Raw genomic sequence first — 72089 nt, forward strand, 5'->3', positions numbered from 1 at the left:
CGGGAAGTTCGTTCTTTTCTTGGCCATGCAGGTTTCTACCGTCGGTTCATCAAGGACTTCTCGAAGGTCACTCAACCATTGTGCAAGCTACTTCAGAATGATGTCAAATTTGAGTTCCACTAGGAATGCAAAGATGCCTTTGACACGCTAAAGGAGAAGCTGGTATCTGCCCCAATAATCCAACCCCCAAATTGGGACCATCCTTTTGAGATTATGTGTGATGCCAGCAATTATGCGGTGGGAGCTGTGTTAGGACAGAGAATTAACAAGAATCCTCACGTTATCTATTATGCTTCAAGGACCCTTGACCATGCTCAATGCAACTATTCAACTACAGAGAAAGAACTCTTAGCAGTTGTTTTTGCCTTAGAAAAATTTCGTTCATATCTGTTGGGTACTAAGATTGTTATTTTTTCTGATCATGCAGCGTTACGGTACCTAATGCAGAAAAAGGAGTCCAAACCATGACTGATTCGATGGATCCTATTGTTACAAGAGTTCGATATAGAAATTCGGGATAAGAAGGGATCCGAAAATCTGGTAGCAGACCACCTCAGTCGCTTATTGAAGGATGAAGAGGCATTGCCAATCAATGAAGATTTTCCAGATGAGAATTTATTCAGCATTAGCACTATAAACCCATGGTATGCTGACTTGGTTAACTATTTGGTTACAGGTATCATCCCGGACAGCTTAACACGACATGAGAAGGACAAGATCAAGTCGGATGCTAAGTATTATATTTGGGATGAGCCATACCTATGGAAGCATTGTTCTGATCAGATTTTGAGAAGGTGCATCCCAGATAATGAGGTGGATTCGGTGCTAACATTTTGCCATACAGAAGCTTGTGGAGGACATTTTGGTCCTAAGAGGACCGCTCGTAAGATATTAGAATGTGGTTTGTATTGGCCTAACTTGTTTAGAGATTCTTTCATATTTTGTAAGTCTTGTGCTAACTGTCAAAAAGCAGGAAACTTAGGACGCAGGGATCAAATGCCACTCAATTCAATCATACCATGTGAAATTTTCGACGTGTGGGGTATCGACTTCATGGGGCCATTCCCCAATTCGTTTGGAAATTTTTACATATTACTTACTGTGGATTACATTTCTAAGTGGGTGGAAGCCAAGGCTACTCATGCTGATGATGCCCAAACAGTGGTTAAATTTGTTCAAAGTAATATTTTTTTCAGGTTTGGCACGCCTCGAGTACTGATAAGCGATAGGGGGACTCACTTCTGCAACAAGGTTTTATCTAACCTATTGAAGAAATATGGAGTACATCATCGCCTATCCACCGCCTACCATCCTCAGACAAATGGGCAAGCCGAAACCTCCAACAGAGAGCTGAAGTCCATTTTTGAAAAAACAGTGAATTTCACTCGGAAAGATTGGAGTGTCAAGCTTGAAGACGCTCTATGGGCTTACATGACAGCATACAAGACTCCCATCGGAATGTCTCCATTCCGTTTGGTCTATGGAAAAGCATGCCACTTGCCAGTGGAGCTCGATCATAGAGCCTTGTGGGCAATTAAACAGTGCAACATGAACATTGATGAAGGTGGAGAACACAGGAAGTTACAATTGCAGGAACTCGATGAGCTAAGGAATGAAGCTTACGAGAGCTCAAGGATTTACAAGTTGAAAACAAAGAAATTCCACGACAACATGATAGTTCGGAAACAATTTCAAATAGGACAAAAAGTGCTCCTATTCCATTCGCGTTTGAAACTATTTCCTAGGAAATTGAAGTCGCGTTGGATCGGGCCTTTCTTGGTTACTAACATTTTCTCTCATGGTGTAGTGGAAATTCAAAGTTTAGAGAATGGGAAAGTGCAAAAAGTGAATGACCATCGTCTAAAGCCATTTTATGAGAATATCCCGCTCGACAGTGGAGAAATTGTGGAGCTACATGCTCCTGAGAATGAGTCTTAAGGCTTGAAATATGTCTAGCCATAGACGCTAACTAGAGGCGCTATTGGGAGGCAGCCCAGTTTTAGTCTTGCCCAAGACTAGTGTTCACAATTGCATTTTCATTTGATTTATTTTATTTGCAATAACTAACTTAACTAACATCATCTTCTCCAAAGACGTCAATTGTAGAGTCTTGATTCTCAGGTGTGAAGGAAACAAAAGAATGGAGGAATAAAGGTCCAAAGGAATGAGTTATGGAGTTAATTAAAGCCCAGGAGTGTTTATCATAGAAATTAAAGAAGGGAGGGGTAAAAAGAGAAAAAACCAAAAAAAAAACCTAAGGCTTTTCGCCTCATCACCGTCCCCACTTTATAGAATTTCATTTGAAATTCTTAACTTCAACTTCACCACCACCGCCACACCCACTTCTCCTTACTCCCACCTTCATTCCTTTCTTCCAAAAATCACACCATCGCCACTTCCCTTCTTTTTCTACATTCATCATTTTCAACTCCCACCCACTCACTCCACACCCGCCACTTCAAATTTCTTTCTTTCCCACTCACCAAATCCCACGCCACTCACTTCCCCTTTCTACAAAGCCATTTGATCCATCACCGCCACCCTCACCAATTCGAGCCAATCCACTTTCCAATTTCAAAAAAAAAAAATCCACAAACCCTCATCCTTTCCTGTTTTCTTCCTTCACTAATTTCTTTTTGAACCCACTCAACACCATCGCCACTTCCTTTCCATTCCTCATAAATTCGACCAGATGAACAGAGAATCCCCTCTTTTACCTTCTGAACCATCCTCCGCTCCTATTTCAGGTCAGAACCCAGCTACCGTCTCTGAGTCGAGATTAAAAGGGGACTTGCTCTCGGAACCAGAAGGATATCTCAGTGATTTCCCTAGAAAAAGTCGGTACTTTGCACCCGAGTCACCACCACCCTCTCCTCCATCTAAACCGACCACCACCATTTAAAGATCCAACCGCTTATCAGCCCCACAGTCTATACCGGTTCCAGCAAATACATCCTCCTCTCCAATCATTGTCCCAGACTCTCCAGAGAATTCGACCACACAATCTGAGATTGATCGAGCGCTGGCTCGACAAGGATCCCTGGATGAAGACGAGGCGGCTGATCACACTGAAGTTGAGGCGGCTGATCACACTGAAGTTGTCCCCGATTTCACCACAGCAGACACCAGAAACACGGGACCAACTTTAGAGCAAGAGGAGCACCTTTATACTTCGCCTGATGTACGGGGCTACACCAGAAAATGTCAAGTTCCTAGACCAGCAAGTCCGTTGTAAAGACGGAAAGTCCAAAGACGAGCTTCGATATCCACTGCTCCAGCTCCATCTCACAATGGCTCAGAGGCCAGTTCAAGGGATGATACCACTTTTCAGGCCGAGATGCATGAAACGGAGCAATCGGGGAGTGATGACTGTCCAGATAGAGAGCGTTCAGAGGAAGAACAACGACCATATTAGAAGGGACGCAGAAGGTTGCGTCGGGGTCCAATTCGCTACAAACCCGACATCATCGACACTCATTTGCAATTCGAGGAAGCTAATCACACCCACAGGTATAACTCTCTCAAATCCAAAACCTTTGTTGAGGCTCGTTATTTGCATGATCAGACTTTGATTGATTTAAACTTGAAATCTGATGTTGTTGATTTGATGAAAAATATTGGTTGGACAAGTTTCTTTGAGTTGAATTATTCTGCTTATAATGTTTTGGTACATGAGTTCTTTAGTACTTTTACTTTAGATAGAAAGAAAATGAGGCGTCTAAATGAACCTTGTATCCATTTTGTGTTATGTGGTGAGATGCATTCTTTAACGGTCTGTGATTTTAATGTTGCTCTGAATATGTTTGAAGCTGATTTTTGTAACACTGCTGATCATACTGCCTTATTGTGTGATTATCCTAGTGATTTTAAGCCCAAGGACATCTTCAAAGAATTAACTGGTTTACCTGATATTTTTGTGTCTTCGAAGTCCAAAGCTAATCTGATTTTGAGTGAGTCTTTTGCGTTTCATGCATAGGTTTTTAGCTATCAATTACTCCGCTAGAAATAACGACACCACTGTAGTCTCTAAACAAGAGTTCTTCTTTTTATGGTGTTTGCTCACTGAACGGAAGGTCAATTTAGGATATTGGTTGGCTTTAAAATTTTCTGAAATGACAAAGACACCCTCAAAATTTCACTTAGGACACATAATCACAGTCTTGGCAGTAAACTTGTGTGGGTTTGATGTGAGTAACACATATTATCATATTGCTTGCCATATGCGCCCTTTCGATATTAACTTGTTGGAATCGATGAAGCTAATCCGGGTTGGAGTAGATAGTCCTTTTGCTCTTATTCCTGCAGGTGAATTGCCATCAGCCCCATCTCGACTGCCGACAAGGTTCACTGCACCATCAGCCGCACAAACGGAGGAAGGACAAACATCCGCACCACAAGACTTAGCTGCTCTCTTTTACTTTTAATTTGCTATTTTATGCCTCGGGACGATGCAAATGCAAAGTGGGGGAGGGAGGTTTATTATCGAGCTGCAATTGTGTTGATTTTTAGGAGCTCGAGTCTGTTTTAACCTGTGAAAATGTTGTGAATATCTTGAGCTTTCTAAGTCTCATTTTGTGCAAATATATGCTTGTTATTAGTGTGAGGTGCCCACCATTTTTTATTGCATATACTGTCTTGACTTAGTGTGAGGTGGGCACCCAAATGAATGTTCTTAAAGTTGTCATCGTGTGTCTTTAACTTATGCTCGAAAATTGACAATCAAAGCTAGCAAGCACTGAGTCCCATTAGTTTTATAGAGTTCAAAGTTGCTAATCTGAAAAGAAATAGAATGTGAATAACAACTCATTTATGCTTTGTCACATGATTAAACGATTATGGGTCAATCCAAATCTAAAAGAAGGATGTTTTGAACTTTGCAACACCACAATTTTAACCCTTGAACAGTGGACAGATTTTGAGCCTATATTAGTGAGCGAATACATTGCATTTTCGCTCTAATTTTCTTGTTGAGTGATTGTCCTCATGGATTGGGAATTCTAGAACTTGCCTTGTTATGCATATTGAGACCGCATTGGATGAATTGAAGCAGTTGAAATCATCAGGGTGTTTATGTTTTCTTCTTTTAGCCTTTCTTTGTTTTTACACTTTTCAACCCTAGTTGTATAGGAATCGTATAGATCCTAGCCCGTAGCTAACCACATTTGAGCCTTTTTCCTCTTCTTCTTTTTACCCCATATGTATTTCACCATTTGGCCAAAGGTGTTTTAGCCTTCAGAGGTTCGTTTTGTTTCATTCGTACATCTGTTTTTGTTTTTTTTAGTTCGCTGAAATTCCCAAAGTTTTGAGAACCACATAGGAAATGAATGAAAGAAGATTCAACCTTCTTGTTCTTCCAATGCACTAGTTGTGGTTATGCTTCAGAATAACAAAAGGAAACTGTTTTCATTACTTTAGTTTCCATCTCAAAAAAAAAAAAAAGAAAAAAGAAAAAAGAAAAGCCAAAGAAAAGAAAGAAAAAGGCAGCAGAAAAAAAAAATCAGGTTCGTTGTATTAATTTGAAACTTCTAATGGTAGTCTCAAGTTCATTTTGATTATGAATTTGTTTGTCTCATATAAATACTTGTGTTTTTTTTTACTTGGCCATTTTTTGTTCGGAGTAGCAAGTGTTTATCGACTATTCTATCTTTTGCTACTCTCGACCCCCTCTTTCTTTCCCCTTCTTCATTACAACCCTTTTTAGCTCTATGATTTCATGCCTAAATTCATGCTAGCGGTGGAGACTTAATATATAGGCAAGCTTATGGTAATTCCCTTCCATGTTTGTGACTTGAGTGGACACCAAAATGTAATTTTACCCTAAACACTTGAGTGATATGAGTGAAATCCGGCGAGGGTGTTGCATTATTCAACCTTTTCTTTCCGAAAATTTGGTTGATCTATCTTTAACCTTTCATCGTAGCAAGCATGTTTGAGTTTGTGAAAACCTTCTACTATTTGATGCTTGGTAAAACGACGATCTTTATAATGCTAAGGGGACTTAGGGAAGTTAGTAGAGTGCGTCTTCTCGTAGAGACAAGTGACAGACTAAACTTTGACATGCTTGAGGACAAGCATTTGGCAAGTGTGAGGTAGTTTGATAAGTGCAAAAAGTAACAAGTAAACATGCTTTATTTTCTCACTTATTCGTATTTTGATTCCTTGATTTTGGAGCTTTTTACTTGTTATTATCATAAGGTACTTGCAGGAGCCAATTTGGAGAAAGTAAATCTATTTGGAGCTTATTTGGGCATTTTTACCTAAGTTGCAGAATTTTGATCAGAGATGACTTAGTCTGGCCCAAGACTAAGGAAGGTCGACAATAGCAGAATTGCCAACTCAGTAGATTCGAGATTTACTTTGACAACAAGCATCTTAGTATGCGAAAGGCTGTTCAAAATCATCTGATTCCGTGGGGAACGGAGAGTTTTGGTTAGAATATGACTCTTATGACCTTTTTCCTTGATGGGGGGATAACAAAAGGGGATTGAAGAGGAGATTACGTTGTTTTTTAACAGTTAGGTTTTCTTTGAGTATTAAAACTTTGCTTAGAATTCCAGAACGAGAGAACTTATTTATCTTCAAGGTTTTGTAAAGTTATCATAGCCAAGTTCCATGGTTATGAGTAGCTAAACTCTTTATTTCGGTTAAGGGATAATTCAAAGGTAGGAATCTTCAAGTATTGTGAGATCGTTTCTCTTCTAGTATTTACTCTTTATTCATATCATTCATTTATTCACTGTGTTTAGGGATTTTATCTCAATTGTTAGTTTGCTTTTGAATGATAAGGCCGATTGTTCATTTGATTAAACTGGCATATAGCTGTCGGATTAAATTAAATAATCAATGAGTCATTATTTAGTTAAATCTGAGTTAGTAGCAATTTGGGAGATTCCTTCCATATCCGCCAGCACCACTAAGTGTCTGTCGTAATGCCATAGGGATTTGGCGAGTATTTTCCCTTTATCTACTGCGGATTGGAATTCAATTACAAATAGACCATCTCCACTTTCATTGATCTTGAATCCTTTATGTGTTTTCCATATCGCGTTAAACGCATTAGCCATGGCTCTAATGTTTGGAGGCTTTGATGATAGCAGCCTGCCAATCACCTTCCTCGAGTTATCTATAGTCAGACCCTCCACCTCATTCACTATTGAATCAGTTTTGTCCTCCTCATCCGTCAACCTCATTCTACGCCACTGTTTCTCGATTCCTTCTACCATCGCTCTTCGCAGTATTGCACTCTTATTCCGGAAAGGCGCCGGTAAGTAGAACACCAAACTTGGCCGTAAACCCTAGCTGCGATGGAGTATCGCCGCAGGGTAGAAGTTCCGCATATTAGGGCTCATATATGTGACATACTTAGTTGTTAACTTTTTATCAAGTTTTTATAACTGTGTTAGTAACACGACATAATTTATGTTTGGAAGGTCTGTGAATATTAAATAACAATCAAACCGATTTTTTCAAAATTTCAACAATGTAGAGTTAAAATTGGTTTTGATTGGAAATGCTAGAGTTAAATTTGGACTATTTATACGTCAATCCACACTTCAAATGTTATGATAAAATTTGACCCTTATCCCGTAAACGAATAGAAATACTCTAAATTCGTTTATTTATATGTTGGATTTGAAGATTATAAAAATACTGCAAGTCTAACCCGATCTATTAATATTAATTATATATTAATATTAAACTACTATATTATATATATATATATATATATAAAATAAAAAATATATATTTTTGATAAAATTATAAAAGATAATTTTAAAATGAAAATTATATAAGTAAATCTGTTTGGGCTAAGCTCAAAATTTAATTTTAAAGTTCAAATTCGATTTGGTCCGAGTGCGATTAAGATATGGGTTTTAGATGTGACTTATAAGACCCGGCCCATGTTTGATCCATGAACGGCTTTACCCGCCACCATCTCCTAGACTGTTGTTTTTAGGGATGGGCAAAAAACCGATCAAACCAGTAACCGAATTGAAAACCTAATTGAAAAGAAGCGGTTAACCAAACCGTTGGTTTTGGTTTAGGGTTGAAATGATAGATTGATTTCGGTTTCAGTTTCGATTTGAAGTGTTAAAAAACCACGGTTTTTGGATAACCGAACCGTTTAATATATATTTATACTTAATACTTATATTATGTTATATTTCTCTTAAAAAAATAGTTATATAGTTATATTATACTTTTTTTTTTTTTTTTCGAAGAGTATAGTTATATTATACTTAATAGTTATTTTTCTCTTACATGTTGTTTCTTAGAAGGGATATATAAAGTGAGATAGAGATAATAAAACGAGATAAGTATATCCCATGTTTATTTGGAGGATAGGAGAGTGAGACAAGGGAGGGATAAACATCTTATCCCACTAAAGTTATACCCATGTATATAAGACATATGGATAACTTATTTAGATGAAAAAAAAATCCAAATTGTCTCTCAAATTTTATTATTTATTCCATTTGTTGCGTTTTGTAAATTTAGTAGGGTGTTCCAAATATTTCTCAAGTTAATTTTAATCTTTGAACTGTTAGAAATCTAAGTTTATCCATATATTATTGTAGTATCAATATCGAATAAAATTAATTAAATTTAATCTATCATCTTAAATACATTAGTTATTCAATTTTTTGTGTTTTGAAAATTTAATACAGTGTTCCAAGTATTTATCAAGTTATTCCATTTTTTGTATTTTGAAAATTTAATATAGTGTTTCAAGTATTTCTCAAATTAGATTGATAGATTAAATTTAATTAATTTCAGTCTTGATACTACAATAATATATACATTCTATTGAAATTAATTTGGATAGAGGTAATATACTATAATGAATCATTTTATCCCTATTTCTATCCTATATATAAAAATATGGGTAATATAGTAAAATGAATTATTTTTGGATAAAGGTAATATAGTAAAATAAATTATTTTTATACTGATTCCAATCTTTTATCTTTATCCATATTTCAATCTTTATCCATTAACACCCCGTTAATAGTTATAGTTATATTCAAGGGCAGAGACAGGGGAGCCCTAGTGGTGGAGGGGTTTGAATGTGATCCCGCCCTCCATCAGTCGGTGTGTGTGAGCTTCGCTCCTTATAGCTCTACATTGCCGCCGGCTAGAATAAAGCTTCGAAGCCCCTCTCCTCTACCTCGATTCGAGTGTGAGCTTATCTGGAAGCAACTTCCTGTGTTATTCAATTTGTATCCCTAGAGTTGCCCCCGGGTTTAGGAATTGTCCACCTAAGCCCTGAAGAGCCCGGAAGAAAGGGATAGATTATCTTGCAGCTTATTCTCGAACAACGGATCGGGCGGTAAGAAAACTCGATATCCTACAGATTCCAATGGAAGGGAAGCCTTAACCGATAACTTCCCAGCTGCCGGAACCACCATGGCCACGAGTAGTTTCGGCCCCCATGTCTCCACAAAATTTAAGTTTGTGGTGATTCCGGCTCCCCTGTTCTCAAGAAATTTAGTTCGGGTGCTATATTAGTACCCAAAATTGGCCCAGGTCCCATTAAGTCCTCTCTAAATCCAAGATTTCAATTTTTTTTGGACCTGTTAGGCGCTCTCTAAGACCAAATTTCTAAATTTTTTTGACCTGTTAGGCCATCATTAAATCCAATTTTTTTTATATTAGACACCAATTTAGTACATTTTTTTTACATACCACGTGTAAAATCGGTCTCTCAACCGAGCAATCCTGTATTCATCACTGGTTATATTAGATACTTAATACATATATTTTTGGCTCAATGCTTCTCCAGCCCCCTTAACTTGCCCAAATTGGTCATTTTACCCCTCCAACTCATCTAATGTCCTATTTACCTCCTCAACTCAATAAAAATGGTATTTCTCACCCCATTTACTTGTCCAAATTTGTCATTTTACCCATTCTCAACTCATCGAATATCATATTTACACCCTTAACTCCATAAAAGTGGTATTTCTCACCACTTATGATCTTATTTACCCTCTTAACTCCATATAAATGACATTTCTTATCCCTTTATAGTAGTAAAAAAAGTTGAAAAGAGAAAGAATGAATAAAAAATACAAATAACCAGAACATTAATATAAACAAGTTAAATATATTATATGTAGGGATAATGTACCAAAATAGGCCTATGATTTTTTGGGAAGTATCAATTTAGGTTCCACTTACAAAATATCATAAATATAGGTTTAACGTTTAAAAAAAGTTATCAAGCTTCGATAACGGATTGTAAGGAGTGGAAAATATCACTTTATGGAGTTAAGGGGTAAATAGAACATTCTATGAGTTGGGGGATAAATGGACAAGTTGAGGGGGTGATAAATACCACTTTTATGGAGTTAATGAAGTAAATAGGACATTCGATGAGTTGAGGGGGTAAAATGACCAATTTGGACAAGTTAAAAGGGTTGGGGAAGCATTAGGCCGAGATTTTTTTTATACGTGTATAATTATATACAGTGGCAGAACTAGGGCGGCTTGAGCCCCAGCAGCCAGCCTGAAGTTGCTGAATTTTACTTTTTTTTCACCGTTGAAGTGGAAAACCAGTAAACCGTACCCCTTTTCGTTAAAGCTGCTGTTTGCAGAAGATGAAAATTAAAGGGTTTGTTTATCCTATCCTCTAGACCAAAACGACGTCGATTCACTTGATGAGGAAAACGACGTCCTTTCAGTAAGTGGAAATTGACACCGCCTGTTATTCCCTGCAAACAAATCCCTAATTTTGAGTTTCACCTGCGATATCGCAAGAGTGAGAGAGAGCTCTTCTCTTCCACCACACTACTGCCAGTTGCCTCTACCGCCGGCGTCGCTCCTTCCACCACCGCAACCTTCTATTTTCTTCGACGGAAACAGAAATCAACTCCGGAAATCAGGCAGGTTAGTGATCTCAATTGAATATGAAGGCAAGGCTTAATTGTTCTTTGATTGCTGCTGATAAAAGCTTAATTGAAGGCTTGATTGAATTTGAATGCTGTTGGTTATTTTGCTTAATTGAAGGCTTAAAGTATTTTTGCTTAATATTGAAAGCAAGCACTTTTGCTGTTCGTAGTTTGCTTAATTGAAGGCTTAAGTGTTTTTTCTGTTGGTGTTTTGCTTAATTGAAGGCTTAAAAGAACCTTTGTATGTAAATTAAGTATTTTGTCTTAAAATTAACCAAATTAAGATTTTTCAACTTCATTGTAATTTGTAAAATCAATAGAAATATAGCATATCAGAATTCAGAAGTAGCATTTGAATTTTTCATGTCATAGCAAGAAGAGAAAGAGAAAGAAAGTAAAAATTGCCATTGTTTTGTTAATCAGTCTCCAAATGAAGTTTACTTATTTCAAGTTTAAATCATCATAAGAGAAAGAGAAAGAAAGTAAAAATTGCCATTGTTTTTATTCATCTCCTGTTGTTAGTTTTCGTCTTTTTAGTTTTACATAGATTTTGGCTCTGATGTCATGGATATTGTTGTTTCAGTAAAGTTTTTGTGTATGGTTTATTATCAAACTTATTTCAATTAAGTATATCTGAAATGTTTTTTGCTTTATTCTAAAATTATTTGCAATTTAGCCTGCAGTTCTGCTGCACAGATTTTCGAATTGCTGCTTGCCTGTATGAGCTATGATTTAGATGTTATTTTTGTTCTCTGTAGTAGCATTTAATTCTTTAATTTGAAAATGTATAAATTTGTTCTCGTGGCTATCACCATGTCTATGATGTGTTTAGATGAAAATCAATTTGGAGTAATTTGTTATTTCTGGTGGCTGTGGTAATTCATCAATAGAGTGCTTCAAGTTAAACTATTTCAAAATAAATGGTTATTTATTTTGGATGCAAAGAGCAATTGGTGATGCAGTTAATCTGACGAACTCTATGCTTGCTTATTAGGTACCAAAAGAAAAATTAGTTGATCTTGAGAGTCTATGTTGTGAAGTAGTGGTTGATTGTACTGATTTCGTTCCATTAAAAAATGTTAAGCAGTCCACTAAATAGATGTATTTTAATGAAGGGCATAAAATTATATTTGTCAAGCCCGGAATCTTTATATCTTCAACATCCATGCTTGTTCAGTTCAGTGTGTTTCTTTGGTTCTGGTTACCCTTTTACAGATGAAAATATGATGAGTGAGTGCATGTTGGAGTTTTACATGATGCCTGTACAGCGTTGTTATCCAGGTTGCTATGGAATGTAGAGGTGCAATATTTTTTGCACTTAGTTGTTTGTTCCAATGATATATATGTGTTCAGAATAATGTTATTCGAATCATGCACTTAAAAATGGGTCAAATCTTTTGATAATTGATATTTTTCTCTCATGGGCCTATAACCATCCTCTCTCATACTTCTAGTGGCAGCAGCTGCATTGATTTATTCATGTTACAGAGCTCTTATATGCTCAGTTGTGGATGCTATGAAGCCCAACATTAGATCAACATCACATTAAGATTATGTTTACTGATGCATGTAATGTAATGACCATTATATTACCGTATTGATGTGTAATTAAAATATTGAAAGAACTAGTTATTAATTTATTTGAATTTATTTATGTTTTAATATTATTTAAAAATTTAGGTATGGGTAAAAATTATGGTTAACCGTTGAGAACTAATTAAAAACCGTTATCCCAAATTATTGGTTAACTGATATTTTTGGACCGGTTTTGGTTCCATTAGTTAAAAAACTGATAGTTTCGGTTTGGTTAATTTATTTACCTATTGGACCGGTTAACCTAACCGCGCCCACCCCTAGTTGTTTTGCAGAGGAATTGTGAGGAGCTCTATACAATAAAACACAGGTCATATCCACCGCCCCGGCCCCTGCTGTCTTCTGCTTGTCGGAAAAGGTCCGTTCAAAAGTGAAGAACATGTAAGTAGCCGAATACTTGTATCTTATTACTCTCCCAAATTCAATAGTAGTTTCTCATGCAATTTTTTTTTTCGGACGCCCGACGGTTGTTTTTGTGTTTTAGGTCTAGAATCTGTGTGAAGAGTTTACCAAAATATGCAGCAGAGGATCGCCTACGAGAGGTGTTTTCTAAGAAAGGAGAAATTACTGATGTAAAGCTGATGCGAACAAAGTACTTAATCGATATTCTTCTTATTCTTCTTCAGGGGAATCCTTTGATGTTCTATTGAATTTTCTTAACAGGTTTTTTGTTTTCTTCTATTTTTTGGTGGTTGAAGAGATGGTAAGAGTAGGCAATTTGCCTTCGTTGGGTTTCGAACTGAACATGAAGCAGAAGAAGCTATCAAATACTTCAATAAATCTTACTTTGATACTTGTAGAATTTCTTGTGAGGTATGTGTGCGCTTTTTCTACTTCTGTTTTTTTGTGATGAAATTGTCATTGTCGGATGCTTAATTCCTAAGAACATATGAAAGACTATTTTTGAATTGGAATTATGAGGAAAATTAAGCCAGCTTTCTTCCAGATTGCTCGTAAATTTGGAGATCCAGATATTCCTCGTCCTTGGAGTCGGCATTCTAAGAATAAGGATAAAAAAGCAACAGAAAGTATCGATAAAAATTCAAGCATCAAACCGGCTCAAAAAGCTAAGAAGACTAGTGAAGATGTAATGGAGAATGATGATTCCCAATTACAGGAATTTCTTCAGGTCATGCAACCACGGGTGAAGTCAAAATTGTGGGCGAATGATGACACTGTGCCTGCTCCAATTTCTGATCACACTGTTAAAGACAGTAAGAAGAAAATCAAAGCAAAGAGAGAAGACAAAGAGAAGTCAGTTCCCAAATTGAATGAAACTGATGGGCATCAAGATGAGAGACCAATCAATCTGACCAGTGGTGAATTAGCTATTTCAGATATGGATTACTTCAAGAGTAAAGTGAAGAAAGAATGGTCGGATTCAGAAAGTGAAAGCAGTGAAAATATTGACGAAAATGATAATACAAGCTCAGAAAGTGAATTTGAAGAAGGTGTTAGCCACAAGCAAATTAAAAAATTAGATCAGAATGGGAAAAATAATATTAGGGGCATAGCTGAAGTGGAGGTTGTAGAGGAAGTGCCTGTTGGAGATTCTGATGGTGAAATTCTTGACCCTGATAACACATTATCTAACTCAAAAGATGAGAACGATGCATTTCTTGAGGCTGGTCGACTTTTCGTCCGCAATCTGCCATACACAGCAATGTATGCATACTAGTCTACTTTCTTCTCGATTATGCCTTCTGTCATTCTTTTGCTGTCAAGAGCATGATAAGAATTTTTAGTTTCCCATGTGCTGTTGCTGATTATTTGTTGAACATGCAGTTAATACTCAACCATTTATATTTCACAAACATCATTTTTAATTTAACAGGGAGGATGAGTTGGAAGAGCACTTTGGTAGATTTGGCAACGTCTCAGAGGTCCATCTTGTTGTTGATAAAGATACAAAGAGGTCCAAGGGAATAGCTTATGTTCGCTACACGCTTCCAGAATCTGCATCAAGGTATTTGTGGCTTAGTGCTGAAAGCTGTTAGCTTCCTTCACTCAATGATAGTTTTTGTTGCACACTGTATCCTCACATTGGCAGTTTTTTGTTGCACATTGACCTTCCAATTAGTTCCCTGGCTGAATCTGTACAGGCTGAAATCCCCTGTTTATCATATGCTTTTAACTCCAAGGCTTGCTAGACATAGCCTTTAAATACCTTTTTGCACATTTTTTATGTACATCTCCATGGAAGTTCTAATTGTATTTAATTTAACTATATGCTGAAACTCCTTTTGAATGTAATACTTGGATGAGTTTAGTGACACTTCTTTTACATTTATTTGGTGGTGCTACTTGAATGTTTATGAAAATTCGATCTTCACACTCATTATTTATTTATCTGGATGTTTATTTCTTTTTCTCTAAACATATATGGACATTTTTGCTTGCATTACAGTTCTTTATATCTTGGTTGCACTGTCTGCCAAATCTACTTTTCTTGAAATAAATTTGAGAGCTGAATTCTTTCACCATCTATTATGAAATAGATAGACACTGATACATACTTATCCATTATGCACAAAGATATGTTTTTCTATGTAGTCTTAGTTTACTTGTTTTCGACCATTTTGGTCATGTAGTTGCTCTTAGAATTGACTATACTATTATGCGAAGAACACTATGTTGGTTCTCACTCACTCTCTCTCTTTAATCACTGCTTTTTTTCTCCTCAAGTAATTTTTTCTTTTTGACTTAATAATTGATTAATTTTTGTAAAGGGCATTAGAAGAATTGGACAATTCAATTTTCCAAGGAAGATTATTGCATGTCATGCGAGCTAAAAAGAAAAATCCGTCTAACAAGCAAGAGTAAGTAGTGTTATTATGCATTGATCTCTGTTCTCTTCCAATTTCTCTTGAGTGAGTCAATATCTTATGATCTGTAGGATTGATGACACATTTACGCAAGGTCCAAAAACCTTCAAGCAACGTTGGGAGGAAGAGAGGAAGGCATCAGAAGCTAGTGGAGATACAAGAGCATGGAACAGTTTGTTTATGCGTCCTGATACGGTATGTCAAAAATTGATAAGCATCAGTAACATACTATGATTATTATTTGCTATTCAATTTCAGCATTTTTTTTATTGGTTTGGCCCGTTTGGAATAAATATGTTGTTCATGGTCTTACTTGTCTAACACCATCTTGATAAATGTGTAACATTTTGTTGATTAGCAATGCACTAGGGTAGTCATTACCTGAGGCTGAAGGAGGTATTCATAAGGACATGATTCTTTTTTAGTAGATCTATGTATGTAGTAATCTACTTAACTTCATGAGTTGGCATTTTTTATAATAAATTGTAAGAACACACTTCCTTTTTTTAGTAGATCGCTAATGTACCAAACTGCTAGAAGATGTGATGACTTGTGATTTCATATTTGTTACCCTATAAATTCACAAAGAAGCGCATTTGAGGTATGAGTGGTTGGTTTGGCTATGGATAGGGGTGTAGCCTGCCAGGGTTTAGTATTGAGGGGGATCAAAAATTTGGTTGGAGTTTAACGGCCTCTAACACCTCTTTCAAATGATGTTCCTAGAACTTAGCTTGTTTGATGGCAGGGTATATTTCAGTAGGCTCAAAACATCTAACAGCTGATCTGATTTCAAGTTTCAAGCCTGAAATAAAACTGGAAACCTAATATGATTCGGTTATAGTTGGATATACCTTTTCCATCTTCAATTTCAGGGCCTCAAACTGATCTTGGTAATCTCCTACTGAAAATATTTGCCTCAACTGAGACATCTGCTCCACCACATTATTAATCTCCATCTCCTGAAATCTCTTGCTCGCCTCCTCCACAAATTCATTCCAGTACGTTTGAAATCACAAAAAAAATGTTTTTTGATGGTTTTTTTTTTTTTTTTTGTAAGATGATGGTTCGAACTCATAACCTATATACTCATTTGGTCTTAAAAATAGCTCTTAGAATAGAACCAAACAATGTTATGAAAATTTTATTACAATGACACGTTATCGTTTTATAGATCATACGATAAATTCTTAGATGCAGTTTCATCTATTATATATTTATAATAAATAGATATACAAAATTATTTTAAGTTAAAATTGTTACATTAAGAGCTATATCTAGATTTACTAAACACCATTAAATCCTTATTTTTTTTTTTCTTTTCTAAATTAAGATTTATTTTCTCTTGTGCAAAGTGCAGAGTACAATATTCATGAAAAGATGCACTAATCAGAATTTAAACTAGAATTCTCTACCAAATAGCTTTAGACGGTTAAGGATCTTTAATCTCTTGAAAACATCGATGTAGGAGAGGGATCTAATCCTCCCCTACCATTTGGACAGAAATTTCAAGCTTGCGGTTCATATTTGGACATATGAAAGGCAATCAACTTGGGATTAAATATCAATTTGCCCAGAAGGAAAATTTACCCTATAAATTCACAAAGAAGCGCATTTGTCACCATGACTTGTCAAATTTTTGTCAAATTGACCCATGTGTGTGTCTCATGCTCGAAAAAAAGGTTTCACTTGCTCAAGTATGGACTGAGTTGAGCCTTTTTTCCTTTTTATGGGAAAATCAATCCGGTGATTCCTTCAGTGGGGCAAATTGATATTTAGTCCAATCAAATAATTTAACATTTACAAAATGGGCATGAATGAGGAAGGCTGCAGCAAACAGGGTTTAAAGGCCACTTGCAAATGGATTCTTTGGTAGTTATTTTGTCATATCTATTTGTGAGGCGGTTTCACTGTTTTAAACAGTGGAGATTCCATTAGTAATTTTTTTTTCTGAAATTGCTATTTATTTTCTTGTGGCTAAAAATGTAGAAACTGTTAGATAGCAGGCTGTTGCTTATTGTATAAGCTGTTAATGAGCCCTAGAATTTTTCTTAGCTCAAAATATGTAGAAAAGGATAAAGATCTATAAACATAATCTAGTTACAGAATCTCAAAGAGATTTGTCCTATTAGATGAATTAACCTATGGATTAGACTTATGTCAGACTTGCTAAATCTTTCATTATTATATTTTCACTAGGTTATTTTCCTAACATTGTAAGATGTGTTTCTTTTATGTGCGTTTGCAAGTTACGGTTTAAAATTTTGTCCTATTCTTCCATGCTGTGCACTGTTAGGTGGCTGAGAACATTGCTAGAAGACATGGTGTAAGTAAGAGTGATTTTCTTGACCGTGAAGCTGATGATCTGGCTGTACGTATTGCTTTGGGAGAAACACAAGTGATTGCAGAGACAAAAAAAGCTCTTCTAAGTGCTGGTGTAAACATTAAGTCTCTAGAGGAATTTGCTGCTGGGAAAACTGATGGCGTGAAAAGAAGCAGCCATGTTCTATTAGTAAAGAACTTGCCATATGGCTCTTCCGAAGGAGAACTTTCTAAGATGTTTGGCAAATTTGGTAGCTTGGAAAAAGTTATTCTCCCTCCAACAAAAACATTGGCCTTGGTATGTGATTTGAATTAACCTTCTTCCTTTTTTTTGTCCTTTTTGTGAAGTTGGATTTTACAGTTCTCATGAAGTACAATAATTTGGGATCTGTTATAACACGATGGAGGTTGCTTATATTAGGGAGAAAGAGTTAAACATGTGGAAATTAGGGTAGACATTTTGTTCATTATACTTTACTATCATTAAACTCGGTGAATGTGCATCCAATTAGTAGCCATCTTTTTTTGGACGATATCAGGTGCTATGTTAATGTTTACGTTTAGATAGAACCAAGTAAGTGTAAACCTGTAAGGAGTTTTCTACAAAATTTAAGTCTTCCATCCTGTAGAACGCAAGTCAATTGTATTACATGAAGTGTGAGGCTGTAGAAAAGGATTGTCTAGAAAGATCAAATGACTTCAGCTATTAGGTCATGTACCTTTTTTGTGTCTGGAGATGATTGGACAACAGATCATTGATCTGATCCTTGAAAGAAATAATATATAAGATTAGATTTCTACCTTGTTGTCATTGACTGTATCATAATATTTAAACTTCCATCTCAACCAACCGTCCAGAGTAAATATTTATTATCAATTTTACATCATCTCTATCATCTATCATATATGTATAAAGGATGTTGAATTTCAAGTTATGCAATTCATTATTATGTTTTAGCACTCCTCTGCCCCATAAGGATAAGCTTGCTTTCCTCTTCCATAATATATTTTCATGAAATTGGTAAATTTCAAAGACCATGTGTACAAAATAAATACCAGAAACTACTGTTCAATTTCAGTTTCATCATTTAAAATAGGCATTTATCTACAATGCAATCTCAATTTGATTTTCATGTGGTTTGTTTGAAGAAAATTATTCTGTAATTTTGATGCTTATTTTCGTTTTGAGAAGCTATTTTCTCATTAAATGATTAGTTGTAGCTATTTTCTCATATTTTGTCATGTTTCACGTATCAGCATATATATAATTATATCTTCAATTCATGATATTTCAGGTTGTTTTTCTTGAACCATCTGAAGCTCGTGCTGCTTTTAAAGGTCTGGCTTATAAGCGTTACAAGTGAGTTTTTTTCTTCGCTTTTTCTTTGTAGTATCTGTTCATCTTCTATTGGAATTGAAATATCCTATAAATGCTTTTTTCTACTTTGAAAACTATATTAGCTGGAGATTAAGTTCTTGCTTTGTGTGTGAATAATTTAGGGATGCTCCATTGTATTTGGAGTGGGCTCCTAGTAATGTTCTTAGTGAAAGTCCAGTATCAAAGAGCAACGAAGATAGTAGTAATGCTGTGGGGGAACATGATGCCAAGAGAGTGATGCTGGAGCAAAATGTGGAAGGAATATCTGAAATTGATATTGATCCTGATAGAATTGAGGTAGAACATAAATGGACTTTTCCAGTTTCTTTTCCTTCTCTTTTTTTGCATAATTTAATCATGTCATAGAATATGTCTTACTGTGCCTAAATTATTAATTTGTCTTTCCTTGTTTGCTTGAGGAAAAGAAGAGAATTATAGGGATGCTTATCAAGAAGGCAGGGTAGAATAATTTGGTAGTTCTATACATGTTTGTTTGTTGAGTAGAAAGGAGGGAGGAAATTAACTTTGCTAGATGCAGTTTCCTATTTCGAAATACGAACTTAAATACTCTAGTCGCTTAAATTATCAAATGTATTTCCTAAAGTTTGTTAAGTTTCCCAACATTTTGGTCCGAGGTTTTAAAATTATCAAAATTTATGAAGCATTTTTTCCTTTGTGGAAGATGTTTCTCTCAATGGCCAGGGTGATAAGAAAATGCTCCATAGGTTCACATGAACATGTTCGCACATTGTTTGTAGAGCATAAGACGGTTATGCTCTGTTTTAGGTAGCAGTGTGGCCCCTTTTATAGGCCCAGGCATAAATTTGTATCCCAATTTTTTGGGTTACTGAAACTTAGCCAATTTTGGTTCATTGTTAACTGTTTTGTGGACGGTTGGTTGAGATGGAAGGATATACAAATGTTGGTCTGGGCTACTACTTTGACTCTTTAACTGCCGTAATCAACCCATTTACATGCATTTATGAGCAAATGGGATTAGCTATCTTCATGTTCGTGCAACATTAAGTAAGTTTTGTAAAAGGATAGGGAAATAGAACGAGTGAGCCATAAAATAGTTAGAGAAGAGAATAAAGATATAGAAAAGTGAAACCATAGATATTTTCATACTACTAAATAAGTTCTGTCCCTCCTTCTATCACGTCTCTGGATGGAAGGGGAAAAAGGATTTAGTGAAATGGAACCAGCTGTTTCAGATTGAGTCCTTGGCTGTTTCCCTTGTTTCCAGAAAAAAAGTGGAATTCATTCCCATGATGGAAGACATCTGTTGGTCAATGAAGTTAATAGTCTCAAATACTCCATCCGTTCTCTTATATGTCCATTAAGGTTTTTCATCATCCTTAATTCTTCATCAGGACCAGGCATGACTAATTTATTTTCTTAATACTTGTCTCCTAACTACTTTTCATATCAAAGTTCTCTTTCTTCTTGATTATAATGGTTTGTTTAGTATTATCTGCACCAATACAAAAATTCTCTTTCTTCTTGATTATAATGGTTTGTTTAGTATTATCTGCATCAATACAAAACATCTCTTGCCAGAAACAAGGCAAATTTGAGATTTTTTTTGGGCCAAAAGTGCATCATTAATACAAAACGGCATATAAAAAAGAATGGAGGAGCATGAAGGATTGCAACTTAATGAGTATAATAAGAATTAGGACATGGATGATTAGATTCTGCTTTCTCTTCTTCATGAGAACTGTCTAAGAAGGATTCATTTTATTAATGATTACGGTTATGAATGGATCTGTTTTGTTTTCTTTTATATATTTGAAAAGTATTTAATATTGCTTAATTTGTGATTGAGGGATCATGGATTGAATAATGCTGCGATAAAGTAATAACTTGTTGGTACCTGAATTTCATATTGCTTATTTTTTGATATTTTTGGTTTCATTGCCTACTTTGCTACAGTCACGGTCACTATTTGTCAAGAACCTGAATTTCAAGACGTCCGAAGATAGTTTGAAAAAGCACTTCAGTGAACAAATGAAGGATGGGAAGATCTCAAGTGTTAGGGTAATATTCTGGATCCTTAAACCTTGAATAATATTTTTAGATCCTATCAATTCTTACATTAGGGTTTATTTTTTTTGCACATGCAGATAAAGAAGCATTTGAAAAACGGGAAGAATGTCTCCATGGGTTTTGGTTTTCTAGAATTTGACTCTGTGGAGACAGCAGCATCTATTTGCACAGTGTTACAGGTAATTGTGAACATAACATTTACATTAGAGGTGTCAATTGTGTACATGATATGAACCCAACACAAATTTGGTGGGTTAGTGTTTAATGTCATTTTTGGGTTGACAGCAATTTTTTTGATTGGGTTAGGGTTGACATGCTAATTAAAAAAGAACACGAATATTAAAATTACTATTATATACTCTCATGTTTCTACATGTCACCCTTTTAGAAGTAATAAAATTACAATTGTCACCGTCACACGTGATTTGAACCTCCTATATTTTTTACATGTCATCTTTTTAATAGACAGTAAAATTACACAGTGACGTCTGAACACATTACTTGAACCCAACATATTATATACGAATTAGGGGTTTGTTAAATAGATTTCGAGTCAAACTTTTAGACTGTCAGAGTTCCAAAAATGACATAAATATTTAGAAGTATTACTATATCCTCCTATATTTTTAAATGCCTCTATTAACAGAGGTGGTAAAATTACCTTTGACCTGCGAACACGATACGATAACTACACTAACCCAAGTAGGTTGACATTGATTGTGTCAGAGATCAAAATAACATCTATGATTGGGTCTTAACTATCGGCTTAAGCTTTTGGTTCAAACGGTTCCCTGATATGATATGGTATCAGAGCCTCTTGCTCCAATTGGTTGAGGGTTCGAGTCCTGGTGGAATTAAAAACAAATGGTGAGATGGGCTTGTGTTGTACACGCTGCAAGCCCAGGGGGAATTTGCGGGGGTGTGTCAGAGATTAATATAAGATCTATGATTGGACCTTAACTAGTTTAAGCTTTTAGTTCAAACGGTTTCATGACAGATTGTGACAAGAATTTTGGTTTGACAAGGTTGACACATTTGACACTAACTCGCTAATTGACACAACACGAACGCGGCCCACTTACACAAATTTTCACTCCTAGTTTACATCTTATTTGGTCCTTGAATTTGTTGCTGCTTTTCACCTGCATTAGTTTTGACTTCTGCAGGGAACTGTTTTGGATGGGCATGCTCTCATCTTACAATTATGTCATGCCAAGAAGGATGAACAATTGAAGAAAAAGGTTGACAAGGATAGGAGTTCTACAAAGTTACTTATCAGAAATGTAGCTTTCGAGGCAACAGAGAAAGATCTCAGACAGCTATTTAGTCCATTTGGCCAGGCAAGTATATTTTCTGAGAAGATACCTATTTTAACCTTGTCGTTTTGATAATTTTTTAATGGATCTTTCTTGATTTCGAGTTTAATGTTACAGTATCGTAAAGTTCAAAGATGTTTATGTCAAGAAATGGAGTTTAGGTAGCATAATGTTAGTAGACCTATAGTTAAGGGGCCATAGATGTATTTTACCCGTCAAAATTTCAACTAACAATTGAAACCCATATGTAATTGGTAAAATTAGGTCTAGAAAAATTTGTAAAATTATAAAATGGCTTGTATATTAGGAAGCACCGACATTTCTAGAAGGTTAACGTACCAGTATCGTACATTCTGACACTCCAAAATAAGTGTCTCTTTTTTCTTTTTCATGGGGATACTTTGAGGACACAACTTCTGAGTTAATTAAGTAGAATATTGAGTTTTTTCTTTAAATTTTTTACAGAAGGGGTTTGATAGAAACCGGATACAGAACCGAAGTAAGAATACTGATATATTGAAATATAAAAGGAATACAAGAAAAGCAAATGATAAAGATGGATAGAGTCAAGACTCTAACCCCCACAGGAGAAAACCCTCCCCTCTACTAAAGCAGCCACAAAACTATCCAAAAACTATCCCCTGGCTTCCTAAACTCTTTCCTCCTAAATACTAATGACTTATACCTAAAATGCCCTTTGCCCTATACAACTCACCCCTTCTAGAACCTTCCTACCACTAAGCTAGACCATTCTCTATCGTTACCCGCCCCTTCAAAACAGTCTTGTCCTCAAGACTGGAGTCAAGAGAACTGTTTGTTGATGCCGATCCATCCGTCCAAAAAGCACCTCCCAATCCTGTAGTGGAAAACTAGAAATACCAAATCACAATTGCCACAATCTTGACTGCAAATTTGATTGAACACAACCATGCCAACCCTTGACTGTATTTCTCTAGCATCCAAAACAACAAGGCTAACTTTCACAACTATTAGCCAAAACTGACTATTTGGTATGGAAAGCATGAAACTTTGGTTGAAAGCAACCTCCAATTGATATTTTTCGTACCCAAAAATTGTCATTCTCTTATACATCAGGGAACAGTAATGCTTTATCACATATAAAAGCACAGCAACAACATCACAATTGGCCTTGAGATCTCTACCATGAATACAACCACCTGAACCACATCTGTCCCATTCATGAAGAAGTGTAATAATCTTCAAGTGGAAATGGTGATACCTTTTGTTGTTGTTAATTTGCAGAATATAATTTATACAGCCCAAGTAATTGTCTCCAACAACTTGAGTAGCTGCTTCAAGGTCGTGGCTACTAATAAATTTGAAGTCGTTGCTACTAATTGATTGGAAGTCATCATCATCACCCAATGATGTCAAGTCATCAACTATGATTATTATGCATATCATACAACTTCCAAACCTGTCCAAATTCCCAAATAACCAACACAGCTTGCCAACCAAAAATGTGTACCCACTCCCAAATCTAAGTCTGATAATCATTATACACTCCCCTGTGTGGTTGCAAACGACTATAGAATCCTTACCATCTAACTTCAGTAGGTCAGATGATTGACCATGAATAATTCGCCAAACCCCATTAACTACTAACAGCTCGAAATTGGAAATTGGAAATTGGAATTTGATGAAGACTTTCTCCTTGAATCAATTTCAGTCATGAGATTGCTTATAGGGGAAAATTGCACCGTTACATAACTGAGCATCCTAAACTTCACAAAATTCCAACTGTTACCTGTGTTCTTCAACAATGGCATCCTTTCTTGCCTGCCCAAAATAGTTTCAATTATTCTGCCTTGCGCCATCACCTGAATTTGGGTGGTCGGATCCACCACGGCATATTGACCGCCTCTTCTATGTACCGCAACATCAACAACATAAGGGTGGATAGCATCGGGCTCGCCGTCTTCGATTTTGCTCTGTTTTGTCAAACTAAAAATTGGGAAAAATTGTTTTGTGGGATCGATAATAGGACTAGTGTTTCCTTAAGATTGCATTGGCTTAAGTGGGTGGCTTTGATAAGTAAGCTTAAAGAGTGGGGCCCACAAAAAAAACCAAACAAGATTTGTCTGGGAAGCGGTGGTAGAGAGAGTGTAGAAATCAGAAAGAAAAGAGGTGGTAGAGAAGTAGGAATCAGAAAGAAATTGCAAAGTGGTATCAAAATAAAATTGATTTACCTCTTTCCCATCATTAAAGTAGATTTCCCAGTGTTTGAATTTTTTCCATCGGCAACGTAAACAGTGGAAGATATCCAGGATTCCATTTAAGCGGCGACTCCAACCTCCAATTGAAAACCACGCTTCACGTTCCACCATCGTAAAGGACAAAACAGTTTTAAATTGGAGAGTACCCCTTATTCTAACGGGTTTAGCCTCTTGACCCGTATCCACAATGATTGAATACCACCCGCCCATATTAGGGAAAAACACGTGACTAATGGTCCCCACAGGTACAACACCTTCGTTGTGGAGTGGTGAGAACGATAACGGTCTTCCTCGGTGTAGTACTATATCTTGCAAACCTGCTTTAGCCAAACAACCATCCATCGATGATTAATCGAGACAAATTCCAATTTCAGAAGGATAGGCAATTTTCACCTGGTCTATTATGTGCCGAGTTTCTTCGCCGATGTTCTCTATCTCTTCTCTTTGTTGTGATGGAGGGCATGTCCATTGTGGTAGGAGATCCCGTGAAAACTCTTGTTGTTGGTTGGCAGATGTCAGAACAACCATGGACGAACTAGAATCCACAGCAACAATGGAAGCGTTCTCTTCCTGCATAACCCCATCACCTACATCTTTCCCCTCTTTAGAATTTGAGCCCGTATCTTCCACAATGGCAGTTTCCACTTCTTTGTTCACCTGTGATTCTGAACTTGCAAATCTCTCCATGAAAAGCTCTTTAAATTCTAACCAAGTTAAATATGGATAGATTTCAGAAATAAGACTGAACCAATACTTGCCGTGAACCTCCAAACATTGCCGAACTACAGAGAGTTGTTGAGTTGCTGGCGTTCGATTGAACTTCAAGTATCTTTCAATGAGTCCGTCATTTTCTCACAACACCTTACAAATCTATCGGTGGCTTCAGTATTTTCCATGGCACCGGTATGACATCCGGCGGGTCGGACCAATGATAGAAACCGGATACAGAACCGAAGTAAGAATACTGATATATTGAAATATAAAAGGAATACAAGATAAGCAAATGATAAAGATGGATAGAGTCAAGACTCTAACCCCCACAGGAGAAAACCCTCCCTCTACTAAAGCAGCCACAAAACTATCCAAAAACTATCCAAAAACTATCCCCTGGCTTCCTAAACTCTTTCCTCCTAAATACTAATGACTTATACCTAAAATGCCCTTTGCCCTATACAACTCACCCCTTCTAGAACCTTCCTACCACTAAGCTAGACCATTCTCTATCAGGGTTGATATATATTTAAAAAAACTAATGAACTGGTGACTTATTATGAATGAATGTTTTGTGTATATATATATACACATAATTTGGGTGTCCCCACCGTACCCGTGTTTGGCGTGTCCCCGCCGTACCCATGTCTCATATTTCTAAAATATGCCGTTTTCCACAGCCGTACGAGTATCCAACTCGGTGCTTCCTAGCTATATTTTGTGTTTTTAGGCCTTTCAGAATCATTCTCTGCCTGTATTTTCTCTCTAATAGTCATTTTCTATGCATCCAAAATGTAAGTTTAGATTACGAAGTCGAACATAGATTGCTGTTGCTCTTTCTATCAGTATCGCTATGAGCATCGAATGCTATCATTCTCACTGATTTATGCTTACCAAATAATTATAATACATGGATTCTTCAGCTTGAATGTTTTTGACCAATTCCTGTAAAATGCACAGATCAAGAGATTAAGGTTACCAATGAAATTCGGAAACCACAGAGGTTTCGCATTCGTTGAATACGTTACGAAGCAAGAGACACAGAACGCACTTGAAGCACTTTCGAGCACCCATCTCTACGGGCGACACTTGGTAATCCTCTAAACTCTAGTAAACCTCTTACTTTGTGTATAAAGAATTCGGCTTCGATTACTCAAACTGCTGAAATGATTTTCAGATTTTGGAGAGAGCAAAGGAAGGAGAGAGCCTAGAAGAATTGCGTGCTCGAACGGCTGCTCAATTTTCTGAAGATCAAAATCCAACAAAGCTATCAAAGAAAAGGAAGAATATGGCTGTTTTGGATGAAGGTACAATGAAATTTCAAAGATTTACTGATTAGTTCTTCTCGAAGAGATTCAATTATAATCCCGGTCCATTTAATACCAATCATTTCCCGGGGAAGTATCTGCATATTCTTTTTCACTGGTTGAGTATATTATATCTGGTTTACTGTACAAGTTCTCATTATTCTCGTGTCTGTAATATATTTATAGGCTTACAATTACATATCTTTTAATATAATGCTAGCCCCAATTTTGCATTTAGGAGCTGATTTTTGTTTACTAGTTATTTCTTCAAATTAGTAAATGTGTATCGAGATAGTGGAGTAGATAATTTGTTATTTCTTTCTCATGTCTCTAAGATATGGTACTATTTTTAAATATTTTATATCATTTTTAGATTAATATATTAACACTAAATATTGAAATGTTCGCTAATATCATGTTAGGAGGTAATGTAATATTTTTATAGCAATTTAGGAGGTTTCAATCATATTTTGCAAGTAATAATTATAATTTTATTATCTTTATTAATAAATTGAATATAAAAACGCGAGATAATATCACAATAATTTTAAATATTCGTGTCATTTTGTATTATTTTCAGGTTAGAATATGAATCGTAACCTAATCCAAAAATTTGTCAGTTTTGTACATGTCAACTCAAAAATGACGTTACTAAGTGAAACTCAAACATTAAAATTATATGTCGATTTCGAGTCGTATAATCGGACCCTGTGTATATTTGGTACCTCTGTTTGAAATATGCAAGGATAATTAGTCATCATGCATGCTAAACATGTCAAGTAGTGTATTTCAGAATAGAAATTGTTTTAAAGAAATATTTAAAATCTTGAGTTGATCAAAAGTTGTAAAATATGTGAAATTGGTCCTAGTTTGTCATGTTGTGATACAGTGATAAAAGAATAGAAATATGGAACAAAATCAAATTTAGGATGAGGTCTTAGAAATACGGACAAAAAAATCAAATTTAGAATGAGTTTCGAACGAGATCGTTCTCTTTAAGGCCTTTGTGATACTTTCTATAAATTGTGCAAGCAGTCTAAAAAGCTGGACGATTTTATGATAAATCAGTTCAATCATGGAACAATACGATTCAGAATTATACAACACAAAATTAGTCTAATAACATATCCTCAATAATTTGCTCAATTTCATTTTTTAGGAAGAAAAAAAGGTTGATTTAAAGATGAGAAGAACATCTGTATATGTTCGACAAAAAATAAAAATAAATCTATATAAAGTAATGTCTCAATTGAACCGGAGCCATAAATTTATATAGGAGGCTAATTTTAATGTTGTCATTGCTCCTTAAATTAGGAGGGATTGCCAAAGCTGAAGTCACTACTCCTTAAAGATAGAGCCGACGGCTGGGTAGTTTCACCCCTGCAATTGAGCTATATTCCTAATTGATCAATTGTATCATTCATAACATTAGATGCATTATTACTCTTCGATGGAAAAAATGAGTACTATACATATATATATGTATTATCTTGTAATTTTTTTCTTGGTACACAGCGGAAGGCTAAACGCCCGAGAAAAAACAGAAAATGGAGGAAAAGAGAGCAACAAATAAATCTAACTCGTTACCATCCTAGATAAAGTGACGCCACTTCGATCATCACACAGTAACTGCTGGAGACCTGCAGGAGACGTAACACACTCGTGAAAGGCCAAATAAAGGAGCCTGCGAAATTCGCCATAAAAGAATGAGTAACTCGGAGATCCCAATTCATGGTTTTGAAACTATGACAGTGCGTGATGATCTAGGCATAGGTATGATAAGTGTGGAGGAGATCATTCATAAAAATTAACCACAATTTGAGAGTCCAATTCAATCACAACCCATCGGTATCCTTTCTTCTAGGCCAACTTTAAACCGAAATACAGACCCGAGTTGATAAAACCGGTGAATAGATCCCCAAGTTTGCAACAAAACCACCATGCCAATTCCCCCTATAATCATGGAGTAGCTCCCCTGCAAAAGCTAAGCCCGAATTACCTTTACAAGCCCCATCACAATTTACCTTCATCCAACCACTATCTAGGGGATGCCATTGAGCAGAAGACGAGCCTCTATACTATTCTTGCACTTTCCAAAAATAAAATTCGCAGTATCCTTTTGCTGTCTATCACCCGTGCCTAGGACCCTTTCATTTTTCCAGCACCAGCACCACCAAATAACCATCCCAAAAATAGTCTGCCATTGAATTCCCCGCCAGCTAGAAAAAAAATTGTAGATTAAAAATAACTCAATTCTTATGCTGTAAGTTGAAAAAACTATTTCTAATATGCCTCGGGATCATTCGTTGCCAGACAAAGCGAGCGATGGTGCATTCCCTTACGATGTGAATAGCAAATTCAATCCCACCACAAAACATCGCAGCTAGCAGTCACTTCGATGTGCCAACGAGCGCGGTTAGCATTGGATAAATATAGTCGTGAGCAAATAACCGGATGAAATTTCGAACACGTTCTGGCACCTCTATGCTACAGATAATTTTCCACGGGAAATGCCTCCCAGTGTCCTGGTGGTGGAGAAGTTGATAAGCAGATGCTGTGGAAAAACAACCATCTTACCTGCCCGACCACGTCAAGCCGTCTGCCAGACCGTTAGCAGGGAACATCGCCTTCAAAGCAAGCCACATCAGTAGAGAGGCGCGAAGGAGGTGTTAGGAGATAAACAGTATTAGAAAAACATCCTAAATTTAATATTATTAGCTAACCTAACTGAAAGCCACAAGCATTTCTTTTTTTAGAAAGCCACGAGCATTATACTCAAATTAGTTATATTTTTTTAGGATAAAGGCACATGTATCTCTAACGTTTATTGGCAGGAGCAATTTTATACTTAACGTCTAAAATGATGCAATTTTATTCTTAAAGTTGGCAGTTAAGAATAAATTTATCCATAATGCTGGCAAGTTGGGTTAATTGCAGATATTATTATAAAACACAGATATTTTGTTTTTTATTCTGCACAAATTGCATATTTGATTGGTTTGAAAAATTTTCATATTTTTTTGTGATTTAGTAGTAGAATTAGAGATTAATACTTTTAAATTCAGCGAAATATTGATTTGTCCAACTCGTACAAAACACAACGTCTAATTATATGTTTGTAATCTGTTACAGATTAGTGATAAAATGAAGGAAATGTGAAATGTAGATGTCAAGATTCAGGACTAAAAAACATTTTGATTAGGGATGCAAATGGGACGGGGCGGGGCAGGAAATGCATTTTCCATCCTCATCCCCGACTAGTCGGGGATTTCCTGACCCCATCCAAGCGAGTTAGACGGGGACATATTTGCCCCCCATCCCCGTCCCGCGGGGAATCTCCATCCTCGCGGGGATCCCCATCCCCATCCCCATTTTTTTTTCTATTCCACATATCATTCCCCCGGGAAATCACCATTTATATTTTAAAAAATAAGTATATATTTCTTTTCTCGTCCCCTTTTTAATTCTAGGTTTTGTATGAAAGAATGTCCGAGATACTATACCTTTTTTTTTTGAGATAGAGATACTATGCCTTTTTTTAGGTTAGGAAAAATATCTATTTAGTCATTGGATAATATTTTATTTATTCCATTTATTTTTTTATTTGAAAATAAGTTTATTTAATTTACGCTAAATGTTATAAATTATAATATTTAAAGTATAATGTTAATTATAATGGAGAATAATTGGGTATCCGTCGGGGATTCACCATCGGGGATTAACGGAGCAGGGTTGGGGATATCATTCTCCATCCCCGCCCATCTCCGTCACGGGGGATAAAATTATCCCTATCCCCGTCCCATGGGGATTCTTATCTGTGATTCCCTATCCCCATCGGGACGGGTCACCGATGGGGACAAGGAATCCCCACCTCACTTGCATCCCTAATTTTGATGAATTGTTTCTCAAATTGATCAAACTTGTCAATATTATGAGTAAAATTGCTATTGGTCGCCCACATTAAAGGTAAAGTTACACCATTTAATGTTAGAAGTAAAATTGCTTCTAGTTATAAACGTTAGTTATATTTTTTTTTTTGCACCTTATCCCTTAATTTTTGGAAGAAATATATAAACGAGTATATATATATATATATATATATATATATATATATATATATATATATATTATATACAATTTATAGGAACTTAGGATATAAAATTTAATTACAATTTTAACCTTAGACCATGTCTAAACCTAACAGATAAACTTTATTGGACAAAAATGCCCTCCCAAATTTCATATATAAACAAAGTTATTTCTGTAAAGAAACCCTAGCTCTCCACCAAAAACCTATTTCTCTTCTTTTATCGCCTTCAAGTCCGTGGATTCTCGTCGGAATTAGGACTTCTCTACTAAGAAAGTCTCACTTAGTCTCTTGTTAGGGAGCCGAAAGTTTTAGTAAGAGGAGGAACAAGACCCTCATCCTTTGCGTCAGGTGTGCCTGTTGTTAGAGATAATGTTCCTATTATCTCTGTAAATTGAAACTCTGTTGAATGTATAGTTTGATATACGGAAATATTATGGAGATAGAGAGAGATAAGTAATAGCACAATATTGATTTGAATCACCTTGGTGATTATGGCTCAGAGACCTTGTATTTATAGTGAGCCAATAGTAGTTTGTATAGGAATACAATACACAAGTATAATAGTATTGAAACTCTACCTAGCTAGGGATATAGACAAATTGAAACTCTAACTAGATAAGAATCTATTTACAGACATAATAGGAACATTATCTCTAACACCCCCTCAAGCCGATGGCGGGCACGAATAAAGAGGCGAGAGCGTAGCATCGTGAAGCGAGCCGGAGCTAGCGGCTTGGTGAGTATGTCTGCAACCTGATCATCGGTTGGAATAAATCTGACACTGAGAAATCCTTTGTGAACTTGTTCACGAACAAAATGATAATCTAGCTCAATGTGTTTCGTACGGGCATGAAAAACTGGATTTGAAGTGAGATAAATTGCTCCAACATTATCACACCATAACTGAACCGGAGTGGGTAAAGGAAAGCCCAGATCCGAGAGAAGTGATTTGAACCATAGGAGTTCTGCTGTGGCATTTGCCGCTGCCTTGTATTCACTTTCTGTGGAGGATCTGGCTATTGTTGGTTGCTTGCAGGTCTGCCACGATACAATGCTGGATCCAAGATAGACACAGAAAGCACCCGTGGATCTTCGATCATCAGGACACCCTCCCAATCACTATCTGAGTAACAATGAATGTGATCTATTGGTTTGATGGAGATGACTATCCCAAAGTCTGATGTGCCCTGAATGTAGTGTAAGACCCTCTTGACTCCTTTCCAGTTCTCATCTGTCGGACAGTGCAGGAACTGACATAGTTTGTTAACTGCAAATGCAATGTCAGGACGAGTGAATGTTAAGTATTGAAGTGCTCCCACAATGCTTCGATATTCATCTCCAGAGTTTAAGCTGATGCCTAGCTCTTTTGAAAGTGTTGGCGTGGTGGCCATGAGAGTCAGTGTAGGTTTGGAGTCAATCATCTTCACTCTGTCTAGGATGTCAGCCACATACTTGGCCTGATACATGTGAATGCCATCCTTCTCGTATCTTATCTCAATTCCGAGAAAGTATTCTGCCTTGCCATGATTGCGAATGGGAAACTCAAGTTCAATGGTTGCAATTGTGTTAGTGATGTGTGCAGGATGGTTACCTGTTATGAGTATATCATCAACATAGCATAATATGTAAGTCTTTTCAGTGTCGGTGCGTCTGATAAACAGAGAGTTGTCAGCCTGTGACATCTTGTACCCAAGTGAGAGGAGAAATGTTCGAAGCCGTGTGAACCATTCTCGTGGTGCTTGCTTTAATCCATAAAGACTCTTTTTGAGAAGACAAACATGATCTGGTCGGTCACTATCCCGAAAGCCCTGCGGTTGTTCCATATAGTGTCACGTCCGTGTCTAAATTTCTAAAATTTGTATTTTGAGTCCTAACTGTTAGGCAAGGAACAAGATATAAATGAGATATCTCGATATTGTTATGATTGATGTTATGATCTACACGGGTGGAATTCGAGGATGGATACACATACTAAAATTTTATTTTATGAACTTAAGTTTAAGTATATTTTATAAGGTTTTGATTAAATCTCTTTACAAATGTATATATGTAGCTATGTTAAGTAAAGTTGGTTTTTATGGCTGATAGTTTCTTACTGAGATTTCTGTCTCACATTTTTAAATGTTTTAATATTTTTAGGTGAGAACGTACAGGATATAGAGCAGGTTACCGACCGTTTAGGCGAGATTTGAAAGTTGGCTGCTTATGATATTTGGATAAATTGGAGGCTTCGAAGTATTGATTATGATCTTTCTATTTCACGCCCGATGCCGATTGAGGTCATTTAGGGTCGGGTGTGACATATAGATTGTCTCTGATAAGTTTCCATGAAGGAATGCATTAGAGACGTCCAGTTGATTGATGAACCAGTTGTTTGCTGCTGCAATGGCAAAGACAGAACGAATGATTGTAGCCTTGATTACTGGACTGAATGTCTATTTGTAGTCAATCCTAGCTTTCTGAGTAAATCCCCGTGCTACTAAACGAGCTTTATATTGATCAATGGTTCCATCTGACTTCTTCTTTGTACGAAAGAGCCACCTAGAGGTGATGACATGCTGATCATGTGGTCTTGGTACAAGTTTCCAAGTGCCATTGTCAAGAAGAGCTTGAATCTCTTCAGACATTGCCGTGCGCCATTCGGGTTGTTTGTTGGCTTTGATGAAGCACATGGGGTCCACTGTGCCATTTGGATGTGTAGCTAGAAGCCCCTCAAACCGTCCCCTCGAGTGAAAAGACGACTGTCGAAGGTGCATATAATGTTGACGTGGACCAATCATTGATGCATTGTGAGGTCTGGGTCTTGCAGTAGGAACAGGAGCAGGTGGTGCAGTTTTATGAGGAGGAGACTGTGTTTGTGGCATGACAGTCTCTTCATAAGGTACTGCATTCGGTATCTCCAGTGTGTTGATGTTTACAGAATCAACTGGTGTAGTGAGATCATTCTGAGGAACATGTGTTGATGCAGTTGTGACTACTGGTGACAAACATTAACGTGGAGCTAGTGGAGCAGTGTTTGTTGCTTTAGAGTCAGGGGGAATAATTGGGATACTAGGATGAGGCCCAGAGTGGACAGGTGTGATTGGTTGGGAACATGGAACCAAGTTAGAAGGAGATAATACATGATTGGGATTAGAGAAATTACCTGGATATGGGCCAAGTAAAGATGGTAGTTGATAAGATGTGCTTACCCCCAAGTTGCTAGATGAAGGTGATGATGCAGTGACTGCTGATGTAGGAAATACTTCTTCATTGTGCTGCACAAATTTGCAGATGTATATGCGTCCGGTGGCATACTCAAGACAAATATCCCCAGAATGATTTTCCGATGGACCAAGGTAGACACATAACTTAGAACGAAAATCAAATTTGTGCTGGTTGTATGTACGAAGAAGAGGATAGATACCACTGCCAAAGATGCGCAATGCCTTATAGGCAGGATGTTTCTTGTAGAACAGGAAATAGGGCGAATTGTTGTTCAGTATTTTGGTGGGTAAGTAGTTGATTAGCCTAATACTGTGGATCATGGCATAGTTCCAGAATTTGAGAGGCAAAGATGCATTGGCTAACAAAGTAAGGCAAGTGCCAACGACATGTCTAATTTTTCTCTCAGCTATACCATTTTGTGCATGAGTGTGAGGGCACACAATTTTGTGTATAATGCCATATCGTTTGAAAAAAGGTTGTAGTTTTAGAAATTCTCCCCCAAGATCTGAATAAATATTCTTAACCCTTGCACTATACTAATTAGAGATCATGGCATAAAAATCACAAAAGGTTGAGAAAACATCACTTTTGTTATTTAAACAGAAAACCCATCCAAATCTACTGAATTCATCAATGGTTATTAAAAAATAACGATGACCAAGATAAGAAACAACTAGAGCTGGTCCCCAAACATCCAGATGTAAGTTCTAAAAAATAAATGTGCTAGAGCGACTAATAGAGGGTAAAGAGCTTCTAGCAAGTTTGCCTAATGGGCAAAAAGAACAATTGCTAACTAACTTTGAAGAGGATAGATTGTTTCCTTTGAGAACTGTGCTGACTGTCTGATTCTGACAATGTCCAAGCCGTGCATGTCACCTTTCAAAAGACACCTTCTCTCCTACTAGCGCCTCCTTTAGGGCGGGTGTAAGCACATAAAGCCCATCTTTACTCGGGCCTCGTAACAGGATTTCCCCAGTTGTTTGGTCCTTCACAAGAAAATGGTTAGGCCAAAATTCAAAGAAACACGAATTGTCACGAGTAAATTTTTGAACAGATAGTAACGATTTGGTGAGCTTAGGAACAAGTAGGGCATCATTAATTTTCAAATTATTGATATCTGAATTCCCAAAGTGAGAAATTTGCAAACCTTGACCATTGCCAAACTGAACCGTGTCATATCCTGGATATGGCTGCATTTGTTGAAGTTGAGCTGGATTAGTCGTCATGTGGTTTGTTGCTCCGGTGTCAGGATACCACGGCTGATTAGGACCCATGAATGCATTTGGTGGTTGTTGCCACACCATGTGTGCTTGTGGTCCAGGATTGTAGTTTGACTGTGAATTGTTCTTTGGTCTTTTGTACTTATCAGCCCAGTGGCTTGGATCACCACAATTGTAGCACTTGCCACTTCTTCTCTTCTTTGGATTCTGCTTCTTTGATTGTGTTGTTTCCATGGTGGATACATTAGCTTCTCGGTGCGCTGGTATACCATCAGATTGAAGCAGAGTAGTCTTTCTGGTTGATTGAATCATGCCTTCAACTGTTTTCAAGCTGTTCAAAATCTCTTGATAGTTGATGTTTGTGCCGTGCTGAGTGACAAGATTCTGAACAGTAGAGCGGTACTCTTCTCCCAAACCTTTGTAAAGAACTGACGGTAGTAAGTGAGGGTAAGGGTTCCCAGAGGCATCCAGAATAGACTTCACTTTTTGCATGTAAGCAGTAACTGACATCCCCCCTTGCTCAAGCTCATGGAGTTCAACTCCTAACTGAAACTGCTTGGTACCTGTAATGAGCCCATAGGCATCTTCCAAAGCTAGCCAAATATCATGTGAATATTTGAGATAAGCAATATCAGGAAACACCTCTTCGGTGATTGAATTTAGGAGCAAAGTCCTAACAACATTTTCTAAATCATCCCATTGGGAAAAAGATGGATTTATGATTAAATCCGCAGCAGATGTCACATAACCTGTTCTAGAAATAAATTGAGGTGGAGGCGGTGTTGAACTGATAATATGGGAAAAGAGATGATAGGTTTTGAGGGTGGATTCCATGGACATTCTCCATGCTTTGTAGTTGTGTGGGGTTAATTTGATGTTAATGGTGATGTTTGTGGGTGGTTGTCGTGGTTGATTGACAGTGGTAGAAACAGGTTCTGTATAGACAGGATTGGTTGAAATAGGAGGGTTGGAGGAAGAAAGAAATTTAGGTCTAAGATTATTTGAAGGTGCATCAACAGTATTGTGAAACGAATTTGAAAAGAAAGATGGTGAGGGATCACGGGTTAATTGGGTATTGTAACCCAATGGTGAAGTATTAGATTCAGAAATAACCTGATGTTTGTTACTGGCTTCGGCTGCCTGGTAGGCGGCTAGGGCAGCAAGACCTGATGGAGAAAATAGGGTTTGAGTGGCCGAGGGTTGTTGGGATTGATTTGGTGGCTGCTGAACCGGAAGTTGATGATTTTGTGGAGGCGAAACAGCCGCCTGATATGCCACAATCGCAGCTAGAACCGCAGCGTCGGCGGCGGATGTTGTCGAAGTTGGAAGCATCGCGGTTTGCACAAATAGCGGATCAGGAGCTGCTGTCGCAGAGGGGATTTGCGCGGGTTGCGAGTGGGCGGCAGACGCGGAGAGCTTCTGCTGGTTTACGGGTTGCACCTGGGCACTGGCCGCCTGAGCGCTAGCCGCTTGGTACGCCTGGGCACTGGCCGCCTGAGCGCTAGCCGCCTGGTACGCCTGGAGCGCTGCGTGCACCGCCGGAGGAAGAGAGTCACCCACCGTTGGCTGTTGAGGTGGAGCTGCCGCAGCGGGTGGCGCTGCTATCGCGGTAAGGAACACGGATTCACCGGTGACAAAGGGCGAGGTGAACCGCCATCTCGAAGTTGCAAACAGAAGTTGGAGAGGCGGCAGGGGCGACAGTGACGACGACATCAGCTTTATATTGGGTGTACGTTGGTGATTGTGGATGATCAGAGGATTCGGAGGATGCGGAAGTTGATACTACTGATACCATGTTGTTATAGTTTGATATACGGGAATATTATGGAGATAGAGAGAGATAAGTAATAGCACAATATTGATTTGAATCACCTTAATGATTATGGCTCAGAGGCCTTGTATTTATATTGAGCCAATAGTAGTTTGTATAGGAATACAATACACAAGTACAATAGTATTGAAACTCTACCTAGCTAGGGATATAGACAAATTGAAACTCTAACTAGATAAGAATCTATTTACAGAGATAATAGGAACATTATCTCTAACACCTGTTGTAGCGTTCATCTCCAGAAGAGCCGTTGCTTTTCCATGAAATGTAAATGTACTCTCTCTCTCTCTCTCTCATTACTTGTATATATGTTTATTTGATACGATACGGATTCCTTGCTGTGATTTTTAGTTTGTTTTTCTAGTCTATGTATATATATGGCTTTCCAATTTCAAATTTGAAATGTAAATGTACTCTCTCTCTCTCAATCCAATTTTTTTTGTCTGGTCTTTGTTGTTTGCCTTTTCAAGTTTGAATATCTAGCTGCTGGATCGAGAAAGGAAGCTATAAGATAAACTTTGTCTTGGTTTTTTAAATCACAACGGATCTAGAAATTTGAATCAATCTACTTGAAATGTACAAGAAATAAAAAGAAATCTCAACAAATCCATAATGATATGGAAAAATATGAATAGATCTAGACATCATATGATTTTAATAGTAAAAACAATGATTTTGACAGAAAGAGTGGTGATTTTAACTTAGTTAATTTTGGCAGGAAAAATGATGTTGAAGAAATGGAAACAAAATCTGAGTGCTTCATCAGATCTTCTAGGCACTTGTACCAAATCAGAAGAAAAAAAACAGGATATTCTATCATTGATTGCAGAATGTCACCGGCGAAAACTATTCACTCGACGACGAGGAGAATGATAGGAGGCTGCAAGTAAGTTAGAGATTTATAATTACTAATTTCTTGTTTATGTTAACCTGTCCCTCCTGCTTGTTAAATTTGCATTATTCAATGGGAAAATGATGAAGTTTTTGTTTCGGAACAATTGGTTTTAATGTTTGGTTCATTGTGTTGTTAAGTTGTATGATCAAATGCCCCTGTCAAATGACATTTGTTTTCTGATCAATTTTAACCCTAATTAAAAGAAAATTATTCCAGGGATTCTTATATTGTTTTGATGCATTTTTTGTTGAAGACTAAATGTAAAATTTTATTAATATAAAAGTTTGATTGATTGAGTTTTTTTTATCAATATTTCCTTTGCCACACATTAGCACCCTCCTTTCCCATCAGATGCATGTGGTGAAGGTAGATGTATCTGAATTGCTGCAGCTAATTTCAATTTTCTTAATCATTAGATGCTGGTTGCGGCAACCATTTTGGTTTTGACAACTTCTTAAATATTGGTGTTGACAACATCTATTTACGGGAATCATGGAGCATTTGCGAAGCAGACTCAATTATATAAATGCAAATAGAACGGCTATCAGATGACATTAAAAGAGGCAGCTTTGGGAGAAAATAGTTTCGTGGGACTTTCTAACATCTTTAGAAGCTAAGTATTTCTAAAGGATAAACAACCGGTGAGTGCTCCCATTGTGACTGTTTGTAATCTTTCAACGACGAGATATGCAAGTTTTTCTTCTTTGTATCGGTGGCTCCAATGGCTAAGCTCCCACTAGCATTGAAGGCTTGAACATTATGCAAGTTCAAGAACAACCTTTTTGGCATCATAGCAAGTTCGAGAACAACCTTTTTGGCATCATACAACTTGTGAAAGTATCAGTAATCAAGTTGAGACTATCAACTTGTATATAATTGCAGAAGCTGTCTTTTACTAGTTTAACAAAGTGAATGGATTTGGATGTTGTCAACATCATTAGTTGTCAACATCATTAGTTGTCAACATCAAGTTAAACCTAAAGACGTGAATAAAACTGAATTAAATAAGTTTTTAGTTAAAAAGCGTTCTCTGTGGGTTCGATATCTTTTATTACTACAAGCGTATACCGTGCACTTGTGGAAATCGCTCAACAAGTTTTTGGCGCCGTTGCCGGGGAACGCCAAATTTTTAACAAAAATTTATATTTTTCATGTTTTATTCCGAACCTTGGTTTATAGTATATGTATTTATTTATTTTATAGTTTTTTTAAATTTATTTGAGGATGGTGAGTAGGACTAAATCCTCGTTGTTATTTAACGTTTGCAATTAGATATTTGCAGATAAAAAAAATCCAAGTTTTTTCAAAGATAACTTGGAGATTTGATCATCAATATAAAATTCACAGAAGGAGTCTACAGGAAAGAAATTCAGCATGCAGATACATCCAAAGGGAAAACAAAATTTTTGAATCAACATGTCAGACGTGACATATTATTTTTTCCAGAAAATTTACCTCTTTTCTATACACTCAATCCTTCACCAAAACATCACATCTCTTTGTTAAGAAGGAGAAATTTTAGTATGTGCCCGGCATACCACTTCATAAAGATGATGTGGTATGCCAAGCCACTAAAATTAAGACACATATAAAAAAAATAACAGCTAATAATAAAAGATTTAATTGTGGAAAAATTCACTAACCTAATAATCTATCCTCTCCCATTATGCCGCCTCTTTCTTTCTTTTTCTTTTTCTTATTTATTTCTTCTTCTTGCAAGTTATGCTGCCTCCCTCAATTGTTCTTTATTTATTGACTTCCTACCTGCATAGAATCATACCCTCCCCTAGTACGAGGCAATCCAACCACGAAGTCCATAGCAATGTTCTCCCACTTCCACTCAGGAATAGGTAATGGTTGGAGCAACCCCGACGGTCTCTGATGTTCTGCCTTGACTTGTTGACAAGTAAGGCATTTAGCAACAAAGTCTGCAACATCTCTCTTTATTCCACTCCACCAGTAAAATTCCCTTAAATCTCTATACATCTTAGTGGAACCAGGATGAACTGTATAAGCTGAACAGTGTGCTTCCTCCAAAATTTCCCTTTTTAAATCATCAACACTAGAAACACACAGTCTAGTCCCATAACGAAGAACTCCATCGTCACCAATCACAAAGTCTTGAACCTTACCCTAACAAACATAATCCCTAACTTTACACAATTAAGGATCTTCTTGTTGGGCTGCCTTGATTCTATCTAATAGAATAGGTCTAACACGAAAATGAGCTACCAACGCTTTAGATGTTGCCTCAAATTCTACTCCTTGATCAATCAATTCATGAATATCACCAATCAAAGGTCTCCTTACTACGGAAAGATGAGCTAAGCTACCCAGAGATTTCCTACTTAAAGCATCTGCTACTACGTTTGCTTTCCCTGGATGGTACTGAATTGTGCAATCATAATCCTTGAGAAACTCCACCCATCTTCTCTGCCTCAAATTCAAATCACGCTGATCAAAGATGTATTTAAGACTTTTATGGTCAGTGAAAATCTCACATGTCTCCCCATACAAGTAATGTCTCCATATCTTCAGGGCAAAGATCACTACTGCCATTTCCAAATCATGAGTTGGATAATTCTGTTCATGTTGCTTTAATTGACGAGAAGCATACGCAATCACATGACCATGTTGCATCAATACACAACCCAGACCAACCCTTGAAGCATCACAAAATACTGTGTAGCCCCCCGATCCAGAATGAAGTGATGTGATATTGGTTATGAAAAAGAGATAATAACCAAATCACAAGTTTTCCCGATCTATCTTAAGGAATTAATAGAATCAAATAACAAACATAAATTGGTGATAACAAACCAATCCCAAAGAATTAAAGACAATGAAAGGAGATCTGACCTTACACCTTCGAATAATTAAATTGGAACCTGAGTGTTTGGCGATTCACAAGTACCTTACCAAAATACTTGTTCACGATCAAGATAATATTGCAAGAATGATGACCCGGTCTCTCAAGCTCACAATAAAGAATTCAATCCCGGATTGAAAATAATTCCCAAAGGAAAAGAAGAACTTTTGTTCATAAAAATATTGATTTCTGATTGATAAAAATAATGAAGAATACAAGTCTTTATATAGGCTACAAAATAAACCTAAACCTAAACTAAAAAGGAAGTTGAATCCTAGTGCACCAAGGTAAAAGAAATCCTAATTAGACAAGGAAAAACATTAAATTCGTTTTTGTCCTTTAGAACCCAATTTCAGCCCACTAATTAACATTATTTGGGCCTTTTAATTAGCTAGAAATAAGCCCAATCAAACCTATAAGGTTATAGCATTAATTTTAATGAGTCCCAATGTGTTTTGCACATGCCAAACACATGCAAGTCCAAAACTTCTCTTAAAATATGATCAACCTTTTTACATATCACTATTATGGGCTTGGGCTTGGATACAACACAAAAACACACCATCTTTAATGACTTCGCTAGAATTCATTCCTTGTTTAAAGAAGCTCAAGATGAGTCCATTAAGCATTTGTTGGTCTTTCTTTGCACGATTCTTCGTCATAGGTCCAATTGACAGCTCCAATGGATCCCTCATGCTTCTACTAGGCTCCTTAACTCCAAGCTCCTTTGTTCCATGCTCTTGTGCTTTTGATATCACATCATTCCCTCTCTCTTGAAAAGGATTTGTCCTCAAATCTTCATCTCCTACATCAAACAAAGATAAATCAGCCACATTAAAAGTTGCATGCACACTATACTCACCTGGCAAGTCGAGCTTGTAGGCATTATCCCCAATTCGTGCGACTACTTGAAATGGACCATCGCCTCTAGGATGTAGCTTTGATTTTCTCTGAGCGGGGAACCTTTCCTTGCGCATATGCAACCACACCTAATCACCGGGTTCAAATAGAACACATTGTCGACCCTTGTTAGGTTGCTTTGCATAATGCTCATTCTTCTTCTCCAGTTGTTGTTTCACTTGTTCATGTAACTTAAGCACCATTTCTGCCTTTTTCTTTCCATCTAAACTTTTCCTTTCATCAACAGGCAAAGGGATCAAGTCTAATGGTGTCAAAGGATTAAAACCATAAACAATTTCAAATGGTGAGAAGTTAGTAGATGAATGTATAGCCCTATTATAAGCGAACTCAATAAATGGTAGGCATTCTTCCCATGACTTAAGATTCTTTTGAATAACTGCCCTAAGAAGTTGTCCTAAAGTTCTATTTACTACTTCGGTTTGACCATCAGTTTGAGGGTGACAAGAAGTAGAAAACAACAGTTTAGTCCCCAATTTATTCCACAAAGTCTTCCAAAAATAGCTTAAAAACTTAGGATCTCTATCACTAACTATACTCTTTGGCATCCCATGCAGACGAACAACCTCTCTAAAGAACAAGTTAGCAATATTAATAGCATCATCAGTTTTATGGCATGGTATGAAATGTGCCATCTTAGAAAAGCGATCTACAACCACAAATATGGAATCATTACCTCTCTTAGACCTAGGTAAAGCCATCACAAAATCCATGGATATAGCAGTCCAAGGTTCATTCGGCACAGGTAATGGAGTGTATAAACCATGAGGCATAACTCTAGACTTAGCTTTCTTACAATTAATACAACTAGCACATATTCTTTCCACATCACGTTTCATATGAGGCCAAAAGAAATGTTCAGAAATCATGTCCAAAGTCTTAGCAACCCCAAAATGCCCCATCAAGCCTCCACCGTGGGCTTCCCTCACAAGAAATTCTCTATGTGAACATTTAGGCATGCATAATCGATTATCTCTAAATAAGTAGCCCTCATGTCTATAAAATTTTCCAAAAGCAGTAAGTTCACAAGCTTTATAAATAGATGCAAAGTCTAGATCATCAACATATAATTCTTTGATATACTCAAATCCTAAACACTTAGCATGCATCACATTCAATAAGCTAACTCTCCTACTTAATGCATCATCAACTACGTTTTCCTTCCCTTGCTTATACTTAATCACATAAGGAAACGTCTCTATAAATTCCACCCACTTGGCATGTCTTCGGTTCAATTTTTGTTGACCCTTAAGATGTTTCAAGGATTCATGATCGGTGTTGATCACAAACTCTTTAGGCCATAAATAATGTTGCCACATTTGCAAAGCCCTAACTAATGCATAGAGTTCTTTATCATAAGTGGGATAGTTTAAGGTTGCACCACTAAGTTTTTCACTAAAGAAGGCTATAGGTCGACCCTCTTGCATTAAAACAGCACCAATCCCTACTCCCGACGCATCACACTCAATTTCAAACGATTTATCAAAGTTTGGAAGTGCTAAAACGGGGGCAGAAGTTAGTCTTGCCTTAAGCATCTCAAAAGCATCCTCTTGTGCTTTGCCCCACTTAAAGCCAACATTCTTTTTTATTACCTCGGTTAGTGGTGCGGCAATGGTACTGAAGTTCTTCACAAACCTCCTATAGAAACTCGCCAAGCCATGAAAGCTCCTCACCTCGGTAACTGAATTTGGCGTTGGCCACTCTTGAATGGCTTTCACCTTTTCAATATCAACAGAAACTCCTTGTGCTGAAACAATAAAACCCAAAAACACAACTTTCTCCATGCAAAATGAGCACTTAGAAAGGTTAGCGTATAATTTCTGTTCTCTCAAAACATCTAATACAACCTTAACATGTTCTATGTGTTCTGCCTCAGATTTAGAATAGATAAGAATGTCATCAAAATAAACAACAACAAATTTACCTATAAACTCTCTAACATGATTCATTAATCTCATGAAAGTACTAGGTGCATTTGTTAAACCGAAAGGCATAACTAACCACTCATATAAACCATGCTTAGTCTTAAAAGCCGTTTTCCATTCATCTCCTAATGACATGCGAATCTGATGGTACCCACTCTTAAGATCTATTTTAGTGAAAATAACAGCCCCATTTAATTCATCCAACATATCATCTAACCTAGGGATAGGATGACGATACTTTACCGTGATTTTATTGACGGCTCTACAATCGATGCACATCCGCCAAGTTCCATCTTTCTTTGGTACTAGGATGACTGGTACAGCACACAGACTCATAGATTCACGAATCAACCCTTTTGCCATTAGTTCCTCGACTTGCCTTTGTAGTTCTTTTGTCTCCTCAGGGTTACTTCTATAGGCTGGTCGATTTGGAATTTGTGCTCCGGGAACAAAGTCAATTTGATGCTCAATTCCTCGAATCGGGGGTAACTTATTAGGCATCTCTTCAGGGAATAAATCCTTGAATTCCTGCAAAAGAGGGGAAATACTAGAAGGAAGGTTAGACTGATTTACAGAAGATAAACAAAAACTCTTACAATAAAATAATAATAAATTTTTGTTTTCAAAATCGGCTTGCTTTACATCCCTCAATTTAGCATATAAAGATAGATTTTGGCTTTTGTTAATGCTCCTCTCTTTTTCTCTCCTCTCACCCTCATTTCTCGACCTCACTAATGCCTTTTCACTCACCTCTTCTCTCTTCACACCCTCACTGATTTTATCACTCTTATTTTCTCTCGCCTTAACCTTTTCCCTTCTCACAGATTGTTCTTGTAACATTCTTTGCATGTAGAGCTGATCTTCAAACACTTCAGCAGGTGATAAAGGTGGCAAAATATACTTCTTCCCATCCTTAGCAATAGTAAATTTATTTGTTCGACCATGATGTAGTGCTGATCGATCGAATTGCCAAGGCCTCCCCAATAACACATGACATGCTTGCATAGGTACTACATCACATAATACCTCATCAGAAAAAGAACCAATAGAAAAGTTCAGAAGCACCTGTTTAGTAACTTTGAGTTCGTTACTATCATTCAACCATTGTAACCGATAAGGATTGGGATGTGGAATTGTTGATATCCCTAATCGGCTTGCTAACACATTGCTTACCACGTTGCAACAACTTCCTCCATCAATAATTAGTAAGCATGTTTTTCCAAGTATGTTGCAATGAGCATGAAAGATGTGCTCTCGTTGCTCAATGTCACCACTCACTCCCATCTTCAATGTTCTACGAGTGACTAAGTTAACTCCATGTCCTCCTTTACTATCCACCTCTTCTATATCACTACAATCTTCTAAGGTGGGCATATCATCTGATTCATGTTCAGACTCACTTTCGGATATTAACTCACCATGCTTCATAACCATCGCCTTTTGATTTGAACACTCTCTTGCATAGTGCCCTCTCCCTTGGCATTTAAAACACACAATTTCACGAGTTCTTGTGGGTTTTTCAGTAGTTTTGTATTTTGGAGTAGTTCCACCAATTTGCAACTTCCCAAATGCTTTTGAATCAACCTGAGGCTTTTGGTCACTTTTAGAGCTAAATTCAGATTTAGTTTTGAAATTACCTCTTGGATCTGACTTCCATGGAGTGGAAGTAGTGCCTTTGAACTTTGATCTCCCTTTCTCAACCTCTTGAAGTTGTCTCTCAATTTTTATCGCTTTATGGAGCATCTCGTCCATGTGGAAATAAGTTTGTAGCTTAAGAGGGTTGCGAATCTCCCTCTTCATTCCCACGAGAAATCTAACCATGGTAGCTTCCTCATCTTCTTGTATATCAGCTCGGATTAGTGCCATCTCCAATTGTTTGTGATAATCTTCAACAGATTGGTTACCTTGAGACATAGATTGGAGTTCTTTCAACAGCTCCTTATAATAGTGAGCCGGCACAAATCTCTTTTTCATGACCTTCTTCAATTCACCCCATGTTCTTATGGGTTCATCACCATCTCTTTTTCTTGTGCGCTTTAATTGGTCCCACCAAATAGCCGCATATTCAGTTAGTTCGGATACTACAAGTTTCACCTTCTTCTCCTCGGAATACCCATGTATGTCAAAGATTGTTTCAACCTTTCGTACCCAATCAAGATACGCCTCTGGGTCACTAGCTCCTCGAAAAGTAGGCATTTTAAGTTTGATAGCATTAAGATTACTATCTTTTCGATCGTTACCCCTTTTTCGGTATCCAAACTGCTCCTCCTCTTCAGACTCGGATAGTTCATCATCAAAATTCAATCTCCCGCGTCCTCCTTTCTTTTGGCTTGATTTCTTTTGGTTTGAAACCAAATCAGCCACAATAGCCCCTAACCTCTTCATCTCACCTACAATAGCTTGTTGCCATTCTTTAGAATCAACATCGTTAACGTTGTCCTTTTTAGGTTCGTTAGACATGACAAAATATATAAAGAATGAAAGAAAAGTGAAATCTAGTCTAAAGCAAGAAAAGAAGAAAAAGAAAGTAAAAGAAGTACCTCACAACCGGTTCAATCACTCTTTTATATTATCTTGATAGATCACAAGGATTATCTTGGGTAATATAAATGCCAATGAAGCAAAAGAATGACAAAATAAAGTAGAGCAGAAACTAGAAGCAAAGAAGACTAATATTGTAACGATAACCAAAGTTTAGCACACTAAGAATAGAATAAAAGACGATTTTCGAAGAAGAGACAAATGTTTGAAAGAAATTTTAAGAATGTGTGTTTAACATGCAAATTCTAGAAAACTTGTAACTTTAGTACAAACAATGAGCCAATTTTTTTTTTTCCTTTTTTTTCCTCTTTTTCTTTCCTTTTTTTTCCTTTTTTTTCTTTTTTTTTTCCTTTTTTTAAACTAGATTGGAATTGATTAACAAATTAAACTTGCACTAATGATTTAGCATGCAAAAAAAATTGAAGAAATTCATACACATAAATGGGTTTGGCTAGTAAGAATAGAATCCAAAAATAATCAGTTCGCTACAACTAAGAACCTAAATAACTAGATGCAAAGATATGAGGAACTCGATCAATAATTAAAGACTCTAGATTGGGGTAATTTTTTTTTTAAATTTCGACAAACAAAACAAAAACAACAAATTCCTTAAGAGCCAAAGCTCTGATACCAATTGATGTGATATTGGTTATGAAAAAGAGATAATAACCAAATCAACAAGTTTTCCCGATCTATCTTAAGGAATTAATAGAATCAAATAACAAACATAAATTGGTGATAACAAACCAATCCCAAAGAATTAAAGACAATGAAAGGAGATCTGACCTTACACCTTTGAATAATTAAATTGGAACCTGAGTGTTTGGCGATTCACAAGTACCTTACCAAAATACTTGTTCACGATCAAGATAATATTGCAAGAATGATGACCCGGTCTCTCAAGCTCACAATAAAGAATTCAATCCCGGATTGAAAATAATTCCCAAAGGAAAAGAAGAACTTTTGTTCATAAAAATATTGATTTCTGATTGATAAAAATAATGAAGAATACAAGCCTTTATATAGGCTACAAAATAAACCTAAACCTAAACTAAAAAGGAAGTTGAATCCTAGTGCACCAAGGTAAAAGAAATCCTAATTAGACAAGGAAAAACATTAAATTCGTTTTTGTCCTTTAGAGCCCAATTTCAGCCCACTAATTAACATTATTTGGGCCTTTTAATTAGCTAGAAATAAGCCCAATCAAACCTATAAGGTTATAGCATTAATTTTAATGAGTCCCAATGGGTTTTGCACATGCCAAACACATGCAAGTCCAAAGCTTCTCTTAAAATATGATCAACCTTTTTACATATCACTATTATGGGCTTGGGCTTGGATACAACACAAAAACACACCATCTTTAATGACTTCGCTAGAATTCATTCCTTGTTTAAAGAAGCTCAAGATGAGTCCATCCAGCATTTGTTGGTCTTTCTTTGCACGATTCTTCGTCATAGGTCCAATTGACAGCTCCAATGGATCCCTCATGCTTCTACTAGGCTCCTTAACTCCAAGCTCCTTTGTTCCATGCTCTTGTGCTTTTGATATCACATCAGGAAGGGCTAACACCGGTGCTGAAGTCAAACGAACTTTCAATTCTTCAAAACTCTTCTCACATGCTTCTGACCACTGAAACTTCACATTCTTCTGGGTTAACTTGGTTAAAGGAGAAGCTATTCGAGAAAAGTCTTGCACAAAAGATCGATAGTAACCCGCTAACCCAAGAAAACTTCGAATCTCCGACACTGAACTAGGCCTTGGCCAATGAAGAACAACATCAACCTTCTTCTGATCAACACTCACCCCATCTTTGGATACTACGTGCCCTAAGAATGCAACACTACCCAATCAGAATCCACATTTTAAGAACTTGGCATACAACTGGTTCTCTCTTAGGGTCTGAAGTACAAGCCTCAGATGCTACTCATGTTCTTTTTTACTTTTAGAATACACCAGAATGTCATCTATGAACACTATCACAAAACGATCAAGGAAGGGCTTAAACACCCTATTCATTAGATCCATAAAAGCTGCAGGAGCATTAGTGAGACCAAAAGGCATCACCAAAAATTCATAGTGACCATACCTAGTCCTAAAAGCTGTCTTAGGTATGTCAACATTTTTAACCCTCAACTGATGATAACCGGACCTCAGATCGATCTTAGAAAAGTACTTTGCACCCTGGAGCTGATCAAATAGATCATCAATCCGAGGAAGAGGGTATTTGTTATGTATTGTGACCTTGTTCAACTGTCGATAATCGATGCACAATCTCATTGATCCATCCTTCTTCTTCATAAATAACACAGGAGCACCCCATGGAGAGACACTAGGGCGGATGAACCCCTTGTCAAGCAAGTCTTGCAATTATTCCTTCAACTCCTTTAGTTCAGCAGGAGCCATTCGGTAAGGAGGCATAGATATGGGTCTTGTTTCAGGTGCTAAGTCAACACAGAAATCGATTACTCTTTTAGGTGGCAAACCTGCCAAATCTTCAGGAAAAACATCAACAAACTCATTCACCACATCAACATTCTCCAACTCGACACCCTTTGCTTGAGTATCCTTAATATAAGCTAGAAACCCTTCACAGTTTTTATATAACAATCTTCTTGCAGCAATAGCAGAAATAAGACTATGAGGAGCCATGCTACGATCTCCTTGAAATTGAAATTCTATCTCCCCAGGAATTTTAAAGGTTACTAACTTGCTATAACAGTTTAAAGAGGCATGATATGAGGCTAACCAATCCATTCCCAAAAGCACATCAAAATCTAACATTTCAAGTAATACAAGATCAGCTAAGAGTTCCCTTTCCCCTACTTTTACTAAGCAATTCTTAAATGTTAGATTTATGTCAAGGACATCTCCTATAGGTGTTGCCACAGACAAAGGACAATCTAACATAGTGGGTGGTACACCAAATTTTATAGAAAAACAAGGGGAAATAAAGGAATGTGTAGCACCAGGATCAATCAAAACTCTAGCATCAAATGAACATACAGAAATGGTACCTGTCACCACTGCATTAGATGCCTCAGCATCCTGATGTGTCAGAGCAAAGTCTCTAGACTGACCTCGCCCTGTTGTTGCCTAATTAGGAGCTGAATTGGGACCTCGACCACCCTGACCTCGACCTCTTGAACTCTGGCCTCTACCACCATACTGAGAAGATGGCTGAGTACCGATAAAAGGAGCAGAAACTGTATCCTGACTCACAGCTAGTGTTGTGTTACTGCTTGGGCAATCCTTTCTTTTATGTCCCACCTGACCACAACCAAAACAAGCCCCAGTTGGTTGATGGCATGGAGAGTTACCATGGAATTTACCGCAAAGCTGACAAGTAGGGAATGATGATCTAGAGGAACTTTGACTATTCTGAGTACCAGTGGACTGAGCTCTCTGACCATATCTCTGATTATTCTTGGAGTATTGCCCTCCTTGAAAAGGTAAGGAATGGGACCCATGAGATACTGAATAGTTACTTCCCCTGCTATGCTGACCACTCTGGTTGTCATATCGAGCACGTTTGTTCTGTTCACGAGCCCTACACTGATCATCAAACATCTCCATCTGCCTGGATCGATCCACCACCTCCTCAAAGCTAGACAATCGTAGAGGAGAAATTCGATCTAACAGTCTGTCCCGAAGTCCCCTCTCAAACCTCCTTGCCTTCCTCTCCTCCGTTGGAATAAGATGCTCCTCAAAACGAGCAAGTCGAGTGAATTTCATTTCATATTCACTCACAGTCATACCACCCTGTTTCAGCACTTCAAACTCTAAAGCTTTAGCTTCCTTAACACTAGGAGGAAGGAAGCTTGATAGGGGTCAAAAACCCCTATCTTTGGGTACGGTTTTAGGACGGGTTTTAGCGTTATTTAGTTAATAAGCGAGCAATTCTCGCATTTAAATGCTTTTGTGTGAGTTAGTTAGAAATTGGAAATGTTTTATTTACTTTTCGTTGTTTAGGCTCGTTTTGTGATCAATTTAGGCAAATACGGCCAAATTGGCATGCATATAATAATTCCGTTATCTTTTGAAGCTAATTGATCCATCAAAAGTCGCACCAAACGAAGCGTTTGCTCAAATAAGCGATTGGCGGGTCAATTTAGCCTTTGGACTAATGTTATCTGGAGTTTTGTGCATGCGCAGGGATAAATTCGGGCGAAGAACACGTTGATTGGCGTTCGGCAAATACGCGGAGGCGTATCGGGCAAGACAGCGTGCCGAGCAGGCCGGCAGAGGACTGCTCGCCGAGCAGGCAATGCCTGCTCGCGACGAGCAGCGCTTGCTCGTCGAGCAGCTCGCCCTGCTCGGCGAGCAGGCCTGCGGGAATTGGTCAAAAAGACCAATTCCGCCCCCACGATGCCACGATGGACCCCATGACTTCCTACCTGCATAAGGACACGAAATAGGTCAAGAAAAGGAGCCGAGCCGCGTCTATAAATAGGATTTTTCCAATGTAAATTAGGTATCTTTTATCTTTGTAATTTTCTTAGCTTTTCATCTTGAGAAATCCTCTCCACCTCCTCCATATCCTTCAAACCTCCATTGAAGACACCTCCGAAGGTCCGTTCACCGAGGATTGCTCAAGCTCCATCCTTAAGTCCTAGGAAGACGCCTGCATTGGTAGACAGGTTCCCTGAAAGGGATTTTTCTTCTTTTATATTCTGTCTAGCCTCTGATACATGTTATGAATCCTAGGCTCATTGTAACTTCGTGACAATACTTTCATCTTTGATATATATTATAGTTCTTGTTCATTCAATTGTTTTAATGCTTTAATCTTTGTCTTACGCTTTGTCTGATTGGTTTAACTCATTCGATAATCCCAAAATCAAGTTGGCACATATTGCGAGCTGAATCTGACCTAGTCAGTGCCTATAGGATTGACGACCCTATAGAAGATTAAGCCCAAATTGCTGAGCCTTAGAGCTAGTTTCGGCCTTACAAGGGAATCACGAACTAGGGACTTTAGGAGGATAGGTCGGGTTAATCGCCTCGGACACAAGTGACTTAGGTTTTAATTCAATTGCTTGAACAATCTATTTTCATTATCGTCGTATCCCTTCGGATAATTGCATTGGTAAAAGATTACTTAGGAGTAGTTTAACTTAATTAGGGGTAGAGTAACTTAATTAGGCGTAGAATAACTTAGTTAGAATCAGATAACTTAGCTAGGAATAGTATAATTCAACCTAGGAGTAGATTAACTTAGAAAAACCAACTCAAAACCCCCTAAGCCTAGATAACACCTGAGACCAAGTAACTCGATAATTGCAGAAATAAATCCTGTGGACGATAACCTGGACTTAACCAGAAATTTATTACTTGATAACGACGGGGTACACTTATCCCTTAGTGAGTCTTCTTTACGGAAGGCGCATCAAACCTCTCTAAGAAAGAATCACGGAACTGTGGCCAAAGGAAAGCGTTATCAAGTCCATTCCCTCTCTTGGAAAGATACCAACTACGTGCCACTCCTTGAAACTGATTCCCTGCTAACAATACCATCCTAGCACTGGTGCATCCCAAGACCTCATAACATCTGTCCATAGCATCCAGAAAATCTATAGGATCTGTTACAGAATCCTCACCCGAAAACTTTGGAGGTTGTAACCTCAAGAAGTCACTGAGATCCTATAATTGAGCTCTATCATTAAGTATAGCAGATCCTGTAGTTCCTGGTTGTCTGTTTTCACCTACCACATTTGTTAGCCTTTCCACTACTTGAAAGACCCCTTGCAATCCAGCGGCCAAATCAGTGTTAGATATTTGAGCAGGCTGAGAGGTTGAAGCTGTACGCGTGGGCTGAGATGACCCTCCAGCTGGTTGCAAAATTGGTTCAGGTGCTGGAGCTGGTCCTCCAATAGGGTGTGAAGCTCCCCCATCAAGTTGGGATGAATTCTCAACGGTCACCCTACTCCTAGTACTAACATTAACCGTATTCTTGCCTCTTTTTCTTCCTTTAGGAGGCATGATTACCTATCCATGCAGCAGAGTTAGACACTTTAGCAAATGAGATATTGAAAATGAGTAAATAAGAAGACCCAGATAGATATGCAAGATAAGGGATACGAACAGAACACGTGAATCCTATACAGTAATTCTATAAGAACCTAAACCTAGGCGCTCTGATACCACCTTTGTCACGACCCAACCCAGGCCATGACCGACGCATAAATTAAATTAACTTTAATCTATGCTAGCCTTAATTCTGAACTAATAGAAACTCCAAAATTTACTAACAGAATATCAAACTCGTCTCAATTACATGAATAAACCTTAAAAGAATCAAATGTGCAAGTCTAAACCTCAATAATCAAAATTCTCCAAAGATAATATAAAGCTAATTTATTAGGCAATCTCCTTCAACATCAATCCAAGGGTTACCTCATGAACAGGGACCTTAATCTGAAAAAGAAAGATTCAACGTGGTATGAGATTTTCGTCTATACGAGCGAAAACCTCAGTGAGTAGCAGCCACGACACACAACAGAAAGGGAACAGGCAGGCGGGCTGATACTTTTAAATTATGACAAATATAGTTCAAAATATAGTATTTCAAAATCAATTAAACTAAAAGGGTCAATATACGATAATCAATTCAAAATGCTGATAAGCAATTGTCAAACATAATACTGAAACCTTTCAAAATATCAAATATTAGGATAATCAGAAAATAAGACAGAACCTTTAAAACACATGGTACATTGTAACAGAGTGGTGATACTGCACACCACCAGGGCCAGATAAATGGTAAGCGCGCTACCAATAACAGATACAGATAACAGATATTTGCCTTCACCGATCTTATGCATGATTCTAATATTGACACAACTGACGACAAACTGACAACTGACAACCTGACTCAAGGACAGATGCAAAGACCTAATGTTATGAAGATCGGTGTGAGGCCAGATAACAGATACAGATATACTGAGCACTTGTACCAGTTTGAAAAAAACATATAGGATATATATATAAATATCAGAAAATCATAACTGATTGAACGAATTATCAGATTTTTAAAATAAAGGTAATAACCGCGATGAATCACGTGTCAGAAAATACAGATCATATCAAATCAATTTTTAATAACTTCTTTGAAATTGATAATAAAACAAATCAATTATTAAGGCCTGTTCCCAGAATATACGCTCTATAACACTAAGGATATTTAGTAAACGTAAAGTTCAAGATATACGATATAAAACAAAATCTATATTCAAATGCCAATTTTTGATAAACAGCTTCAAGTTTCAAGTCCGATAATTCAACCAAATAGCGTCATGTACCATAATTACCACTCACCTGGAATTTAAGAAAAAATCCAACCCCGACAGCTCGTCTCTCAATCAACGGGAAGAATATCAGAATTTCCTATTGGTTCAGTAACAATGGTAAATGAGTAAACTAATCTTAATCAAATCTAAACTAATGGGGATAATTATCATTTTAAGGGGGGGGGGGGGCTATAATATAACATTTTACAAATTATTAGAAAAAATATAATCGTAAAGAATATATGTATTTTATAAATAGTTTATGAACAAAGTTAGACAAAAAAAAAAAAAACAAGGTTTGCCAAAACTCAGAAAACTTAAAACAACATAAAATCTATCAAATTCATAGGATTTGCTTAAAGTTTTAGATTAGAGCCAAAAATTCTATAAAAAAAAGTAAACAAGGTTAATAAATAGGTTTATATAGCAATATAATATTGGAATAAGAAAGTGGTGTATAGAACAAGCTGAAGGTAATGGTCTGGTAAAGTTTTGTTTGTATCAGGTGAACAAATAAGTCTAGTGGGTAAGAGATGGAACAAGAATTATAATGGGTTGAAAAAGATAAGATTGAAAGTGGTAATTATCAAAATATTAATAGATGTAATGATGATGTCCCTACAATAAAATAAACTAAAATCCATGAACACTTACTTGTATTTTGTTATGAAAGAATGGAGAGAAATCAATTCCGATTGAGTTCTTCAAGAAAGCAGGAAAAGATTTTCAACAGTAAAAGGGGCGGCGGCTTTTCTTTCTAAAGTCATATATATATATATGTAGGTTTCGAAGAGGGGTAGTGGTGGAATTGAATTAGGATTTTAAAAGGACAAGAATATATATATATATACTATTTGAAATATCAATTATTTAAAGACATCATAAAACTTTAACTCAAATAAACAAAAAAACTATATGCATAAAATATTTTAATTAAGTGTCAAGTAATAATATAATCTAGGTCAGGTTATTACAGAAGAACTCGGGATCAACGATGATATGAATCGCTATCTGACAAACTTAGGATGGACCAAGTTTGCATCAATGAAGTTTCCTATTATTGGAAATTGGGTATTCGAGTTTTTGTCTACTGTTTGTTTCGTCAACAAAGAGGCGTGTTCGTCTCAGTTTTCATTGTGAGGGTAGATATTCACTTTTGGATATCCTGAACTTCATGCTTGGTTTGATTTCCCACCACGGGACACCACTCCACATCATCCTGGCAGAGATATGACTTCTACAGATATATGGAGAATGTCGACGGGATTTTGGAGATTCAATCCAAGTCTTGCCTACAACAAATCAATAAATTCTAACTCCGTGCTGTTTTTGCACAAATTTCTATGTCATAGCCTATTTGGTCGAGTCCGAAGCAGTGTCGTCCAAGATACAGATTTGTATGTTTTAGGAGATATTTTCCAAGGCAACATAGTTAATTCCTCAAAGATTTTAATGGAAGGATTAGTTGCCACTTCACGTTCGAAGAACAGGAAAATAGGGTTTAGGAATATCATATGTGGAATACTCTTGGGTACCAAGGGATCAGTTTCTGTTCCTTGGACTGATAAGGAACCATTTCCCATAATGAATTACGAGTTTCTGGAAAATGAGGGACTTGTAAAAGGAGAGTTTCGTTCTGGTCCAAAATTTCTTTCTCTTACAGAAAGGGAAATCTTCGTTCAAGCGAAGATTGACCGGGCCACTGTTCGTCATATTCCAATTCATCGGGATACAATCTGAGTTTATATAGCTTGTTTGTAAATAGTGTATATATGTTTGATGTTTTTATGCATAGATATTTTTATGTAATAAGGTATTATATTGTATTTCCTTTAATTATGATTAATAAAAGTGCATTAATTCTTTCCTTAATTTCTTTTATTTAAGGAACAACCTTTGGTTTTCCTTTAATTTAATGTTTCAGTTTTGTTTATCTCAGTTTCAGGTACTAAAATTTGCATTAATGTCACTTAATTACACGAGGAATTGCATTAGTCATGTTCAAATTGTAAAAAATAGTCCAATTTTTACCCAGAAATTCCAGAATCTCAGTTGATTACACAAAAATAGTTCAAATTGTCACTTAATTACACAAATCCGCCCCCTTGCAAGCTTGCTGTCGCGACTGAGATTTTCGTGACCCGCGACTTGAGTGACAGGATTTGGATGGTTTTTTGCATTTAATCCTATTCCTACTCTAATTCACTACCTATTACTCTATCCTAATCAATACCTATTACTTACACATATTTATATCACCTCTATTTTCACCAATCACTCATCTTTTACTCTTCCCAACACCAAGATTCACTCACCTTCCCCATAAATCTTTACCCTATTCATCTTCTTCTTCCCTAAATCACCACCATTATCTTTTACTCTTCCTTTCATTCTTTCAAATTTCTTCATCTCTTTCACCAAATTTCACAAACAAAAATGCCTAGACAAAAGACCGTTGCTAACAAAACCAAAGCCTCCGAGATCACTAGAATACGCGTTCAATATGGAGCACCGTTCGATATTGCGACGGAGGCCGAAGGACGAAAATTTCGCCGTTTTTCTAATAGCGAAGTGGTGTTCGTCGACATGCCTTTCCTTGACACGGAAACAGTAAACATAGTTTCTTTTACCGACCGTATTGATGAATATCTCTCCGTTCTTGGTTGGACAAGATTTGCTAGTATGCGTTTTCCTAGTAATAAATCACATACTTTGGAATTTTTGGTCACTCTAACTTATGATAAGAAGAAATGTATTATCTCTTTTCGAAATAATGGGATTCGTTTTGAAGTCGGGTATGCGACAATGAACCGATGGTTTGGTTTTCCTACTAACGATTTTTTTTTCCAAACCAAAGACTTTTAATGCACACACGGTTTGGCACACTTTAACCGGCTTAGATGTTTTTCATCCGAAGAACACTTCTAGCAAATTAATTAAGGATAATTGTATTTTTTTTCTTTCACAAGTTTTTATCCTTTTTTTATTTGGTCGGGTTGAAAGTTCAAAGGTGCAAGTCCGTGATTTGTTTGTGTTGGATAGTATTTTTAAGAATTTGACCGTTGATAGTATTGAGATGATATTTACTAATTTAGTTCGAGCTTCCAAGTCCCGCAATAAGCAAGTGCCAATGGGTAATTTAATTACCGGCATTGTTTTGGGTGCTCGGGGTGCATTAGTGGATTATCAAACTATGCCTCATGTTGGTTTACCTTCCTTGGATATCACGGCACTTCAAAGAGCCAATTTATTGAAGAAATTAGGACCACCCGCATTTATCTCCTACGAGGATCGTACAAGACGTGTTTTTGCTACATTGGGTGGTGAAGCTTCCAGTTCACACGGTTTATGTGCCCAAGATGATGATGAAGGAGCATGATGAGGAATTTTATGAAGAAGAGGAGGAGGAGAATGTTGATGTTAGTGCCCAAGAGAAAGCAAATGTGGAACCAAATATTGAAGAACAAGTTGGATGGCAACGTGTTTTGACACAAATGAACGAGCATAACCGTCACATGATTTTGCGGTTAGATGAAGTTGTTGCCAACAATACCGAAATGAGTTCGAGGATAAACACGGTGGATGCCAATATCACTACATTGAGACGTGAGCACAAATCTACTCGTCGCCGATTTCTATCTTTCTTTCGATGCCAAGGAGTTGAGACTACGCCTTCACCACCGAGTTCACCTTGATAGGTTTTATCCTTTCTATCTTTCACTCATTTTCGTTATTATTATTATGTTTTATTCGGTTTGGTAGATTATTTTTAATTATGTTTGGTACAATTATCTTTATTATCATGTTTGAATGTTATCGTACCACCTTTTTAATTCACATTCGTATGATTTAATTTCGTACTATTATTCGTGTTTTATCGCTTTTTGCACTAATGAGGACATGGTCCAAATTAAGTGTGGGAGGAGATATTTCATATTCGTTTTAATTTTAAGTACGAATGAGAATGAATGCTATTTATTTAAGTATAAATGCATGTTGTTATTCAAGTTTAAGTAAAGTATATAATGCAACATTTTCAAAACCGAAATGCAACATTTTTATATAAAGTGCGACATTTTTCAAAAATAATAGCTATTTTTCATAAACGTAAATTTTTGTTAACTATATATTTCATATGTGTCAACAATTCAACTTTCAAAAATTATGTTAAGCATATTTTAAGGTTATCATTATCGTTAGAAATAATATTTCTATACGGGCAATATTTTTACAAATATTTTTACAAATCTCCGATACGATTTTATCAAAAACATCTCGAGTAAATGTATATAAGTAAAATTTCTTTAGTTTCAAATCTCCATTTTATATCATGAATTCATGATAAATATAAATCTTATTTTCAATTTTCAATTAGGTTTATAGGCATAAATCGAACTAACAACTTTATCTTTTTAGCTCTGTATGATTTTTCGTCTTACATTAAAAACCAATTGAAGTTTTTAAGGAAACTTTAGCCATAATATATGTTGAATTTCAAGTCAATATAGGATGAATGTGCTATTTTTCTTTCCCAATTTTATTTTTTTTAATTAAATCAAGTAGTCGTATTCTTAACTTTTGGCCACGATTGAGACCAACCTTATCACAATCGAGGTATGAAAGGGAAGAACATTAAGTACCGTTTACTTTTGGCCACGATTGCGACCACCCTTATCACGGTCGAGGTATGAAAGGAACGTTAGAAATTAAAGCAAAATTAAACGTGTTTAAAGTTTTAAGTAACGATTGCATCCACCCATGGCATAGTCGGTACCTCTTAAACGAACACAAAAGCAAATTATTTCATATAAAGTCACGGACGAGACAACCCTTATCACGGGTGTGACTAAGCAAATATATTAAACCTAAGTCCTTAATAAATCTACATTTGTAATAGTTTAGGTTTGGGAAAGGAAATTTTGTGCTTAGAAATGCCTTGAGACGAAAGATTCGAAAACATGCGTGCTTACACCGTCCCGAATGCTTCAATATAAAAATTGAAATACAAGACGAATGATATATCTCTTTTACACTAGCTAGTTTGATACTTTGCGTATAAATTTACCATGAAAAGTTTATCTTTTCGGTTTAACTAATTTAAAGAGGAATATATAGATATATGTTCTATTTTATAAAGAGATTGATTAAAGAATAAATTCAGTGAAATTTGCTCGGGACTAGCAAAAGCTTAAGTGTGGGAGTTTGTTAAGCCCAAAATATACCTAAAATATCATATATAAATATGTTAAATTTACATTGAAATCATGCTGTTTATATTTATTTAGAGTACTTTTACGTCCGAATATGTTTCTTTCATGCAAGGTACCTAAATATTTGGTAAAATCCAAATAGGAACGAAAACAGGTCAAAAACAAAGGAAAAACCCTAAGTTAGGAGCCAAAAGATGAAGAAATCAGCACACCGATACGAGGAAGACAAGAAGCAGCCGAAAGACGAGGAAGAAAGCCCCTGTCGCGACTGAGATTTTCAGAATCTCAGTCGCGACATACGAACACCAGTCGTCGAAATTCAAAGTTTTCAGCTCGCCCCTTCACCCCCTGTCGCGACTGAGATTTTCAGAATCTCATATGAGATTTTCAGAATCTCATATGAGATTTTCAGAATCTCATATGAGACAGTGAAGAATTCTGCACACTTTTCACATGTTTAAATCCAAGAAACGTGTCTGTTCATTTGGATAAAAGCGACCCTTCACCAGCGGACACGACCCTTCAATTACAACCCTTCACCAACTATAAATAAGTGATCCATTTCAAGAAATCAATGTTGGATTAGATGGATTAAGGGTTATGAGAGTTGTTACGTTGAAGAAACTCTGACTCAGAAATGAGTCAGAAAGTTAGATTACATTTCTGTGTAAACAAACTTGTTGTACACAAGTTGTTATTAGATTAGTTATAAACACAGTAATATTAGTTTAGTTTCAAAGGTAGATCAGAGACAAGTTTTCATTTTGGTAGTGGACTGACCAGTCTCTATTCCGAAGATTCAGCGAGAAGAACTAACGGCTGAAGCGCAAAGAGGTCTGACAAGCCTGCGGAGTTTGAGGGAAAGATTGACAACCCGGATCTCAAAGGTTTCGCTAAAATGCTATCCATGTTTCTTCTTCTCTGTTAACTTGTGAAGATTCACAATTCACTAATAATATATTTATTTCATTCAATACATTCTTCCTGTTGTTATTTTGATATTGTTCTGACAAAATGATTTTCAAAATGATAAATTGGTGTTTTTATTAAAACATTTTATACTATCTTATTTATATAGAAACTTTGTTGAACACTTGAAAGAATTAGTTTTTACGGATGATATGATCGCTAGCGCGGCTTATCGGATATAAAACACTAACTTGATTAAGGTAGAAATCTGCTCCGATCTAGAGAGATTTCTACGGTTCAAAGCCATTTAATTGCATAAATTCCTATATTATTACATGTCCATAATCTTACCAAAGTTATAGCTGTTTTCTTTGCTTAATGAAAATAAGTTTTATGCCTTCTATTTATTCCAATTATGGAAGTATCTGTCTTGTAATCAAAATCTCAAGGCGGAATTGTTCTCTAAGTTCAATATAATATTCTTATCTAATCCTAATTTATCCGAACCAATATAATCAATTAAACGATTTTCTTTAGTTAAACCTAAAGACGTGAATAAAACTGAATTAAATAAGTTTTTAGTTAAAAAGCGTTCCCTGTGGGTTCGATATCTTTTATTACTACAAGCGTATACCGTGCATTTGCGGAAATCGCTCAATATAGACATTTTGAGATGATTCCAATCAAGATCGCGGTGATCACCAGAACAATTAGAGTTGGAAGATAAGCAAGATGTTCAATTCATTCTTTGTAGATACGGACTACCATACTATTGAGGCACTTGTAGATGTTACAAAAGCAATTAGAGTTGGAAGATAAACAAGAGATTCATTTCATTCTTTGGAGATTTGTAATTTTTTATTTTGGCTTATTCTCATTTTTGTTTTATTATTTAATACAAGAGAATGAGAGATTCTTATATGAATTTCTATTTTTTTTCATATTAAGTGATCTTTATGTTTTTATTAAATATATTAGTTAGTCCATCATGTTATTATAAAGTTTTCGTATTTGTACAATAATTTTTCCAAAAGGTTCACTACACATTTTGGATATGAATTCCAGCGAATTCCAGCAAAACTAATTTGTCTGTCTCGTTACTTCTTATAGCTGAAGCACATGAAATAAATTGCACACAAAAAATAAATTGTAGAAACTGCTTATAAATATAAGAATATTTGTGTTAATTAATCAATTAGTTGCTACTACGTAGGTGGTAGTTCATTTTATTTAACGATACATTTGGTTTAAATTTTGAAATCGAAACGGATTAAACCTCCAAAAAGGCATTTAAGGGAATTTCGATACATTTGGTTCATTTTATTTAACGATACATTTGGTTTAAAATGAAGGATATGTGAAATGTAGATGTCAAGGTCCAGGACCGAAAGAACAATATTTTGATTAGGGATGCAAACAGGGCGGGGCGGCGAATGCATTTCCCATCCCTATCCCCATCCCGAACTAGTCGGGGATTCTCCGCCCCCATCCCAACGAGTTAGACGGGAACATATTTGCCCCCCATCCCGTTCCGTGGGGGATCCCAATCCCCATTTAAAAACTTTTTTTCCTATTCCACATCTCATTTCCCGCGGGGAATCACCATTTATATTTTAAAAAAATAAGTATATATTTCTTTTCTCGTCTCCTTTCTAATTCTAGGTTTTATACGAAAGTATGTCAGAAATACTATACATTTAGTTTAGGTTAGAAAAATATCCATTTAGTCCTTGAAGTTTATTTAATTTAAGCTAAATGTTATAAATTAGAATATTTAAAGTATACTTTTAATTATAATGGAGAATAATTGGGGATCCGTCGGGGATTCACCATTGGGGATTAACGGAGCGCGGTCGGGTTCCCAATAGGGCGGGGATACCATTCCCTATCCCCGCCCCATCTCCGTCACGGGGGGATAAAATTATCCCCATCACTGTCCCCATTGGGACGGGCCACCGACGGGGACAACGAATCCTTGCCCCTCTTGCATCATTAATTTTGATGAATTGGTTTTCAAATTGATCAAACTTGTCAATATTATGAGAAAAATTGCTATTGGTAAAATACGCCATTTTAGATATTAGAAGTAAAATTGCTCCTAGTTATAAACGTTAGGTATATATATATATATATATTTTTTTTTTTTTGCACCTTATCCCTTAATTTTTGAAAAAAATAGATAAACGAGTGTATATATACTAGGATATAAAATTTAATTACAATTTTAACCTTAGACCATGTCTAAACCTAACAGATAAACTTTATTGGACAAAAATTCCCTCCCAAATTTCATATATAAACAAAATTATTTCGGTAAAGAAACCCTAGCTCTCCACCAAAAACCTATTCTGTTATTTTATCGGTGTCAAGTCCGTGGATTCTCATCGGAGTTAGGACTTCTAAAGTCTCACTTAGTCTCTGGTTAGGGAACTGGAAGTTTTAGTAAGAGGAGGAACAAGACCCTCATCCTTTGCGTCAGGTGTGGCTGTTGGTTTTCCATGAAATGTCTATATACTTTCTCTCATTATTTGTATATATGTTTATTTGAGACGATACAAATTCCTTGTTGTGATTTTTAGTTTGTTTTTCTAATCTAAGTAATTTTAATGCGCCTATGTTTATATATATGTATGGCTTTCCAATTTGAACTTTGAGTTTATATATATAATGCTCAATCCAATTGTTTTTGTTCTGGTCTTTGTTCTTTGCTTTCTCAAGTTTGAATATCTGGCTGCTGGATCGAGAAAGGAAGCTATAAGATGAACTTTGTCTTGGTTTTTTAAATAACAACGGATCTAGAAATTTGAATCAATCTACCTTGAAATGTACAAGAAATCAAAAGAAATCTCAACAAATCCATAATGATATGGAAAAATATGAATAGATCTAGACATCATATGATTTTAATAGTAAAAACAACGATTTAACAGAAAGAGTAATGATTTTAACTTGGTTAATTTTGGCAAGAAAAATGATGTTGAAGAAACGGAAACAAAATCCATATCAAGATGTGAGTGCTTCATCAGATCTTCTAGGCACTGGTACCAAATCAGAAGAAAAAGAACAGGATATTTTATCATTGATTGCAGAATGTCGCCGACGAAAACCATCTCACTCGACGACGAGAATGATAGGAGGCTGCAAGTAAGTTAGAGATTTATAATTACCAATTTCTTGTTTATGTTAACATGTCCCTCCTACTTGTTAAATTTGCATTATTCAATGGGAAAACGATGAAGTTTTGTTTCGGAACAATTGGTTTTAATGTTTACTTCACTGTGTTGTTAAGTTGTATGATCAAATGCCTCTGTCAAATGACATTTGTTTTCTGATCAATTTGTAACCCTAATTAAAAGAAAATTATTTCAGGGATTCTTATATTGTTTAGATGCATTTTTTTTGTTGAGGACCAAATGTAAAATTTTATTAATATAAAAGTTTGATTGCTTGAGTTTTTTTTATCAATATTTCCTTTGCCACACATTAGCACCCTCCTTTCCCATTAGATGCATGTGGTGAGGGTAGATGTATCTGAATTGCGGCAACCATTTTGGTTTTGACAACTTCTTAAATATTGGTGTTGACATCATCTATTTACGGGAATCATGGAGCATTTGCGAAGCAGACTCAATTATACAAATGCAAATTGAACGGCTATCAGATGACATTAAAAGAGGCAGCTTTGGAGAAAATAGTTTTCTGGGACTTTCTAACATCTTTAGAAGCTAACGGGTGACTGCTCCCATTGTGACTGTTTGTAACCTTTTTGTTATGGGTCCATCCCATATTTAAGGTCCATTTAATATTAATTTTGGCTTCTTAGAGAAGCTAAGTTAATATGTATTTAAGTGTATGAGTTGTCATTTATTGAGACAAGTGAAGGAAGAAGAAGAGACACACCAAAAGGAGATTTTCGGATTTGGCCTTTTCTCTCATTAGGCCAGTTCACGTTTTTGTAGATTCCCGGAGATTGAACCGTCGGATCGTCACGATTGTTGGACAGGAGCTTCTAGTCATATTGTTCCTTGTTATCACCATTGGGATCGCCGTTCGGAGGTCGGGAAGGTCTGTTCGGAGTTGGGGCAGATTGTAGACTGATTTCTTCTCTTTCTTGGTATTTGTCTACTTCTTGAAATCTCTTATTGTTTCATGATTGTTGGTGGGTTATAAACCTTTTGTAAGAACTTTGTTGGGTTTGTTTTGCCCTCAATTTTATCATAATAAGAGAAGTAGGGTGGACTCCTCAAACGTCCCGTGGTTTTTACTCTTCACACCGAAGAGGTTTTCCACGTATAAATCTTGTGTTGTTGATTGTGGTTTTGGATTTCCATTCTTGTGGTTATAGTTGCTATTTTGATTTGGACTTGGGTTGTGCTTTGGTTGATTGTTTGTGAGATTGATCATTGTGGTGTTGTTATTCGTATTCCGCGTGTTATTGGTAACTCGTTTTTGGGGTCCTTCAATTGGTATCAGAGCAAGGTTAATTTTGAAGTTAGCTATGGAATCTAATAGCAATAATAGTTCCATGGTTAAATTGACATCAACCAATTATTCTATATGGAGACCTATGATGGAAGATTTTCTTTATTGCAAAGACTTGTATGACCCAATTGATACAGAAATTAAAGAGGATGGTAGTGTGTCTAAACTAGTTAAACCTGAAAAGATGGAAGATAGAGAATGTGAAAAATTGAAAAGAAAGACATTGGGGACTATTAGACAATGGGTTGATATTAGCATTTTCAACCATATTTCTCAAGAGTCCGACCTATATGATTTGTGGAAGAAATTAGAGGGTCTTTATGAAAGAAAGACTGCTCATAACAAGGCTTCTTTGATTAAGAGGCTTGTTAATTTGAAGTTGAAAAGTGGGAAGTCAGTTTCTGAACATCTTAGAGAATTTCAAGATATAATCAACAAACTTACCACTATGAAGATTATTCTTGATGATGAGTTGCAGGCTTTATTTCTATTGAGTTCATTGCCAGATAGTTGGGAAACTCTTGTTGTGACTATTAGTAACTCTGCTCCAGATGGTGTACTTTCTTTGGATGTGATCAAAGAAAGTATGTTTAATGAAGAGATAAGAAGAAAGGAGATGGGAGTTGATAATTCACAAGCTCTTGTTGTTGAGAATAGAGGTAGAGGCAAGAGTAGAGGTCCAAAGAGGCGTGGTAACTCAAGAGGTAGGTCTAAGTCTAGAGATGGGAAAGAGCCTAGGTATGTCATCACTGCAACAAACCAGGCCACATAAAGAAATACTGCTACGGTTGGAAAAGAGAACAAAGCAAGAAGCAAGATTCTCAGAAGGAGGGAGATGACAAAAATACTGCAGCTGTCACTGCTAAAAGTGATGATGGTGTTGCTTTGATTTGTGCAGCTAGTGAGTGTCATCATGTTGATGGTTCAGACACAGAGTGGCTTTTGATACAGGAGCTTCTTATCATTGTGTTCCTAGAAAGGAATACTTCTTGAACTACAAAGCAGGAGATTTCGGTAGTGTCAAGATGGGAAATCAGAGTTCGACAAGCATTGTTGGCATGGGTGATATTCGGGTGAAGACAAGTGTTGGATGCATGCTTATATTGAAGAATATGCACCATATTCCCGATCTACGCCTTAACTTATTGTCTGCAAATGTTCTTGATCAAGAAGGCTTCAGGCATACCTTTGGAGATGGAAAATGGAGATTGTCCAAGGGTTCATTGACAGTTGCTCGAGGCGATTTGTGTTGTTCTTTGTATAAAACATACTTGAGTGTATGTTCTGGTGAGCTAAATGCAGTCGAAGAAAAGAACTCTCCAAATTTGTGGCATAGAAGATTGGGACACATGACAGATAAAAGGTTAAAGCTTTTGGCAGGTAAATCTCTTATTCCTGTTGATAAATCTGTTTCTTTTGACCCTTGTGATTATTGCTTAGCAGGAAAGAAACATAGAGCTTCCTTTTCTAAGAAGTCTACAAAGAAGGAAGGAAAGTTGGAGTTGATACACTCTGACGTTTGTGGTCCTTTAGAGGTGGAGTCTCTTGGTGGCAGTAAATATTTTGTCACTTTTATTGATGATGCTACTCGGAGAACTTGGGTTTACAAGTTGAAGTCAAAGAGTGAAGTATTTGAAACTTTCAAGAAGTTTCATGTCATGGTAGAAAGAGAGACAGAAAGAAAATTGAAGTGTCTTTGATCTGACAATAGTGGTGAGTATATTTCTAAAGAATTTGAGAACTATTGTTCACACCATGGAATTAGACATGTAAAAACTGTGCCCGGCACCCCTCAACACAATGGTGTAGTGGAGAGAATGAACAGAACAATAGCGGAGAAAGTGAGATGTATGCTTAGAATGTCTAATCTTCCAAAGACATTTTGGGCTGAAGCTGTTAATACTTCAGTGTACCTGATCAACCGTTCACCATCAATTCCTCTTGGCCTTGAGATACCCGAGAGAGCATGGAAGGGTAGAGATCCTACTTATTCACATTTGAGAGTCTTTGGATGCAAGGCTTACATGCATGTGCCAAAAGAACAGAGATCAAAGCTTGATTCCAAGACTAATCCTTGTGTATTCGTTGGCTATGGTGATGAGGAGTATGGTTTTAGACTCTATGATCCAGAGAAGAAGAAAGTTGTGAGAAGCAGAGATGTAGTATTCTTTGAGCACGAGATGGGCTTAGGACTTCTAAGTACAAGGTACAATTCTACTCCTACGTTGTCTTTTGATACTACTGATGTTTCTTCTGTGTCTATTCCCATTCCCATTGAGCAGCCAACAAATGAGAATGTTGAAGCAACACTTGATGGTGTTGAGGAGGTACAACCAAATGAAGATGGTGATGTACCAAAATTTGATGATGTTCGACATGATGATCAGAATGATATAGAGGATGTTCATGAGCAGGGGGAGCAGCCAGCTCCTTTGGTGGAAGAAGCACCGGTTCGAAGGTCAACTAGAGAAAGAAAACCTTCTACAAAATATCCAAGCTCGGAGTTTATTCTTGTTACTGATGAGGGGGAGCCAGAGAACTTTGAAGAAGTGTTGTCTAGTAAAGACAAAAATCTTTGGCTTGATGCTATGAAGGAAGAGATGGATTCCTTGAAAAAGAATGAAACATATGTGCTTGTGAAGCCTCCTAAAGGCAAGAAGGTCTTGAAAAACAGATGGGTTTTTAAGAACAAGAAAGATGGTGACAAGATAGTGAAGCGCAAAGCCAGATTGGTGGTAAAGGGTTGCAATCAGAAGAAGGGCATTGATTTTGATGAGATCTTCTCTCATGTTGTCAAGATGACATCTATAAGAACCATTTTGGGTTTAACTGCAAGTCTTAATTTGGAGTTGGAGCAGCTTGATGTGAAAACTGCTTTCTTACATGGTGATTTGCATGAGGAGATATATATGGAGCAACCTGAAGGATTTGAAGAGAAGGAAAAAGAAAAGCTTGTTTATAAGCCGAAGAAGAGTCTTTATGGGCTCAAACAGGCACCAAGGCAATGGCATCGGAAGTTTGATTCTTTCATGACAAAGAATGGTTATAATAGAACTTCAGCAGATCCTTGTGTGTATTTTAGAAATTTCCCTGGAGGTAACTTTATTATCCTTCTTTTATATGTGGATGATATGTTGATAGTTGGACAAGATGCATGGATGATTTCCAACTTGAAGAAGGATTTGTCCAAGTCATTTGACATGAAAGACTTGGGTCCAGCTAAGCAGATCTTAGGCATGGAGATAGTTCGTGATAGAAAAGCTGGAAAGTTGTGGCTATCCCAAGAAAAGTATATTGAACGTGTGCTTGATAGGTTCAATATGAAGAATGCCAAGCCTGTTAATACACCTTTAGCAGCTCATTTCAAGTTGAGTAATAGAGCTTGTCCTAAGTCAAGTGAAGAAAAAGCAAGTATGTCTTCTGTTCCTTATTCATCTGCTGTTGGTTCTTTGATGTATGTTATGGTTTGTACTAGACCAGATATTGCACAGGCTGTTGGTTTGGTGAGTAGATACTTATCTAATCCGGGTAAGGTTCATTGGGAAGCTGTTAAGTGGATTTTCAGGTACTTGTGTGGAACCTGTAAATTGAGTTTGTGTTATGGAGGTGGAAAACCGATTCTTGAGGGATATACAGATGCAGACATGGCTGGTGATCTTGATAATAGAAAGTCTACCTCAGGTTATGTGTTTACATTTTCGAAACGACATTCGAGTTCCGGGTCGTCAATCCTTTCCTCAAACCTCGTTAGAGTTTGTCAGGCTCCGAGGTCGCATCCGCTGCTTGATCTTCTCACTGAATCTTCGGAATAGAGATGATGTTTCTTCTACCAAAATGTAAACTAGTCTTCAAACAGATCTTAATCTAAACTTAATTGTTACTGTGTTTGTAAGAAATCTAAGAATAATTTGTGTACATCAGATTGCTTTTTACAGGAATGAAATCTAACTCTGAATCGTTTCTGATTCAGAACTTCTGCATAAATTCTGCACTCTAATTTTAAATAATCTAACTCAATTTTTTCTAACTTTGAACTTTGAAATCAACTCTTTATTTATAGATGTTGAAGAGTTGTGTTTAAGGGCCGTGTCCGTTGTGAAGAGACGTTTCTATCCATCCGGACAGACGTATTTCTTTGAATTAAAACATGTGAAATTGATGCTGGAAGAATCTCTGATCCTACCGAGATCATGGAATCCCTGCCGAGATGAGGGGAGCAATTTTTAGTCTTCGAAACGCAAGGGAAAGGTGCCGGATTTTAGCGTGCCGTGACCGAGATTAGGGAATCTCAGTCGCGACACAGGATCTTCTTCCCGAGTCCGCCGCTTCCCGTCTTCGTATTGGTGCGCTGAATTTTCTCGTCTTTTTAACTCGTAACTTAGGGTTTTTCCTTCGTTTTTGATCCGTTTTCGTTCTTATTTGGATTTTACCAAATATTTCGATACCTTGCATGAAAGAAACATATTCGGACGTAAAATTACTCTAAATATATACAAATAGCACGATTTCATAGCAAAATTGATATAAATATTAATGATATTTTAGGTATATTTTGGGCTTAACATTAGCTAACATAACTGAAAGCCACAAGCATTTCTTTTTTTAAAAAGCCACGAGCATTATACTCAAATTAGTTATTTTTTTGGGTACAAGTATCCCTAACGTTTATGGTCAGGAGTAATTTTACCCTTAACGTCTAAAATGATGCAATTTTACTCTTAAACTTGGCAATCCAGAATAATTTTATCAACAATGTTGGCAAGTTGGGTCAATTTCAGACATTATTGTTTTTTTATTCTCCACCAATTGCATATTTGATTGGTTTAAAAAAAAATTCATATTTTTTGCGATTTAGTAGTAGAATTAGAGATTAATATTTTTAAATTCAGCAAAATATTTGATTTGTCCAACTCGTACAAAACACAATTTATTTGTTCTAAATATTTTTCATGTCTAATCATATGTTTGTGATCCGTTACTAGTTAGTGATAAAATGAAGGATATGCGAAATGTAGATGTCAAGATTCAGGACCGAAAAAATTTCTTGATTAAGGATGCAAACGAGGCAGGGTGGGAAATGCATTTCCCATTCCCACCCCCGACTAGTCGGGGATTCCCCGTCCCTACGGGGATTCACATTCCCATGTCTAAACCTAACAGATAAACTTTTTTGAACAAAAATGCCTTCCCAAATTTCATATATAAACAAAATTATTTCTGTAAAGAAACCCTAGCTCTCCACCAAAAACCTATTTCTCTTATTTTATCGCGGTCAAGTCAGTGGATTCTCGTCAGAATTAGGACTTCTCTACTAAGAAAGTCTCACTTAGTCTATGGTTAGGGAGCTGGAAGTTTTGGTTAGAGGAGGAACAAGACCCTCATCCTTTGCGTCAGGTGTGGCTGTTGTAGCATTCATCTCCAGACGAGCCGTTGCTTTTCCATGAAATGTATATATACTCTCTCTCATTACTTGTATATATGTTTATTTGATGCGATCCAAATTCCTTGCTGAGAGTTTTAGTTTGTTATTCTAGTCTAAGTAATTTTAATGCGCCTATGTTTATATATATATGTATGGCTTTCCAATTTGAACTTTGAGTTCATATCTATAGTGCTCTTCAATCCAATAATTTTTTGGTTCTGGACTTTGTTCTTTGCCTTCTCAATGGATCTTTGTCGTGGTTTTAAGCTATAAGATAAACTTTGTCGTGGTTTTTTAAATCACAACGGATCTAGAAATTTGAATCAATCTACCTTGAAATGTATAAAGAATCAAAAGAAATAATGTATAATGATATGAAAAAATATGAATAGATCTAGACATCATATGATTTTAATAGTAAAAACAATGATTTTGATAGAAATAATAATGATTTCAACTTAGTTAATTTTGGCAGGAAAAATGATGATGAAGAAACGGGAACAAAATCTATGTCAAAATGTGAGTTCTTCATCAGATCTTCTAGGCACTCGTACCAAATCAGAAGCAAAAAAAACAAGATATTCTATCATTGATTGCAGAATGTCGTCGGCGAGAACTATCTCACTCCACGACGAGAATGATAGGAGGCTGCAAGTAAGTTAGAGATTTATAATTACCAATTTCTTATTTATGTTAACCTGTCCCTCCTACTTGTTAAATTTGCGGTTATTCAATGGGAAAACGATGAAGTTGAACAATTGATTTTAGTGTTTGTTTCATTGTGTTGTTAAGTTGTATGATCAAATGTCTCTGTTAAATGACATTTGTTTTCTGATCAGTTTGCAACTCTAATTAAAAGAGAATTATTGGAGGGATTCTTATATTGTTTAGATGCATTTTTTTTTTGTTGATGAATCCTAAAAGTAAATGTAAAAGTTTGATTGACGCATCCTCCTTTACCATTAGATGCATGTGGTGAGGGTAGATGTATTTGAATTGCTGGAAGTAATTTCAATCATTTGATGTTGGTTGTGGCAATTATTTTGGTTCTCACAACTTTTTGAAATATCGTTGTTGACAGTATCCCGCTACGGGGAATCATTGAGCATTTGAGAGGCAGACTCAATTATACAAATGCAAATTGAGCGGCTATCAGATGGCATTAGAAGAAGCAGCTTTGGTAGAAATGGTTTTCCGAGATTTTCTTAACATCTTTAGAAGCTAAGTATTTCGAAAGGATAAACAACCTGTGAGTGCTTCCATTGTGACTGTTTGTAATCTTTCAACGAGAGATAGGCACCCACTAGCATTGAAGGCTTGAACATTATGAAGTTCGAGAGCAACCTTTTTGGCATCATACCACTTGTGAAGTATCAGTAATCAGGTCGAGACTATCAACCTGTATAGAATGGAAGAAGTTGGCTGTTACTAGTTTAACAAAGTGAAATAGATTTGGATGTTGTCACCGTCAGAGGCGGATGCAGCCCGGCACCTGGAGGCGCGCCAGCGCCCCGGCGCCGGCTTCCCCCATAAATTTTCAAACCTAAATAAATTAGCCCCCTTTAATCTTTTAATTTGCAGACAGTCACCATGGCTGTTGCTTATTCCTTCTTAGAGAAGGAAACTTAATCTCCTTCTCGACAGCCACCATGGGCTGGGCACCTTTCTTAAAAAATTAGGCCCTTGCCCAAACGACGTGGTTTGGGAATTACTTTTCTTTTTTCTAAATTAATTACAGGATCTCCGCCTTTTCTTTTTTCTTTCTGGATAATTACTTTTCTAATCCTTTCTTTTTCAATATTTTCTTCTTCTGCCTCTTTTATTTTCTTCTTTCTCCTTCTTAAGTTCTTATCATAAGATTGATTGTAGGTTAAATTAATTTAGGAGTTTTGTTTGATGTGTTTAAATCTAGGGGTTTTAATTTAAAAGTATTTTTACTTGTGAATTTAATTTAGGGGTTTAATGTATGAGGTTTTGATTTGAGGATTTAATTTAGGATTTTTTATTTGAGAATTTAATATAATGGTTTTAATTTAGGGATTTTGATTTGAGGATTTAATTTAGCTAGTATTTTTTTAATATTTTAGAGTAATTGAATTGGTTTAAGATGTATACTTTGAGGTTCAAACGACACACAAAAAAGACGAAAATTTAGAGTACTGGACGTTGAATTTTTTTTTTGCCAGCCCTTACGGGCTGGATTTACCTTCAACCCTAACGTTAAAATTAGCCCCCCCATGAATGAAATCCTAGATCACCGTCATTAGTTTTTGCACGTGACTGTCTTCTTCTATCAGACCAGACATTTTGAGATGATTCCAATCAAGATCACCAATAGGTTTATTCAGTTTTAGATAAAAAAGACGAGAACAATTAGAGTTGGAAGATAAGCAAGAGGTTCAATTCGTTATTTGTAGATATGGATTACCATACTATTGAAGTACTTAAGTCAAGGAATTATTGAACAAATTTGAATTATTTTCATTTTTGGTTTATTATTTAATACAAGAGAATGAGAGATTCTTATATGTAAATACATTAGTTAGTCCATTGTGTTATTATAAAGTTCTTGTATCGTGTTTGGCTATGAGTTCCAGCAAAACTAATCTGTCTGACTCGTTACTTCTTATAGCTGAAGCATAGGACATAAAGTG

General features: G+C 36.6%; 1 protein-coding gene across 2 annotated transcripts; it reads left to right on the forward strand.

Annotated features, from left to right (window-relative positions):
- Window positions 1–10598: 10598 nt before the first annotated feature.
- On the forward strand, window positions 10599–26950 carry LOC136222242 (multiple RNA-binding domain-containing protein 1-like). Of its 2 annotated transcripts, none has more exons than XM_066009800.1 (16): window positions 10599–10890; window positions 12750–12866; window positions 12970–13077; window positions 13184–13298; window positions 13432–14150; window positions 14320–14451; window positions 15215–15304; window positions 15382–15505; window positions 17604–17927; window positions 18925–18989; window positions 19130–19304; window positions 20943–21047; window positions 21134–21235; window positions 22223–22396; window positions 26281–26412; window positions 26498–26950. In XM_066009800.1, coding segments are annotated over exons 2-16 (2529 nt in total). In that variant the 5' UTR covers window positions 10599–10890; window positions 12750–12864; the 3' UTR covers window positions 26660–26950. The 2 variants fall into 2 exon arrangements, with proteins under 2 accessions (XP_065865872.1, XP_065865873.1); XM_066009801.1 differs by having other exon boundaries at window positions 12761–12866.
- The last annotated feature ends 45139 nt before the right edge of the window (window positions 26951–72089 follow it).

Source organism: Euphorbia lathyris, chromosome 3 (assembly GCF_963576675.1).
Source record: "Euphorbia lathyris chromosome 3, ddEupLath1.1, whole genome shotgun sequence".
NCBI lineage: Eukaryota > Viridiplantae > Streptophyta > Magnoliopsida > Malpighiales > Euphorbiaceae > Euphorbia > Euphorbia lathyris.

Excerpts from the sequence above, each read along its gene's own strand:
- LOC136222242 (XM_066009800.1), top strand. Across the intron at positions 13,299-13,431 it reads CTTGTAGAATTTCTTGTGAG|ATTGCTCGTAAATTTGGAGA; the intron begins GTATGTGTGCGC and ends GCTTTCTTCCAG. Across the intron at positions 21,236-22,222 it reads CTATTTGCACAGTGTTACAG|GGAACTGTTTTGGATGGGCA; the intron begins GTAATTGTGAAC and ends TGACTTCTGCAG.